This window comes from Dendrobates tinctorius, unplaced genomic scaffold (assembly GCF_039654945.1).
Source record: "Dendrobates tinctorius isolate UK_male_01 unplaced genomic scaffold, ASM3965494v1 ptg000215l, whole genome shotgun sequence".
Lineage (NCBI taxonomy): Eukaryota > Metazoa > Chordata > Amphibia > Anura > Dendrobatidae > Dendrobates > Dendrobates tinctorius.
The window spans coordinates 3,688,154-3,760,242 of NW_027361882.1; the positions used below are offsets into that span (position 1 = coordinate 3,688,154).

General features: G+C 47.9%; 2 protein-coding genes across 2 annotated transcripts; both read right to left on the reverse strand.

Moving 5' to 3' along the window:
- Positions 1-22,047: 22,047 nt before the first annotated feature.
- On the reverse strand, positions 22,048-31,146 carry LOC141058836 (uncharacterized). The gene is made up of 3 exons (XM_073555053.1): positions 23,799-31,146; positions 23,635-23,714; positions 22,048-23,214 (listed from the first exon to the last, which is right to left on the reverse strand). Exons 1-3 carry the CDS (start codon positions 31,030-31,032, stop codon positions 23,110-23,112), a joined length of 7,419 nt encoding a protein of 2,472 aa, XP_073411154.1. The 5' UTR covers positions 31,033-31,146; the 3' UTR covers positions 22,048-23,109.
- Positions 31,079-38,612, reverse strand: LOC141058846 (uncharacterized). The gene is made up of 2 exons (XM_073555060.1): positions 38,519-38,612; positions 31,079-34,245 (listed from the first exon to the last, which is right to left on the reverse strand). Exons 1-2 carry the CDS (start codon positions 38,610-38,612, stop codon positions 31,079-31,081), a joined length of 3,261 nt encoding a protein of 1,086 aa, XP_073411161.1.
- Positions 38,613-72,089: the final 33,477 nt, after the last annotated feature.

Genomic DNA, 72,089 nt, shown 5'->3' on the forward strand with positions numbered 1-72,089 from the left:
AATACAGTGCGGAAGGATACCTACCTTCCGTCATTGGATTCCTGCAGCCCGTAGAGAACGGCAGCATCATCTGATGCTGCAGTTCTCTACCCAAGATCGTCGTGGGACACACTCGTGGACTGCTTCGGATCGTGGGTGAGTATTTTTGTGGTTTGTTATGTTAATATTTATTCCGGAAAGACAATGGCTTCGGGGAACAATGTGACAAGTATTGGTAAGTATGTTACTCTATGTTATATGTACTGTATGTCTATGTATGTATTGTATGAATGTATTGTATGCATGTAGTATATATGTAGTATGTATGTAGCATGTAGTATGTATGTAGCATGCATGTAGTATATATGTAGTATGTATGTAGCATGTAGTATGTATGTAGCATGCATGTAGTATGTATATGGTATGTATGTAGCATGTAGTATGTATGTAGCATGTAGTATGTATGTAGTATATATAGTATGTATGTAGCATGTAGTATGTATGTAGTATGTATGTAGCATGTAGTATATATGTAGTATGTATGTAGCATGTAGTATGTATGTAGTATGTATGTAGTATATATAGTATGTATGTAGCATGTAGTATGTATGTAGCATGCATGTAGTATGCATGTAGTATGTATGTAGCATGTAGTATGTATGTAGTATGTATGTAGCATGCATGTAGCATGCAGTATGTATGTAGCATGCATGTAGTATATATGTAGTATGTATGTAGCATGTAGTATGTAGCATGCATGTAGTATATATGTAGTATGTAGCATGTAGTATGTATGTAGCATGCATGTAGTATATATGTGTTCTGTATGTAGCATGTAGCATGCATGTAGCATGCATGTAGTATGTATGTAGTATATATGTAGTATGTATGTAGTATGTATGTAGCATGCATGTAGTATATATGTAGTATGTATGTAGTATGAATGTAGCATGTATGTAGTATGTAGTATGAATGTAGCATGTATGTAGTATGCATGTTGTATGTATGTAGCATGTAATTTTTTTTTTTTTTTTTTTTTTACATTTAACACATTAGCCGGATGATGGGACTACTACTGTCCCATCATTGGCTAATGTGTCAATCACTGTCATGGTAGCAGGCATCGCCCGATGGGACTTGTAGTCCCATCGGACGATGCCTGCACAGACCCCCGGAGCCTGCACAGACCACCGGCAGGCCGGCACAGCCCCCCGGAGCCTGCACAGCTCCCCGGCAGGCCGGCACAGCCCCCCGGCAGGCCGGCACAGCCCCCCGGAGCCTGCACAGACCACCGGCAGGCCGGCACAGACCACCGGAGCCTGCACAGACCCCCTGGCAGGCCGGCACAGCCCCCCGAAAGGCCCGTACAGACCCCAGAGAGGCTGTACAAGGGCAGGAAAGGGTTTTTCTTATTCCGATACCGGAAGTCCCATAGACTTGAATGGGACTTCCGGTATCGGAATCGGCGATACCGATACTTTTTTTAAAGATCGGCCGATACCATCCGATACGATACTTTGAAGTATCGGACGGTATCGCTCAACTCTACTCTTAAGCCAACTGGACGAGGCCACTTGAGAATGGCGGAGAGTTTTTCAGGATCCATCTGCAGTCCGGCATCAGAGACGATGTAACCCAGAAAAGGTAGTGAGGTCTGCTCGAACAGGCACTTCTCCATTTTGGCATATAAATGATTCTCCCGAAGACGCTGAAGAACAAGGCGGACGGTCCTCCTGTGAGACGAAAGATCTGGGGAGAAGACCAGGATGTCATCCAGGTATACTACGACACAGGAGTACAGGAGGTCCCGAAAGATTTCATTGACGAACTCCTGAAACACCGCCGGGGCATTGCACAGACCGAAGGGCATCACCAAGTACTCGTAATGGCCGTCACGGGTGTTAAAGGCGGTCTTCCATTCATCGCCGGCACGGATGCGGATGAGGTTGTACGCCCCCCTGAGGTCCAATTTGGAGAAGATGCGGGCCCCTCTGAGACGGTCAAACAACTCCGGGATAAGAGGGAGCAGGTACCGGTTCTTGATAGTAATGCTGTTCAATCCTCTATAGTCGATACAAGGGCGCAGAGAACCGTCCTTCTTTTTGACAAAGAAGAACCCGGCGCCCGCAGGAGACGAAGACTTCCAAATGAATCCCTTGGCGAGGTTCTCCGCGACGTATTCAGACATGGCTGCGGATTCCGCAGGAGACAGGGGATATATCCTGCCCCTAGGAGGAGTAGAACCAGGGATTAACTCGATCGGGCAATCGAAGGACCGATGTGGCGGGAGAACCTCCGACTCCTTCTTGTCGAACACGTCGGCATAAGCCCAATAGGCTGAGGGGAGTCCCGAGAGCTCCTGAGGTGGGCGGGTGGGAACGACTGGATGAATGAGGTTCAGACAGCGACCATGACAAGGATCTCCCCAGCGTAAGACCTCCCCGGTCGACCAGTTGAGTACCGGCTGGTGTGTCCGTAGCCACGGGAGGCCAAGAAGGATGGCATGAGACAGGTCGGGCAACACGTAGAAGGCCACTTTTACTCAGTGGAGAGCGCCGACTTGTAAGACAACTTCCTCCGTGACCACGGTGATGGATTCCTGTAGCGGTCTGCCGTCAACGGAAGCGAGCAGCCGGGGGTTCTTCAGAGTGACCACGGGAATGCGATACTTATCCACCACTTCACGCCGGATGAAGTTGCCTGCTGAGCCCGAATCCACATAGGCCACCTCGAACCCACGCCTCTCCCCTGAAAGTAAAAGAACAGAAAGTGTAAGGGGCTGAGAGGCTTCATAATCACCTAGGACGACCTCTCTTACCTGGCCTAGGTGGAGGAGTTTCCCGGTCTCACAGGACAAGAGCGGATGAAGTGGGAAGCGTTTCCGCAATATAGACAGAGACCCTGCTCCCGTCTCTCCCTCTGACGTCTCTCAGTTATCCGGACCCGATCTACCTGCATAGGCTCGGGAGGCGGAGTATGTACAGGACTGGGCGAGCGTGGGCTAAAGGGCCGACTAGTGGTCGGAGCAGGCCGAATGGGTCTCCTGTCCCTCGCTGATTCCCGGGCGCGCTCCTGAAACCGGAGGTCAATTCGAGTGGCCAGGGAGATGAGGTCCTCGAGGGTGGTAGGAGTATCCCGCCCCGCTAACTCATCTTTAATTCTGCCCGACAACCCCCGCCAAAAGGCCCCGACCAATGCCGCGTTATTCCATCCTAACTCTGAGGACATGGTGCGGAACCGAATGGCGTACTGACCGACAGTAAGGGAACCCTGGTGGAGGTTGAAGAGTGATTCCGTAAGCGAGGCTATTCGTCCAGGCTCATCGAACACCTTACGAAAGGTGTCCAGAAAAACCGGAATACTAGAGACTATGGGATCGTCCCTCTCCCAGAGCGGATTTAGCCAGGACAAGGCCTCTCCCTCCAGATGGGACATGATAAAGGCCACCTTGGCTCTATCGGAGGGATACTGGTGAGGCTGGAGCTCGAAATGCAAGCCACACTGGTTTAGGAACCCCCTACACTGTTTGGGGTCCCCACTGTACCGGGGTGGTTTAGCCAAGCGAGAAGAGGGAAACGGAGCGGGATTAGGGAGGGCGGCTGAGGCTGCGGCGGCGGACTGGAGATCTCCCAGGCGACTGTCTACCGAGGCAATATAGGACAAAATATGGGACTGAGCGTCCCGCTGCTGGCTCAACTCCTGCTGGAGACTAGCCAGCTGAGCGGCATTCCCGGGATGGGCTGCATGAAGGGCGGACAGACGGGACTCCATGGACTTCATGACCGACATGATGCGCCCCTGGTTCTCCCGTAAAAAGAGCAACTCCTTTTGACCGGGAGCAGAAATTCTGGCGGGATCTATGGCCTGACCGCACTGTTACTCACTGTTACTCGGGACACCGTACTAGGCAGAGCGAAGTTCTCCGGAGTGGACCCTCTGGACCGTGGCACCGAGGGACCCCGAACGAGCGACCAGAAGTGGCCGACCCCTATACAGGGACCGTTCGGCGCAGGTCCAGGGGTTCGAATGCCACGGTAGCCGGAACCAAGAGGGGCGGCTCGGAATAGATCCGGTAGACTGGACTGGAGCTGGACCGCGAGCTGGACCCCGGGTTGGTGCGGCTTGTGATGGACAGCAGGTACGGAGTCGGGTAGGCAGTGCTGGAGCAGGTACGGAGACTGGGCCGGAACAGGTACAGACCCAGGACTGGAGCTGGTACGGACCCAGGACTAGGACAGGTACGATCCCAGAACTGGAGCAGGTGTGGACTTAGGACTGGAACCGGTACGACCACAGGACTGGAGCAGGTGCGGACACAGGGCTGGAACAGGAACGGACACAGGACTGGAACAGGTGCGGACACAGGACTAGAACAGGAACGGAGACAGGACTGGAACTGGAATGGACACAGGACTGGAACAGGTGCGGACACAGGACTGGAACAGGAACGGACACAGGACTGGAACAGGCGGACACAGGACTGGAACAGGAACGGACGCAGGACTGGAGCAGGAACGGACGCAGGACTGGAACTGGAATGGACACAGGACTGGAAATGGAATGGACACAGGACTGGAACTGGAACGGACAAGATAGATTAGCACAAGGAGCCTGATGACAGGCGAGCGTGCGGACCCAAAGGTGCTGAATGAACAACAGCGGTCAGGCGCCTCCATTAAGGGAGGACGACCTGATATAGCAGCCACTGTGCTCCCATTGGCCCGGCGGCGCCATCAGGGCAGGACGCCGCCAGAGGCCGGGTCAGATGGGGAGAGCTGACCGCGGCCTACGGCGCATGCGCGAGACCCGCGGTGACGTCACCAGCTGCGGCCGCACAGAGAAGGAAGCCGGCTTCGGGGCTGGGAGGAGCGCGGCTGCCGGACGCGGTAAGTATGGCTGCGCGCGCTGGGAGACCTGACAGGGAGCGTGGCAGGGGGCCCGGGGGCCGAAACGGCAGGGCCAGGGGCCGTGACAGTGTGCCCTCAACAAAATTACTATTAAATATCAGTATCCGTTACCCCTGATTTCGGATCTATTCTCCAGAGTTAAAGGTGCTTGCTGGTTTACCAAGCTTGACCTCAGGGGTGCGTATAATCTTATCCGCATTAAGCATGGGGATGAATGGAAGACGGCGTTTAATACTCCGGAGGGACATTTTGAGTACCTGCTGATGCCTTTTGGGCTCACTAATGCCCCTTCTGCCTTCCAGTGCTTCATGAACGACATTTTCCGAGACTTTGTGGATAAATTTTTGATTATCTATCTGGATGATATTTTGATCTTCTCCAAGGATTGGGATTCTCATGTGGAACATGTTCGGACTGAGTTCCGGATCTTGAGGGAGAATTCCCTGTATGTCAAAGGATCGAAGTGCCTTTTTGGGGTGCACAGGATTTCATTTTTGGGATTCATTTTGTCTCCGTCAACTATTGAAATGGACCCGGCCAAGGTACAGGCCATTTATGATTTCGTTCAGCCCACTTCTTTGAAGGCCCTCCAGAAGTTTTTGGGTTTTGCTAATTTTTATCGGAAATTTATAGCAAAATTTTCTAGTATTGCCAAGCCATTGACTGATCGGACTAAGAAGGGTGCTGATGTGTTGAATTGGTCTCTGGAGGCTGTTTCTTCCTTTCAGGAGCTGAAGCGAAGATTCATTTCTGCCCCGGTTTTGCGGCAACCTGATGTCTCACTCACGTTCCAGGTAGAGGTGGACGCTTCTGAGATAGGTGCAGGAGCTGTTTTGTCCCAAAAGGATCCTGTAACATCTAAAATGAATCCCTGTGCTTTCTTTTCCCGAAAGTTCTCTCCATCTGAACGTAACTATGATGTGGGGAATCGGGAACTTTTAGCCATGAAATGGGCATTTGAGGAGTGGAGACATTGGTTGGAGGGAGCTAAACATCAAGTCGTGGTCCTCACTGACCACAAGAATTTGATTTACCTGGAGTCGGCCAAACGCTTGAACCCTAGACAGGCTAGGTGGGCCTTGTTTTTCACACGTTTTGATTTTGTGGTCTCTTTTCTTCCTGGCACTAAGAAAGTCAAGGCAGACGCCCTCTCTAGGAGCTTCTTTGCTGATTCTTCTGTGGTGACCAAGCCTGCTACCATCTTATGCGAAGGGGTAGTTCTTTCTGCCATCTCGCCCGATTTGAGACGTGCTCTGGAAGAGTTCCAGGAGGACAAACCTGAGCGTTGTCCCAGTGGAAAGTTGTATGTTCCTGACCAGTGGAAGAAGAGCGTGATGTCTGAAGTTCATTGCTCTGCATTGGCTGGTCATCCAGGTATTTTTGGTACTAGAGATCTGGTGAGTCGGTCTTTTTGGTGGTCCTCACTGACCACAAGAATTTGATTTACCTGGAGTCGGCCAAACGCTTGAACCCTAGACAGGCTAGGTGGGCCTTGTTTTTCACACGTTTTGATTTTGTGGTCTCTTTTCTTCCTGGCACTAAGAATGTCAAGGCAGATGCCCTCTCTAGGAGCTTCTTTGCTGATTCTCCTGTGGTGACCAAGCCTGCTACCATCTTAGGCGAAGGGGTAGTTCTTTCTGCCATCTCGCCCGATTTGAGAAGTGCTCTGGAAGAGTTCCAGGAGGACAAACCTGAGCGTTGTCCCAGTGGAAAGTTGTATGTTCCTGACCAGTGGAAGAAGAGAGTGATGTCTGAAGTTCATTGCTCTGCATTGGCTGGTCATCCAGGTATTTTTGGTACTAGAGATCTGGTGAGTCGGTCTTTTTGGTGGCCCGCCTTGTCTCGTGATGTCAGGAATTTTGTGCAGTCCTGTGGGACTTGCTCCCGGTCTAAACCTTGTTCTCGCTCTAGTGGGTTGTTGATGCCTTTGCCGGTCCCCAGGAGGCCATGGACCCATATTTCAATGGATTTCATCTCTGATATGCCTGTCTGTCAGAGAATGACTGTTATTTGGGTGATTTGTGATAGGTTCTCTAAGATGGTTCATCTTGTACCACTCCCTAAGTTGCCATCTTCCTCTGAGTTGGTGCCCCTGTTTTTGCAACAGGTGGTTCGCTTGCACGGGATTCCTGAGAACATTGTATCTGACAGAGGAGTTCAGTTTGTGTCTAGATTCTGGAGGACTTTCTGTTCCAAGCTGGGAATTCAGTTGTCCTTCTCCTCTGCTTTTCACCCTCAGACCAATGGGCAGACGGAGAGAACAAACCAGACCTTGGAGTCGTATTTGAGATGTTTTATTTCCGCTGATCAGGATGATTGGGTTTCATTTTTGCCCTTGGCCGAATTTGCTTTAAATAATAGAGCTAGTTCTGCCACTTTGATGTCACCTTTTTTTTTAACTTTGGGTTTCATCCTCGATTTTCTTCAGGGCAGGTGGAGCCTTCTGCCTGCCCAGGTGTTGACACTGTGGTGGAGAGAATGCACCAGATCTGGGACCAAGTGGTGGATAAGTTATCTCTCTCCCAGGAAAAGGCCCAGCGGTTTTCCCACCGACATAGGACCATTGGTCCCCAGTTTAAGGTTGGTGATATGGTTTGGCTATCATCAAAAAATATCACTATGAAGGTGGCTTCTCCTAAGTTTAAGCCTAGATTTATTGGACCTTACAAGATTTTTGAGATTATTAATCCGGTCTCTTTTCGGTTGGCTCTTCCTGTCACATTTAAAATTCATAATGTGTTTCATAAGTCCTTGTTGAAGAGGTTTGTTGAACCAGTTGTTCCTGGAGTGGCACCTCCGGACCCTGTATTAGTTGAAGGTAACATGGAATATGAGGTAGAGAAGATACTGGATTCCCGTCTGGCTAGACGGAGACTCCAGTATTTGGTTAAGTGGAAGGGTTATGGTCAGGAGGATAATTCCTGGGTCTCTGCCTCTGATATTCATGCCAAAAGATTGGTGCGTGCCTTTCATCAGGCTCACCCTGATCGCCCTGGTGGCGTGGATGAGGGTTCGGTGACCCCTCCTCAAGGGGGAGGTACTGTTGTGAGTTCATTTTCCCCTTCACCATTGAGGTCTGATGAACTCCCTCTTCTGGTGAAGGAAGGTAGTGAGGCTGATTACAAAGCACCTGAGCAGAATGATGATGACTGGGTGACTGGGATTGCTGACTGGATATAAGGCAGCCGACACCCTTCTGCCTTGCGGGTCATTTCTCTGAGGGATTCTAGGAGACCAGTCTGATTCCTGCTCCTCAAAAGCTAAGTTTTCTGCTCTGTTTTTTGCATTTGTGTTTTGGTTTTGTTTTTCCTTGTTTTTCTGGATTTCTGCCTTCCCCTGCTGGGTGAGCTGAATTCCTTTTTGCTCTGTCTTCAGAAAATACCTGAGTACTGATATAGTCTTTTTGAAGCCTAGCGTCTTCAGGGCTTTTTTCCCTATCAGTCTGTTGGCTCTTGTTTTTGAGAGGGTTTTGGCGGACTGCAGACAGCAGCTTTTCTATTCTGTCCTATTTAGTTAGCCTGGGCCCATCATTTGCTCAGCCTATCTTTCTATCTGTGTGAGTGTTTTTTCATCTTGCTTCACCGTCATTATATGTTGGGGGCTGCCTATTGCTTTGGGGTCTTCTCTGGGGCAGTTTAGATTTCCCTTTCTGTCTTTAGGCTATGTAGTTCTCCGGCTGTGATCGAGGGGTCTAGGGCACCGTAGGAACCCCCCACGGCTACTGCTAGTTGATGTTTTTAGGTTCAGGGGTCTGCAATCCGATAGCTGCCAACTTCTCTGGTTTTCTGGACTTAGCTAGTATTTCTGTTTTTTGCCTCCTACGGTGACTCATTCATAACAGAGCACCCCCTAGTGGTGGCTGCAGACAGGATGTTATCATGTATCTCTGTATACAGGGAGCTCCCTCTAGTGGTGACTACAGACAGGATCTTATCATGCATCTCTGTATACAAGGAGCTCCCCCTAGTGGTGGCTGCAGACAGGATCTTATCATGTATCTCTGTATACAGGGAGCTCCCCCTAGTGGTGGCTGCAGACAGAATCTTAACATGTACCTCTGTAAACAGGGAGCTCCACCTAGTGGTGGTTGCAGACAGAATCTTATCATGTATCTCTGTATACTGGGAGCTCCCCCTAGTGGTGGCTGCAGACAGGATCTTATGTTCTGAGCCGAAGCTCCCTCTGCTCCCTCTGGTGGTTGCTGAGAGCAGTGGAGCTGACCAGGTGGATGGAAGTTCCCCACCTGACGAAGATAATTGGAAACCTGGGATTACTGGCTGGGAGCATATAATTGAGCTGGCTGCTCTTGGAGTTTGCTGGTGATTTCCTCAGTGTGCATTTGGAGCTCTTTTGTCCCCTGCCTGATCTGCATGGCTCAGCTAAGTATTCTTTTGCTAATGCTTTGCATCTAATCTGGTTGTGTTTTTTTTTGCTTTCTGTTTTGCTGCTAGGGTTCAGCGTGCTCCCTGCTGGGAGCAGAGCTGGGCCCTGCTTCATATGTGGCAGCTTGTTCAGTCCCCTGTTATGTTAGTATCTTTTTGCTCACTGCCAGTTTATACCAGAGTGCTGACCTAGCGGTGGTGAGATCGTGTGATCTCAGGTTTTTTTGTATATCAGAAGTGTTGGACTTTTTCAGGGTTTTTGTGCGATTGCAGACAGTATATTTTCTATCCTGTCCTGTCTAGACAACTTGGGCCCCACCGTTTGCTCAGTCTGTTCTCTGCCTGTGTTTGTGTCTCATCTTGTCTCATCGACAATATATATTTGGGGGCTGTCTATTCCTTTGGGGATCTGCTTCGGGGCAGTTTAGATTTCATCTTCCTGTCTTTAGGCTTAGTTAGTCTTCCGGTTGTGACGAGGTGTCTAGGGCATCGTAGGAACGCTCCACGGCTACTGCTAGGTGTGCGGATAGGATCAGGGGTCTACAATCCGCTTAGTTACCAACCTCTCTGGTCTTCTGGTGGCCTAGCCTGTTCCCGCTATCCTCCTCTGTGACCCATTCATAACAATCTTATGTATCGCTTTATACAGGGAGCTCCCTGTAGTAGTGGCTGCAGACAAGATCTTATCATGTATCTCTGTATACAGGGAGCTCCCCCTAGTGGAGACTACAGACAGGATCTTATCATGTATCTCTGTATACTGGGAGCTTCCCCTAGTGGTGACTGCAGACAGGATCTTATCATGTATCTCTGTGTACAGGGAGCTCCCCCTAGTGTTGGTTGCAGACAGGATCTTATCAGGTACCTCTCTATACAGGGAGCTCCCCCTAGTGGTGGCTGCAGACAGGATCCTATGTATCTCTGTATACAGGGTGCTCCCCGTAGTGGTGACTGCAGACAGGATCTTATGTATCTCTGTATACAAGGAGCTCCCCCTAGTGGTGGCTGCAGACAGGATCTTATCATGTATCTCTGTATACAGGGAGCTCCCCCTAGTGGTGGCTGCAAACAGGATCTTATCATGTGTCTCTATATACAGGGAGCTCCCCCTAGTGGTGGCTGCAGACAGATACTTATCATGTATCTCTGTATACAGGGAGCTCCCCCTAGTGGTGGTTGCAGACATGATCTTATCATGTATCTCTATATACAGGGAGCTCCCCCTAGTGGTGGCTGCAGACAGGATCTTATTGTGTATCTCCGTATACAGGGTGCTCCCCCAGTGGTGGCTGCAGACAGAATCTTATCATGTATCTCTGTATACAGTGTGCTCCCCCTAGTAGTGGCTGCAGACAGGATCTTATCATGTATCTCTGTATACAGGGTGCTCCCCCTAGTGGTGGCTGCAGACAGAATCTTATCATGTATCTCTGTATACAGGGTGCTCCCCCTAGTGGTGGCTGCAGACAGAATCTTATCATGTATCTCTGTGTACAGGGAGCTCCCCCAGTGGAGGCTGCAGACAGGATCTTATCATGTATCACTGTATACAGGGAGCTCCCCCTAGTAGTGGCTGCAGACAGGATCTTATCATGTATCTCTCTATGCAGGGAGCTCCCCCTAGTTGTGGCCGCAGACAGGATCTTATCATGTATCTCTATATACAGGGAGCTCCCCCTAGTGGTGGCCGCAGACAGGATCTTATCGTGTATCTCTGTATACAGGGAGCTCCCCCTAGTAGTGGCAGCAGACAGGATCTTATTGTGTATCTCTGTTTACAGGGTGCTCCCCCTAGTGATGGCTGCAGACAGAATCTTATCATGTATCTCTGTATACAGGGAGCTCCCCCTAGTGGTGGCTGCAGACAGGATCTTATCATGTATCTCTGTATACAGGGTGCTCCCCTAGTGGTGGCTGCAGACAGAATCTTATCATGTATCTCTGTATACAGGGAGCTCCCCCTAGTGGTGGCTGCAGACAGGATCTTGTCATGTATCTCTGTATACAGGGAGCTCCCCTAGTGGAGGCTGCAGACAGGATCTTATCATGTATCTCTGTATACAGGTAGCTCCCCCTAGTGGTGACTGCAGACAGGATCTTATCGTGTATCTCTGTATACAGGGAGCTCCCCCTAGTGGTGGCTGCAGACAGGATCTTATCATGTATCTCTGTATACGGGGGAGCTCCCCCTAGTGGTGGCTGCAGACAGGATCTTATCATGTATCTCTGTATACAGGGAGCTCCCCCAAGTGGTGGCTGCAGACAGAATCTTATCATGTATCTCTGTATGCAGAGAGCTCCCCCTAGTGGTGGCTGCAGACAGTATCTTATCATGTAACTCTGTATACAGGGAGCTCCCCCCTAGTGGTGACTGCAGACAGTATCTTATCATGTAACTCTGTATACAGGGAGCTCCCCCCTAGTGGTGGCTGCAGACAGAATCTTATCATGTATCTCTGTATACAGGGAGCTCCCCCTAGTGGTGGCTGCAGACGGGATCTTATCATGTATCTCTGTATACAGGGAGCTCCCCCTAGTGGTGGATGCAGACAGGATCTTATCATGTATCTGTATTTGGAGATTGCATCCTAGTGGAGGTTATTTACCACAATGCCTATATATGTTTTTTATCACTGTGTGTCATATTAGGTTTTAACCCTTTAAAGTTCTAGGGTTCTAGTCATTTTGCCTACCCTAGATGACTCTGAATAATCAACATTATCATTAACCCCCTCTTTAACCTTTGCCAAAACATTCCCCTAGGAATATTACAGGAATACTACTACTGACCACTGATCCTATGATCTTACATTTGGCAGCATTTCTCTATCTCCACTATGGTTTGCACATTCCACTTCCCTCGCCCCTTTGAAATTTCTAAATTTGCCTCTCAAAAATATTTATTTATTGCTGTGACATTTTTGTTGCTTTTTATGTTGCACAGCACTAACTATATTTCGCAGTGGTTTATGAATTTTAATGGGTAAAATGGTTGCTGTCATTTTTACCAACTTTGTATAAATCAATAAAAATAAGAAACAATGTAATATGCAGTATGTATCTGCTTCTTTCTCCATTTATCAGCCAATTTTTCTCTTACTCTTTCTTCCTGATCTCATCATTCACTCACATTCACATTAAAAACTGATAAAAATCTGTCCTGCTCATGACAAAATGGACTGTCAGCTCACTCAGGGACTATTTTAGTCTTTGAAGAAGAGAGTGGAGAGGAAACACTTTTCTAGTAACTTTATCTCAGCACCAGTGCTGGACTCACAGCTAGACTGCTCAGATCTGCGGTATAATGTTCTCCGTGCTGCTCCTGCTTCTGAGCATATTCTCTGTAGTATACAGGACAGTCGTCGGGGTCTGGCTGAATTTTTGCACTGGTAGCAGTTGGCAAGGGGTGCCTGTTTCCCAGGCGGCTGCATTTTGCCATCCCCCCAGAGTAAACTGACAGCCAGCTCAGAAAAGGTGTAAGGCCAGCTCCTCTCCGACACCAGTACAAATGAAGCCCTGACTGCCAGCATTTCCAGGTCAGGGAGATGTCAACAGCGTGATCAGATCCACTAATCACGCTGCAGACGTCACTCTCTTGTGCCACAGATGTCATGATTGTCTGCACGGTAAGCAGTCCGATGGAACCAAAGAAACTGGAGTTTCAATTTCATATAGAAACTTGTGAGGGGACAGCATAGATGTAGTGGGGGAGGAGTGTGAAGAGACAGTATAGTATGTGGAGGGGAAAATGTATGAGAAGACAATATGGTGAGGGGAGATGTAGGAGGAGACAGCATGGGGAGCATGGTTGGGGAAATGTGTGCAGAAACAGTATTGGGAGCAGGGCTGGGGAAACGTGTGAGGAGACAATATGTTGAGGGGGCATGTCGGAGGGAGTGGAAAATGTGCGAGGAGGCAACATGGGGAAATGTAGGAGGAGACAGTATGGAGAAGGGAAAAAAGGGAAAATGTGTGAGGAAACAGTATGAGAAGCATGAGGGGCAATGTATGAGGAATGTGTGTGGAGACAGTATGAGGAGGGGGTGAATGTTAGGAGAGACAGTACAAGGGAGAAATGTGTGAGGAGTAAGGGGGAGGGGAACATGACTCTATTTGAGGTGTGAATTCTCCTTTCACACTGTCAGGATTCTACTGTGCCAGCAGGGAGAAGGGCAAGTCATGTGACCATAAGTATGCAATTTGCATACTTGTGATCATGTGTCGACTAGTCCTACACTGCCTCATTTGCATTGAGTGAGGCCCAGCACGTCTAGTAGGAATGTGGCCAGATGTATGCAGATTATATACTTGCAGTCACATGACTGTCACTCTTGCTGCTGGCACCAGAGAATCCTGACAGCATGCAGTGCGAGAGCTATGAGGATATACAAGTATGCAGTCACATAAAGTGACTACAGACTTTCATCTGGACAACCCCTTTATTTATAGCCTTAAGCGCTGTAGCACGTCAGGCCCCATCAGCGTGTAACATTCTCACTGTCAGGATTGTGACCACTCAGACCTCATAAGCTGTGTACTGAAGGGGATGTCAAACTGAAGTTTTGCTGGAAACCGAGATACTTTTTCAACAATTGCTGAAATCTGAATATTTTCTTTTCCAAAATTATCTGCGCCGATTTCACAGTATGGAGAGAACGAGAGCCGGGAATTTATTTCCTACTAACTCCAGAAGCATTCTCGGCATCTCAGATCTAGCTGCAGCCGCAGAGCTTCCGCGTGGCACCGCACGGCGATAAGACGGCGGCATCTTTAAGATTTAACCTTTGCAGCAGAATTAGAACAAAAAATGGAGAAAGAAAAATAGAGTGAATCTATAAAGCACACCTCTGCAGGGAGCCCACACAGAACGGAATACAACGGAGAATGTACAGCAATTAGCAGAACGACAAAAAGGCTGCCAGATCCATCGAGAGGCGCTGGAGGTGTGTGAGCGGTAGATAAACAGTTTAATGGGAAGGCTCCAAGCCCAGAATGCCGAAGGCCGGGGAGATCTGCAGGGCAACATCCCCATCTACTGGTCATAAGGTGCAACTGCGGGAAATAAAACCGACACATTGTGCAGCAGGAAGGTGGTGCAGAAAAAACAAGATATATAAGAAACAGTGACAATTATTTTGTACGTCAGCTTTTGCTACATTAACAATACATGGACGAAAGATATTTTGTTCTCTCATCCATTTCAGGACTCCACAGCAATAAAATGTAAAGCCGCTTTACCGCTCTCACCTTCCCAAACACAAATGGACACCGGCCCCTTCACATTTTAGCTAAAAGTGGTATAGAGGACATGTAACCAATAGCAAAGATACTAAACACCTGTGGAGAACCTCACCCTGGGCATTTCCTAGCCACTACCCATTAAAGTCAAGACCACCCTGTTACGGTCCCCTGTCTATAGGGTCATGTCTATAGGGTCACATCTATAGGGTCACGTCTATAGGGTCAAATCTATGGGGTCACGTCTATAGGGTCAAGTCTATGGGGTCACGTCTATGGGGTCACACCTATAGGGTCACGTCTATAGGGTCACGTCTATAGGGTCACGTCTATAGGGTCAAGTCTATGGGGTCATATCTATAGGGTCACATCTATAGGATCATGTCTATAGGGTCAAGTCTATAGGGTTACGTCTATAGGGTCATGTCTATAGAATCACATCTATAGGGTCAAGTCTATAGGGTCAAGTCTATAGTGTCATGTCTATAGAATCATATCTATAGGGTGAAGTCTATAGGGTCAAGTCTATGGGGTCACGTCTATAAGGTCACGTCTATAGAGTCACATCTATAGGGTCATGTCTATAGGGTCAAGTCTTTAGGGTTACGTCTATAGGGTCATGTCTATAGGGTCGGCATGGCAGGTGCATGACTGCCTCTATAATTTGCATAGGAGGGAAATGACACAACTGACCCTAAGAAGCATCATTATAAATCATTGAGACCCCTAAAATTGCATATATGAGCGTGTTATCAATGTACAGAGCCCTCTGTGTGACGTTTTTCGAAAACGGACGTCCGAGAGTGGACCCTCTGGGTCGCGGATCTGGAGCCCCGGGGGTCGAGCGCTCCAGGTGAAGACCGACCCCTATACAGGGATCGTTTGGGGCAAGACTACCGAGGACAGAACCGCGACAGCCGGTACCAGGAGGGGCGGCTCAAGGACAAGAGGCGCCCGTAGGCAGGAGTACTGGACTGAGAGGTAGAGGACCTTAACAGGACTACAGGATGGGTAGACAGACAGGAAGCAGGTACTAGAGGGGAGAGGACCGGGAGGAAGCTCACAGGGGGGTACCAGGAGGGAGAACAGGGCGGTCATGCAGGGTGCGAGAACACTGGGAACAAGGAAGCAGAGCCGGGGGCTGGAAGCCACGGGGAAGACAGACAGGACACAGGCGGCACTATAGGAACCGGAAAGGGGCCAAAGCGCAGCGTGGCGAGCACACAGCAAGACTCAGGCGTCCTCTCAATAGAGAGTGCGCCAGAAATACCCTAGGGTCCGGAAGCGGGCGGTACGTGCCGCCCCCGGCGCCACCCCCCATAGGCGGAAGAGGGGACGCTGGTGCGCGCGCGCGCCCTAAGGAAGGAGCGCGGTGCCATCACAGGAGGGGAGGCAGAGCGTGGGAGCGCGCCGCGGCGAGGACGCTGGTAGGAGGAGGTGGCGGCGGTTGCCACTGGAGGAGGGGCGGGAGCGGGTGCACGCCGTGACCGCAGACATGACAGTACCCCCCTCTTTACATCCCCCCTTTCTGAGATTGGCCAGAAACTTCTTTAGTATTAGAGGAGCGTTGATATTCTTTTGAGGCTCCCAAGACCTCTCCTCAGTACCAAATCCCTTCTACTCAATGAGAAAGAAAGTCCTCCCCCTGACTCTCTTCATGGCTAAAATATCTTTTACTTCAAAGATGTCATCCGACCCAATAGGTAAAGGAGGAGCAACGAAGACCGGTTGGAACCGATTCAGAACTACAGGTTTCAAGAGCGAGACGTGAAAGGCGTTAGGGACCCGGAGTGAAGCCGGCAACCTCAATTTGTAAGACACTTCATTGATGCGTTTTAGTACCTCGATGGGACCGATGTAACGAGGACACAGCTTATAGGAAGGAACTTTCAAGCGGATGTGCTTGGTTGAGAGCCAGATCTTATCACCAGGGTGGTACGGGGGAAGGTCCCTCCGTCTCTTGTCTGCATGTCTTTTGATTCGGGCACTGGTCTTCACAAGAGCCTCTCTGGTCTCCTTCCAAATATTCGAAAATTCTGTGGCGAGGGCATCAGCTGCGGGAACTCCTGAAGAGGCGACAAAGGGTAGTGGAACACCAGGATTGTGACCAGAAACCACAAAGAACGGAGTTTTGGTGGTCGACTCACTGGGGTGGTTATTATGGGCGAATTCAGCCCAGGGTAGAAGAGAGACCCAATTATCCTGGTGGGCATTGGAGAAGTGGCGCAGGTAAGTTGTTAGGTCCTGGTTAACCCGTTCTACCTGCCCATTGGTCTGCGGGTGATAGGCGGAGGAGAAGTCGAGGGACGTACCCATAAGCTGACATAGAGCCCTCCAGAAGCGAGAAGTAAATTGGACCCCTCGATCAGACACAATCCGTAGGGGAAGACCATGCAACCTGAAGATCTGATGGATGAAGATCTCGGCCAACTTCGGAGCGGAGGGCAGCCCGGCCAGGGGGATAAAATGAGCCATCTTAGAGAAGCGGTCCGCTACGACTAAGATGGTGGTGCAACCAGCTGAGCAGGGCAAGTCGGTATAAAGTCCATGGCAATTTGCTGCCAAGGGGCCTCCGGCACCGGCAACGGATGGAGAAGACCGGAAGGCAAAGTTCTTGGAACCTTGTTCTGCGCACAGGTTGAGCAAGAGGCAACAAAATCTGCCACGTCTTGGCGAAGGGTGGCCCACCAGTAATAACGTGAGAGAAGCGATAGAGTCTTCTTGGACCCCACGTGCCCCGCAACCTTGGAGGAGTGCCCCCAGCGCAACACCTCCAGACGTTTATTCTGAGGCACGAAGGTCTTGCCTGGTGGAGGAGTAGAAAAGTTCATCGGGGCCACGGTGATCACTTTGGCAGGCTCGATAATATACGAGGTGTTCTCGTCCTCTTCTGGCGACTGTAGAGATCTGGAGAGTGCATCTGCTTTGGTGTTCTTATTACCGGGCCGGAAGTGAAGCTGGAAGTCGAATCGAGAAAAATACAAGGCCCATCTGGCTTGTCTGGAATTGAGCCTTTGGGCGGACTGCAGATAGGCCAAATTCTTGTGGTCCATGAAGATGGTAAAGGGGTGCACAGCCCCCTCGAGCAGGTACCGCCACTCTTCCAGAGCCATCTTGATGGCCAGCAACTCCCGATCTCCGATGGAGTAGTTGCACTCTGCTGGCGAAAAGGACTTGGAAAAGAACCCGCAGGGAACCAGACGTCCAGGGGGAACTCGCTGGGAGAGGACCGCCCCAGCTCCGGTGGAAGAGGCGTCCACTTCAAGAACAAAAGGCCTACTGGCCACCGGCCGATGTAGGACCGGTGCTGCTGCAAAGGAGCGTTTCAGCGCCAGAAAGGCATCTTCCGCCTCGGAGGACCAGTGATCAGGCTTAGTTCCTTTGCGAGTCAAGGCCGAGATAGGTTTGGTCAACGAGGAAAAATGCGGCACGAACTGTCGGTAATAATTCGCGAATCCGAGGAAACGCTGGATGGCTTTGATTCCGACAGGACGGGGCCACTTGAGTACCGCCGAGAGTTTCTCGGGATCCATCTTCAGACCGGAATCTGTGATGACATGACCCAAGAAGGGTAACGAGGTCTGCTCAAAGAGACACTTCTCAATCTTGGCGTAGAGGTGATTCTCCCGGAGACGGTGCAGGACCATGCGTACGCTTCTCCGATGGGAGGAAAGGTCAGGCGAGAAGATGAGGATATCGTCTAAATACACTATTACGCAAGAGTACAGAAGGTCCCGAAACACCTCGTTAACGAACTCCTGGAAGACAGCTGGAGCATTGCAGAGACCAAACGGCATGACTAAATACTCATAATGACCATCACGGGTATTGAAGGCCGTCTTCCATTCGTCGCCTGCGCGAATCCGGATCAAGTTGTAGGCTCCCCGCAGGTCCAGCTTCGTGAAGATTCGAGCCCCCCTCAGCCGGTCGAAGAGTTCTGGGATAAGTGGAAGTGGGTACCGATTCTTAACTGTAATATTGTTCAGGCCCCGGTAGTCGATACATGGTCTAAGAGATCCGTCTTTCTTCCGAACAAAGAAGAAGCCTGCACCTGCTGGGGACGAGGACTTTCGGATGAACCCCTTCGCCAAGTTCTCCCGGATGTATTCAGTCATGGCCGTGGTCTCTGCTGGAGATAAGGGATACGTCCTCCCCCTGGGCGGAGTGGCTCCGGGAAGCAAGTTGATAGGGCAGTCATAGGCCCGATGCGGAGGCAGAGACTCCGCTTCTTTTTTACTGAAAACGTCGGCGTACGCGTAGTACGGTGCGGGGAGACCCGTGAGATTGGCCGGCGTTGGCAGGAGACGAGGGTGGAGGACGGATTGCAAACAACGAGTGTGGCAGGACTGACCCCAGCGGAGGATCTCCCCCGAGCGCCAGTCGACAACTGGCTCGTGCAGCCGAAGCCAGGGTAATCCGAGGAGGACAGCGTGAGACAATTTAGGCAGCACGTAGAAGGCTATCTTTTCAAAATGAAGCGCTCCAATTTGTAAGTCCACTTCGGTCGTGATCCTGGTAACGAGCCCGGGAAGGGGTGTTCCATTGACGGAGGTGATAGCCCGTGGGTCTTTTAGGATAACCACCGGAATCTGAAGTTGGTCCACCTCTTGCTGCCGTATGAAATTGCCAGCCGCACCCGAGTCCACATACGCCTCCACAGATCTGCGCTCCCGTCCTGAAACAATTAAAGCTGAAAGGGTAAGAGGCAGAGAGGAATTATGATCACCTAGGGAGGCCTCTCTTACCTGACCTAGGTGGAGGCGTTTCCCGGCCTCTCAGGACAAGTGCGGATGAAGTGATTAGCCCCTCCACAGTACAGGCAGAGCCCGTTTGTCATCCTCTCTCTGCGACGCTGCTCAGTCAACCTGACCCGATCTACCTGCATGGGCTCGGGGACGCTGCTAGTAGAGGGCGCTGCAGAGCGAGGAATGGGCGCTTGATATAGCCTGAAGGGTCTGCGTTCTCTAACCGATTCCCGCGAGCGCTCCAAGAATCGGAGGTCTATGCGCGTAGCCAGGGCTATAAGGTCCTCCAGAGAGGTGGGGGTATCCCGACCGGCTAGCTCGTCTTTAATCTTGCTGGAAAGGCCTCTCCAGAAGGCACCCACAAGTGCCTCATTATTCCATCCGAGTTCTGACGACAACGTCCGAAAACGGATGGCGTACTGCCCCACAGTAAGCGACCCTTGGCGGAGATTAAAGAGGGCTTCTGTGGTAGAAGCCAAGCGGCCGGGTTCGTCAAACACCTTACGAAATGTTTCCAGGAAGTTCTGGATACTCGCTACGACGGGATCATCCCTCTCCCATAGAGGGTTCACCCAGGACAGGGCTTCTCCCTCGAGGTGGGATACTATGAACGCCACCTTGGCTCGATCCGTGGGATATTGTTGGGGCAACAGCTCGAAGTGCAGACTGCACTGGTTTAAAAAGCCCCGACAAAGTTTAGGATCTCCACCATATCTGGGGGGCTTACCCAGGCGGGGGGGCGGGGAGGAGACGGCGTCCCTGGGAGGGTTAGAGACGACCGCAGCGGACTGCAAGGCAAGCAGTCGGTCGTCGATGGACGCCATATACCCCAAAACGTGGGACTAGGCATCGCGCTGCTGCACGAGCTCCTGCTGCAGGCTGGCTAGGAGGGGAGCATGCCCGGGGTCAGAGGTCTGCATAGCGGACAAACGGGTGTCCATGGACTTCATAAAAGACATGATTCGGGCCTGATTTTCACGCAGGAACAACAGTTCCTTCTGCGTGGCAGCCGTGGCACCGGCGGGGTCCATGGCCTGAGTGTACTGTGACGTTTTTCGGAAACGGACGTCCGAGAGTGGACCCTCTGGGTCGCGGATCTGGAGCCCCGGGGGTCGAGCGCTCCAGGTGAAGACCGACCCCTATACAGGGATCGTTTGGGGCAAGACTACCGAGGACAGAACCGCGACAGCCGGTACCAGGAGGGGCGGCTCAAGGACAAGAGGCGCCCGTAGGCAGGAGTACTGGACTGAGAGGTAGAGGACCTTAACAGGACTACAGGATGGGTAGACAGACAGGGAGCAGGTACTAGAGGGGAGAGGACCGGGAGGAAGCACACAGGGGGGTACCAGGAGGGAGAACAGGGCGGTCATGTAGGGTGCGAGAACACTGGGAACAAGGAAGCAGAGCCGGGGGCTGGAAGCCACGGGGAAGACAGACAGGACACAGGCGGCACTATAGGAACCGGAAAGGGGCCAAAGCGCAGCGTGGCGAGCACACAGCAACACTCAGGCGTCCTCTCAATAGAGAGCGCGCCAGAAATACCCTAGGGTCCGGAAGCGGGCGGTACGTGCCGCCCCCGGCGCCACCCCCCGTAGGCGGAAGAGGGGACGCTGGTGCGCTCGCGCGCCCTAAGGAAGGAGCGCGGTGCCGTCACAGGAGGGGAGGCAGAGCGTGGGAGCGCGCTGCGGCGAGGACGCCGGTAGGAGGAGGTGGCGGCGGTTGCCACTGGAGGAGGGGCGGGAGCGGGTGCAGCCGTGACCGCCGACATGACACTCTGAATATAAGAAATATGAAATTAATTTCCTGTGCGCAGATTGCTGCTAGGTCCTCCGTGCTTTACACTGCAGCTCTGCCCCTTTGTTCAGTGACTTCAGCTGTAACCTCTCTATCTTAAAGAATATAAAATCCACTGCTTGTTTTGTCAAGGTATCAGGTTGCTGATCTGCTCCCCATGCTTTACACTGCAGCTAAGCTCTAGATTAATTGAAGTTTCTCCATTTTAAAGTATTGAACAATATAAAATATGTCGCCTGTTTCGCTAGATTCTCAGATTCGGTCATATCTCCTATACTTTGTGACTTCAATTTTTCTATAATATAATTTATTTTTTTTATTTGTATATAAAGTAAATATATTTATTATTTACCTCTTGTATCAGTCCCTCATGCTTTATACTGCAGCTCTTCTACGTTCAATGACTTCAGCTTAGTTACATAGAAATGTCTCCATTTTCCAGTAGGAAGCTATGAAATCACCTCCTGTTTCATTAGGTACTTACATTTCTCCCCTCTCCCTTATCCTTTACACTTCAGCTCTACTTCATCAGGACACAACTTTTTTTCACTTAACTGCATTGTTTATAGAATCATGAGATACACTGAAAGCCATTTCCTTTTGTCATCTACTTTATATCCCCCATGCTTTGCACTGCAGCTTTGTTTCTTTACATTGGCTACTCTGTCTGCTCAATATTTGCAAGAAGACACTACATGGAATGAAAGGAATAAAAATAAGAGACCACCCCAATAGCAAAGATCAAGCTGGACCCTAATCCCCTTCTGATGCCAGTTGTAGGCACCTAGGACGGTGGCCGTAGGGCCGATTCCCCACCTTCTTCTTTAGGGCCAATGAAATGTGCCGCATGCTCTCCCACCTTATAGGAGAGAAGCTGGGACCAACCTTACTGGGGCCCCATAATATTCATGAGCTCTATGCTATGTATACTCTTTCATGACAAAATTGGTTATAAACTACAAGTAACTAAACCAGTAAGAAACCAACAAGAAAAAAAAATGGATTTTACCAAGTCAGCAGCGACATTTCTTATTTTTCACATCTAAAATATTGCATTTCCACTTCATGATTGACCTTTAAGGAAAGTTTTTCAAACTTTTCATAAAAAAAATCAAGATACAAAAAGCGCATGAAAAGAGGAGAAAAGTGATCAGAGGTCCTGATGATGACATAATTGTCCTCACCCCTCTCCGGTATCACCGTCAGTGGAGAAGCCATACGAGGTGTCAGTGCAAGGTGCAAACATAAAACCTTGTGTTCCTTTACTGTCTGGTGTGGAAAGGACAACCAATATCAAGCGATACAGAGGCACTATATACAATTTAATCCCAGCTGCCTAAATAAAAGTGATGTAAACAAGTCTGTGCAGAACTGAAAGGTTCACTGTTGTGAGGGTATCGTGTCTTAACAAACACAAGCACACAGTTTACACGTCTGACTAGAAAAGACCGAAAACAAGTCTATGTAGTACAGAAATGCAGTCTGTGATACAGCAGACAGACCTTCCCATGATCACTAGCATGTTCTGCCCCTGTGCTAACTTTTGGAGAGAAAAGGGAAAATGTTACAATATAATAATAGCTACTTAATTAAACAGAGACCTAAAGTCAGTCTGTGCAGAAGTGAGAGGCAGTATGTTGTATAATAAGAACGTTCCATTATCGTTTATATGCTCAGATGCCACGTTATCTCTTTGGGGTGAGGGCATACAAATGTGCACTTTGTGGTATGATATCAGCTAAGTATCAGAGATCATAAACAAGTCTGCACACTACAGAGTTGCAGTATATTGTATAGCAAATAGCATTTGTACCATTTGCTGCTACTTGTAATTAAATGATTGTTACCTGGTTTAATACTCTGAAGAGTCACAAAATGAAAATTCACTGTCCGACAAATCCTACTAGGAGTAGTATTAGCAGTAGTAGTAGTCATGACAGTGGAGCTAGGACTTAACTTCACAATCACTTCCCCCCATTATTGACATCATGGTCCTGTTCCATCGTCTAGTCCTGATACAGTCCTTCATGATGCTTCACGAGCCAATATCTAGAGATAACCCCGCTAATTAACAGATGGAAGGTATTGGCAGTTCATAGTTGTCCGGTTTCGTCTCCCGGTCACCTGGATGTCTGTGATATTAAACTTCAGATTGAAGATGGAGCAGGTCTGGTGAGAAAAGACAAACAGGAGACAGGAATGAGTTACATAACCTGATATGATATGTCCTCCTGGTTATGACAGATATTGACCAGTTGGCCAGTACCTATAACTCATGTGCTATTATGGGCAGTGCCTTCTACTTCACCCAGAGTTGGTCTAAACTGGAGGACCAAGTGAGGATTTGGTGAAGATGATCAGAGGAGCATGTGAACGAGGAGATTTTCGTACCATGGGCACATGTTTTAAAGCTGCCAACACCAATATAGACCACAAGTTGTCAGTATGGATCAAAGAAAAACCAACAAATGTCCATCATGGTGGTGGAAGTGCTGGTGGTGACGAGTAAGCTACCCTACTAAAATAGAACATGGAGGTTCAACATGGTGTCTATACCCACAAGATTGCTCAAAGAAGAAGCCCCGCTACCTTAAGTAGAAGCGCATCTATCATATCTTCGGTGCTTCCCGAGCCAGGTCTTGAAAGTCTAAGTTTCAGTACCATGGTCCCTAATAACAATACAATTGTCAGACTTCCAGACAACACATGAAGTTCTCCTTATATCACTGTGTATCATACATGGTGTCACTTACCTTTGGCTGAGGGTTGTACATGTACTGATGATGGTAGGGGGCCATAAGAATCATTAGCACCACCCTGACTTGAAGCGTTGATCATGGAGAGGATGGATTCTCCGTCAGTGAAATCAATACTCGTTTTCGTTGTTAGATTAAGATTAATAGAAGCCTCGGATGTAGTGTGTATCAGTTTAGTAGCCGCGGCTCGTGTCGTTGGGTCAGTAGGAGGTCCAGTAGTACTAGTTACTAAGTTATTGGCATTGTTGTTACTTGTCGTGTCCGGACCAACACTCATAATGTTATCATTTATTCTAGTAGAGCTGGGAATTGAATTATTTGCCTTATTCGCATCTCCAGACTTGGTTGTGGCAGCAGTTGTCACAAATGTTCTAGTTTCATCAGATGTACTAGCTGGCAAAGTAATTTTGGTTCCACGTAAAGTGGCAGAGGTGTAAGAGGTTTTAATGGAATAATTGTGACCAGTCGTAGCATTATCTTTCAATGCAGTTTCCGTTGGCACAGGGCTCCTTATTTCAGGAGTGCGATTTAGCACAATTGTGGTGGATGAAGGCGTAGAAAATACTTTTATGGTAGCAGATGTAGAACTTCCAGTACTGTTTCTGGAAGAAGCAGATGTGGTATTTGTAAAAAATACTTGAGAAACTGCATATGATGCAGTCTGTGCAATGTTTTTGGGAGTAGATGGTGTGTGAGATGATCCATATTCATATGTAGAAGTAAAGGAAGTTGTGGGTTCAATCACAGGTGTTGTGGTAGTTGTCGTCAAGGATCTATCCTCATATGTCAATGTAGTTCTGGGGTCAGTTATGGTCAGTGTTTCAGCACTCATGGTCGATTTTAGATTTTTTAGGGTTCCCGATGTGGTAGATGGTGTGTGACTACTAATTGTTTTAGTTGTGGAAGGAGTTGTTAATCTGGCTTTGGTCTCAGATTTAATTATAGATGGTAGAATGGTTGTGTTAGTTGATGGTAGACTGAACGTGGTCTTAGTTGTAGTTGCAGATGATAGACTGGCTTTGGTATCAGTTGTTGTGAAAAGTAGACTTTCTGGGATCTTAGCTATGGTAGTAGATGGTAGACTTGTTATGGACTCAGTTGTAGTAGTAGATGGTAGAATGGTGGTGGTGTCAGTTGTGCTAGTTGATGGTAGACTGGCTGTGGTCTCAGTTGTAGCATTAAACAGTAGACTGGCTGTGGTCTCAGATTTTGTAGTAGATGGTAGACTGGCTGTGGTGTCAGTTAAGGTAGTAGATGGCAGACTGGCTGAGGTCTCAGTTGTGCTACTTAATTGTAGACTGGTTGTGGTAGTTGATGGTAGACTGCCAGTGGGCTTGGTTGTAGTTGTAGAGAATAGACTGTCTGGGGTCTCAGCTGTGGTAGTAAATAGTAGACTTGTTGTGGTAGTAGATGGTAGAATGGCTGTAGTCTCAACTGTGGTAGTAGATGGTAGACTGCCTGTGGTGTCAGTTGTAGTAGTAGATGGATGACTAGCTGTTGTCTCAATTGTATTAGTAAATGGCAGACTAGCTGAGCTCTCAGTTGGGTTACTTGATTGTAGACTAGCTGTGGTCTCAATTGTAGTTCTGGATGGTAAATTTGCTGCAGTGTCCATTGTAGATAGTGAACAGGCTGTGTTCTCAGTTATAGCTGTAGATGGTAGAATAGCTGTGGTGGTCTCAGTTGTGGTAGTTGATGATAGACTGACCGTGGTCTCAGTTGTAGTTGTAGATGATAGACTGGCTGTGGTATCAATTGTAGCGAGTAGACTGTCTGGGGTCTCAGCTGTGGTAGTAGATGGTAGACTTGTTGTGGTCTCAGTTGTGGTAGTAGATGGTAGAATGGCTGTGGTGGTCTCAGTTGTGGTAGTTGATGGTAGACTGACCATGTTCTCAGTTGAAGTTGTAAATGATAGACTGGCTGTGATATCAGCTGAGGTTGTAAAAAGTAGACTGCCTGGGGTCTCAGCTGTGGAAGTAGATGGTAGACCTATTGTGGTCTCTGTTGTGGTAGTAGATGGCAGACTGGCTGTTGTCTCAGTTGTAGTATTATATGGTAGACTAGCTGTCATCTCAATTATATTAGTAGATTGCAGACTGTCTGAGCTCTCAGTTGTATTAATTGATTGTAGACTTGTTGTGGTCTCAATTGTAGTTCTGGATGGTAAACTGGCTGCAGTGTCAGTTGTAGATGGAAAACTGGCTGTTGTCTCAGTACTACCAGTAGATGGTAGACTGGCTGCTGTTTCAGTTATACTAGCAGATGGTAGACTGTTTGTGGTGTCAGGTGAAATAGTAGATTGTAGAGTGGCTGTAGTCTCAGTTGTAGTTGTAGATAATAGAATGGCTGTGCTCTCAGTTGTAAATGGTAGACTGGCTGTGGTCTCAGTTGTGGTAGTTGATGGTAGACTGGCTGAGGTATCAGTTGTAGTATTAGATGGTAGGCTAGCTTTTGTCTCAATTGTATTAGTAGATGGCAGACTAGCTGATTGTAGAATGGCTTTAGTCTCAGTTGTAAATAGTAGAAAGGCTGTGGTCTCAGTTGTAATTGTTGAAGGTAGAATGGATATGGTCTCAGTTGTGGTAGTTAATGATATACTGGCTGTTGTATCACTTGTAGTTTTAGATGGTAGATTCACCGTAGTCTCAATTGTCTTTGTAGATGGTAACCTGCCTGTGGTATCACTAGTAGCAGTAGATGGTAGACTGGCTGTGGTCTCAGTTGTAGCATTAGATGGTAGACTGGCTGTGGTCTCAATTGTAGCAGTAGATGATGGACTGGCTGTGGTCTCAGTTGTGGTAGTAGATGGAAGACTGGCTGTGGTCTCAGTTGTAGTAGTAGACGGTAAACTGGTTGTGGTCTCAGTTATAGTATTTGACAGTAGACTGGCTGTGGTCTCAGTTGTGGTAGTAGATGGTAAACTGGTTGTGGACTCAGTTGTAGCATTAGATGGTAGACTGGCTGTGGTCTCAGTTGTGGCAGTAGATGGTAGACTGGCTGTAGTCTCAGTTGTAGCATTAGATGGTAGACTGGCTGTGGTCTCAGCTGTGGTAGTAGATGGTAGACTGACTGTGGTCTCAGCTGTAGCAGTAGATGGTAGACTAGCTGTGGTCTCAGTTGTAGTAGTAGGTGGTAGACTGACTGTGGTCTCAGTTGTATCAGTAGATGGTAGACTGGCTGTGTTCGCAGTTGTGGTAGTAGATGGTAGACTAGCTGAGGTCTCAGTTGTAGTAGTAGATGGTAGACTGGCTGTGGTCTTAGGTATAGTATTAGACAGTAGACTGACTGTGGTCTCAGTTGTAGTAGTAGATAGTAGACTGGCTGTGGTCTCAGTTGTAGTAGTAGATGGTAGACTGGCTGTGGTCTCAGTTGTAGTAGATGGTAGACTAGCTGTGGTCTCAGTTGTAGTAGTAGGTGGTAGACTGACTGTGGTCTCAGTTGTATCAGTAGATGGTAGACTGGCTGTGTTCGCAGTTGTAGTAGTAGATGGTAGACTAGCTGTGGTCTCAGTTGTAGTAGTAGATGGTAGATTGGCTGTGGTCTTAGGCATAGTATTAGACAGTAGACTGACTGTGGTCTCAGTTGTAGTAGTAGATGGTAGACTGGCTGTGGTCTCAGTTGTAGTAGTAAATGGTAGACTTATTGTGGTCTCAGTTGTAGTAGATGGTAGACTTAGTGTGGTCTCAGTTGTAGTAGATGGAAGACTGGCTGTGGTCTCAGTTGTAGTAGTAGATGGTAGACTGGCTGTGGTCTCAGTTGTAGTAGTAAATGGTAGACTTATTGTGGTCTCAGTTGTAGTAGATGGTAGACTGCCTGTGGTCTCAGTTGTAATTGCAGATGATACAATGTCTGTGGTCTCAGTTGTGATAGTTGATGGTAGACTGGCTGTGGTATCAGTTGTAGTATTAGAAAGTAGACTGGCTGTGGTATCAGTTGTAGTAGTAGATGGTAGACTGACTCTGGTCTCAGTTGTAGTTGTAGATGGTAGACTGACTCTGGTCTCAGTTGTAGTTGTAGATGGTAGACTGACTCTGGTCTCAGTTGTAGTTGTAGATGGTAGACCGACTCTGGTCTCAGTTGTAGCATTAGATGGTAGACTGGCTGTGGTCTCAGTTGTAATTGTAGAAGGTAGAATGGATATAGTCTCAGTTGTGGTAGTTAATGATATACTGGCTGTAGTATCACTTGTAGTTTTAGATGGTAGATTCACTGTAGTCTCAATTGTGTTTGTAGATGGTGACCTGCCTGTGGAATCACTAGTAGCAGTAGATGGTAGACTGGCTGTGGTCTCAGTTGTAGCATTACATGGTAGACTGGCCGTGGTCTCAGTTGTAGCATTAGATGGTAGACTGGCTGTGGTCTCAATTGTAGCAGTAGATGGTAGACTGGCTGTGGTCTCAGTTGTGGTAGTAGATGGAAGACTGGCTGTGTTCTCAGTTGTAGCAGTAGATGGTAGACTGACTGTGGTCTCAGTTGTAGCATTAGATGGTAGACTGGCTGTGGTCTCAATTGTAGCAGTAGATGGTAGACTGGCTGTGGTCTCAGTTGTGGTAGTATATGGAAGACTGGCTGTGGTCTCAGTTGTAGTAGTAGATGGTAGACTGACTGTGGTCTCAGCTGTAGCAGTAGATGGTAGACTAGATGTGGTCTCAGTTGTAGTAGTAGGTGGTAGACTGACTGTGGTCTCAGTTGTATCAGTAGATGGTAGACTGGCTGTGGTCTCAGTTGTGGCAGTAGATGGTAGACTGGCTGTGGTCTCAGTTGTAGCATTAAATGGTAGACTGACTGTGGTCTCAGCTGTAGCAGTAGATGGTAGACTAGCTGTGGTCTCAGTTGTAGTAGGTGGTAGACTGACTGTGGTCTCAGTTGTATCAGTAGATGGTAGACTAGCTGTGTTCGCAGTTGTGGTAGTAGATGGTAGACTAGCTGTGGTCTCAGTTGTAGTAGTAGGTGGTAGACTGACTGTGGTCTCAGTTGTATCAGTAGATGGTTGACTGGCTGTGGTCTCAGTTGTGGCAGTAGATGGTAGACTGGCTGTGGTCTCAGTTGTAGCATTAAATGGTAGACTGACTGTGGTCTCAGCTGTAGCAGTAGATGGTAGACTAGATGTGGTCTCAGTTGTAGTAGTAGGTGGTAGACTGCCTGTGGTCTCAGTTGTATCAGTAGATGGTAGACTGGCTGTGGTCTCAGTTGTGGCAGTAGATGGTAGACTGGCTGTGGTCTCAGTTGTAGCATTAAATGGTAGACTGACTGTGGTCTCAGCTGTAGCAGTAGATGGTAGACTAGCTGTGGTCTCAGTTGTAGTAGGTGGTAGACTGACTGTGGTCTCAGTTGTATCAGTAGATGGTAGACTAGCTGTGTTCGCAGTTGTGGTAGTAGATGGTAGACTAGCTGTGGTCTCAGTTGTAGTAGTAGATGGTAGACTGGCTGTGGTCTTAGGTATAGTATTAGACAGTAGACTGACTGTGGTCTCAGTTGTAGTAGTAGATGGTAGACTGGCTGTGGTGTCAGTTGTAGTAGATGGTAGACTTATTGTGGTCTCAGTTGTAGTGGATGGAAGACTGGCTGTGGTCTCAGCTGTAGTAGTAGATGGTAGACTGGCTGTGGTCTCAGTTGTAGTAGTAAATGGCAGACTTATTGTGGTCTCAGTTGTAGTAGATGGTAGACTGCCTGTGGTCTCAGTTGTAATTGCAGATGATACAATGTCTGTGGTCTCAGTTGTGATAGTTGATGGTAGACTGGCTGTGGTATCAGTTGTAGTATTAGAAAGTAGACTGGCTGTGGTCTCAGTTGTAGTAGTAGATGGTAGACTGACTCTGGTCTCAGTTGTAGTTGTAGATCGTAGACTGACTCTGGTCTCAGTTGTAGTTGTAGATGGTAGACTGACTCTGGTCTCAGTTGTAGTTGTAGATGGTAGACTGACTCTGGTCTCAGTTGTAGTAGTTGATTGTAGAATGGCTGTGGTAGTTGATGGAAGATTGACTTTGGTCTCAGTTGTAGTTGTGGATGGTTGACTGGCTGTCATCTCAATTGTATAAGTAGATGGCAGATTGGCTGAGGTCTCAGTTCTGGTAGTTGATTGCAGGCTACAACCAATCTTAGTTGTAGTTGGTATATTGAGTGTGGTCTCAGTTGTAGTTGAAGATAGTAGATCGGCTGTGGTCTCAGTTGTAGTTGTAGATGGTACACCAGCTGTGGTCTCAGTTGTAGTTGTAGATGGTAGACTAGCTGTGGTCTCAGTTCTAGTTGTAGATGGTAGACTAGCTGTGGTCTCAGTTGTAGTTGTAGATGGTACACCAGCTGTGGTCTCAGTTGTAGTTGTAAATGGTAGACTGACTCTGGTCTCAGTTGTAGTTGTAAATGGTAGACTGACTCTGGTCTCAGTTGTAGTTGTAGATAATACACTGGCTGTGGTCTCAGTTGTAGATGGTAGACTGACTCTGGTCTCAGTTGTAGTAGTAGATTGGAGACTGTCTGGGCTCTCATTTGTAGTAGTAGACAGTAGACTTACTCTGGTCTCAGTTGTAGTTGTTGATGGTAGACTGGCTGCGGTCTCAGTTGTAGTAATAGGTATTTCACGCACTCCAAACTCAGCTGCGATTGTAGATACTGGCCTGGCTCTGGTCTCAGTTATAGATGAAGAAGGCAGACTTGCATTGGTCTCTGATGTGCTTGCAGATGATAGACTGGCTCTAGTCTCAATTGTGTCACCAGAGTTTGTGCTGATTCCAGTTTCCACTGTGGAATAAGATGGTGGACTGGCTCCATCTGTGGTTGTACCTAATATACTAGTATTGACTGATGCTGCTTCAGAAAAATCAGAGTCAGCAGATAACATTATAGCCTTGGCTCCTGACGTAGTAGAAGTTGGCACAGCAGTCTTGAGATCAGATGTAAGAGCGTATGTTTTAATGGTATTAGTGACATCTGTTATCGTAGTTGCCCTGAATGTCATGTTGCTAATTCCACTGGAGTCGGTCAAAGCTTCTATTGTAGATGTCAGAGCAGAACTCTGGGTGGTAGCCTGTGATGCACTGTTATTCATTTTTTGCTGTATTATCTGCTGTATCAAGTCCCATAGAGATAATTCTGTCACTTGATCTATTGAAACCGGTATTGATGTATCTATTAATGGTGTAGCCAAATTAGTCATATCATGTGTCACATTTGAAGCAGAGTCCATTGTATCACTTATCATAGTAACAGCAGAGTACATTGTGTCACTTATCATGGTGACAGCAGCGCCTGGAGAGTCACCAGTCAGCGTAGCTGTAGAGTCAAGTCCAGAATAAATTGTCACTTGTCATAGTAATGGTAGTAGAGTCCATTGTGTCACTTATTAAACTAGTAGTGGTATCCATTGTTTCGTTTATCATAAAAGAAGTAGAGTCCATTGTGTCACTTATTGGAGTAGCTGGAGAGTCCATAGTGTCAGTTTTCATACCAGAAGTGGAGGCCACCTTGTAATGTGACATATTGGTATTAGACTCCATTGTGTCACTTCTTATAGTAGCAGTAGAGTCCATTGTGTCATAAATAGTAGCAGTAGAGTTAATTGTGTCACTTGTTATAGTAGCAGTGGAGTTCATTGTGTTATTTATTGGAGTAGCAGTAGAGTCCATTGTGTCAGTTATCCTAGTAGCTGTAGAGTCCATTGTGTCACTTATCGTAGTAGCTGTAGAGTCCTTTGTGTCACTTATTGGAGTAGTAGCAGAGTCCATTGTGTCACTTATCTTAGTAGCCCTAAAGTCCATCCTGTCACTTCTTATAGTAGCAGTAGAGTCCATTGTGTCATTTATGGGAGTAGCAGAAGTGGAGTCCATTGTGTCTCTTATAGTAGCAGTAGAGTCCATTGTGTCACTTGTTATAGTAGCAGTAGAGTCCATTGTGTCACTTGTTATAGTAGCAGTAGAATCCATCATGCCACTTATAATAGCTGTAGAGTTCATTGTGTCACTTATCGGAGTAGCAATAGAGTCCATTGTGTCACTTATCTTAGTAGCAGTAGAGTCCATTGTGTCACTTCTTATAGTAGCAGTAGAGTCCATTGTGTCACTTATCGGAGTAGCAGTAGAGTCCAATGTGTCACTTCTTATAGTAGCAGTAGAGTCCATTGTGTCACTTATTGGAGTAGCAGTAGAGTCCATTGTGTCACTTGTTATAGTAGCAGTAGAGTCCATTGTGTCACTTATAATAGCTGTAGAGTTCATTGTGTCACTTATAGTAGCAGTAGAGTCCATTGTGTCATTTATCATAGTAGCGGTAGAGTCCATTGTGCCATTTATCATAGTAGCTGTAGAGTTCATTGTGTCATTTATCATAGTAGCAGTAGAGTCCATTGTGTTACTTATAGTAGCAGTAGAGTCCATTGTGTCACTTATCGGAGTAGCAGTAGAGTCCATTGTGTCACTTATCGGAGTAGCAATAGTGTCCATTGTGTCACTTATAGTAGTAGCAGAGTCCATTATGTCACTTACCTTAGTAGCAGTAAAGTCCATTGTGTCACTTCTTATAGTAGCAGTAGAGTCCATTGTGTCATTTATCAGAGTAGCCGAAGTGGAGTCCATTGTGTCTCTTATAGTAGCAGTAGAGTCCATCTTGTCACTCATTATAGTAGCAGTAGAGTCCATTGTGTCACTTCTTATAGTAGCAGTAGAGTCCATTGTGTCACTTATCGGAGTAGCAGTAGAGTCCATTGTGTCACTTGTTATAGTAGCAGTAGAGTCCATTGTGTCACTTATAATAGCTGTAGAGTTCATTGTGTCACTTATAGTAGCAGTAGAGTCCATTGTGTCATTTATCATAGTAGCTGTAGAGTCCATTGTATAATTTATCATAGTAGCTGTAAAGTCCATTGTATAATTTATCATAGTAGCTGTAGAGTCCATTGCGTCACTTATCGTAGAAGTAGAGTCCATTGTGTCACTTGTTATAGTAGCAGTAGAGTTCATTGTGTCACTTATAGTAGCGGTAGAGTCCATTGTGTCATTTGTCATAGTAGCTTTAGAGTCCATTATGTAATTTATCATAGTAGCTGTAGAGTCCATTGTGTCATTTACCATAGTAGCAGTAGAGTCCATTGTGTCATTTATCATAGTAGCTGTAGAGTCCATTGTGTCATTTACCATAGTAGCAGTAGAGTCCATTGTGTTACTTATAGTAGCAGTAGAGTCCATTTTGTCACTTATCGGAGTAGCAATAGTGTCCATTGTGTCACTTATAGTAGCAGTAGAGTTGATTGTGTCACTTATCGGAGTAGCAGTAGAGTTGATTGTGTCACTTATCGAAGTAGCAGTAGAGTCCATTGTGTCACTTATTGGAGTAGCAGTAGAGTCCATTGTGTCACTTATAGTAGCAGAAGAGTCCATTGTGTCATTTATCATAGTAGCTGTAGAGTCCATTGTGTCATTTATCATAGTAGCTGTAGAGTCCATTGTGTCACTTATCGGAGTAGCAGAAGTGAAGTCCATGGTGTCACTTATCATACTAGCTGGAGAGTCCATTGGGTCACTTTTTATAGTAGCAGTAGAGTCCATTGTGTCACTTATCGGAGTAGCAGTAGAGTCCATTGTGTCACTTCTTATAGTAGTAGTAGAGTCCATTGTGTCATTTATCATAATAGCTGTAGAGTGCATTGTGTCACTTATCAGAGTAGCAGAAATGGAGTCCATGGTGTCACTTATCGTACTAGCTGGAGAGTCCATTGTGTCACTTTTTATAGTAGCAGTAGTAGAGTCCATTGTGTCATTTATCATAATAGCTGTAGAGTCCATTGTGTCACTTATCGGAGTAGCAGAAGTGGGGTCCATGGTGTCACTTATCATACTAGCTGGAGAGTTCATTGTGTCGCTTCTTAAAGTAGTAGAAGAGTCCATTGTGTCATTTATCACAGTAGCTGTAGAGTCCATTGTGTCACTTCTTATAGTAGCTGGAGAGTCCATTGTGTCACTTATAGTAGCTGGAGAGTCCATTGTGTCACTTGTTGGAGTAGCAGAAGTAGAGTCCATTCTGTCATGTGGCACAGTAGTACTGGTAGTATTAGTAGTGTGACCGGTGTCACTTCCCGAGGCAGCAGCACCTGTAGTGTCACCAGTCACAGTAGTTGTGGAGTAAAGCCCTGTATACATTGTGTCACTTTGCCTGGTGACACCGTAGCCATTTGCTGCTGGGCTGACATCCACTTCTTTGTATAATGTAGTTGTGGATCCGGCGTGGTAGCCATCACTGGAGGTAATGATATCAGATGACGAGGTATCAGTATTTATTGTCACGGTCCCAATATCTTCAATAGTACCAGTAAGTGAAATATTGTCACCAGTAAGGAATAAAGGTGTGTGACTGGTTTCCCATTGTCCATGGGATGTAGTTAAGGATAAGGCATCATCAGATTCAGATGAGGCGGAAACTGAGACGAGAGACGTCTGAGCAAAGAACAGGACAATGGCTGCAAGAAATAAGTAAAAGATAATCAGGGGGCGAACATAAACATCATTGGGCCCCATAACTAGAGTTGAGCGAATTTGTTCGGGTTCCCTCTTATTCGGTAACCTATAGCTGATCGGCCGGCGCGATCCAGGAAACCGGGTTCCATCTGCAGCTTATTTGGTAAGCGCTATAGTTTGCCGAATAAGAGGGAGCCCGAACAAATTCGCTCAACTCTACCCATAACACAAGTCATAATTGGGTACCCCATTCTCCCCCCAAAAAAATCATATTCATCGGGATCACAGAAGAGCAAATCTCACAACTTTACAGCCCTTACTAAGTAATTCTGCCCACACTGTAATTCTGCCCACACTGAAACCCTTTAGTTTCCCATGCACTAAGATACCCCTCTCATGGCCCCCATAAAGTAGGATTCCAACAAAAGTGCCCTGTTTTGCAGACTGTTTTCGTTTATAATCCATGTCAGATGCTTCTCGAATAAGATTCCAGCAATAGTCAGCCAGCATTGACGTACTCCACTTTCCCTTTTCTCCATTAGCGCAATGTCTTGGTGAAATCTATCACAGTTTTTATCGTTAACGGCACCAAGATTGGCTGGAGAAAAGTCCAAGTGAGAATGTAGAAAATGCATTTTTAGTGACACATTGCATTTCATCAAATGATATGCTGTGAGCATGTTGTCCACGAGTTGTTCAAAGTTCGGTGCCCTTCTGTTGCCAAGGAAGTTGAATGTCACATCTTTAAAGGCTCTCCATGCCACTTGTTCAGCACCTTGCAAAAGACCATCAAAGCTACTGTCATTCATTATATAATAAAAACGAACGCATGGGCCATGCACATACAGTGAACAGGTCGGTAAGACGGTGTTCACACCACCAAGAAACTGGAACACAGAGAGACACAGTACAACGTGAAAAAATACTCTGCTGTAAAAAAAACTGAACAATGTACAGCAAGTGCTAGTAAAAATGTGATAAAACAGGGTATTTAGTTGATACGTTTTTTGCAAAAGATGTATGCCGAGCCGCTCTACCAACACCAAGGTATACCCATCAGAGAAGTCCTATTCAATGTATTTAAAACCTGACCATGTGAACAGTACCTATATGAGCAGGGTTCAGAGAGGCAATGTCTGATGTGGGCATGAGGGTGAAAACCTCCCAAAGACTTGCAAAAGCAAGAAACCAATAAAATAAAAACGAATGCATGGGCCATGCACATACAGTGAACAGGTCGGTAAGACAGTGTTCACATCACAAAGAAACTGGAAAAAATACTATGCTTCTTTAATATTTGCATCACTTATTCTTGGAAATTTCTTGTAGCCTTGATCCCAATAATTCTGCCTGCCTCTTTGACAATTTCAAATCTCTGACCAAGTCACTCAGATCAGCTTGACTGAACAGATGTGGATAAGATGTAGAAGGCTCAAAGTCTGGGTCTGCAGCAGTTTCATTTTCCACTGACATTGTTACTTCATCTTCGTCGTCCTCCATTGTCCATACTTTGGGTGGCTTTGGAACACGAAGACTTTCATCGTGTGGCACTGGTCTTATGGCTGAAGGAAGATTAAGTGATTCTATTGATTTCTTGTTCTTTGCTGAATATCCTGTTACATCTGTAAGGCAGAAGTAGCAATCTGTTACATGATCTCTCTGCTCTCTCCATATCATTGGGACAGTGAACAGCATTGAAGGTTGTGATCCATTCAGCCACGCTCTAAGTATGTCAGTATTGTCTTTTGATTCCTCCCCTGCCCAGGAGATGTGGTATGCTCCGTACACGGTCAGCCGAATGATTCACTGCGCCTGTGCGGAATTTGTATAATAAGTGCTTGCATATGTGTAGATCAGTGATTTATGTTATTTCAGTGGAAAATTCAGAATATACTGTTTCAGAAAAAGTTCATATCTGAGTCTTTAGAATTATAACAGAATATTATGCTTCGTATCATTTCTCAAAAACTTTACGTGATAGAAAAAATCTGAAGTCGTTTCTGAAATCAGCTTGAAAAATCTATCAGGAACACTCAAAATTGTCCGAGGGACAAAACCTTGGTAACACAGTGTTATCTGTACATGAAGACGAGAATGTATATTAGAGCAACTTACAAAAGTGTGTTTAGGAGACAGAAACATGTGGTGGGCCACTAGGGAGGCGCCAAATGTTACAGAAAGGCAAGCTGGGGCATGTAGTCCCACGGGCAGCAGATAATGATATCACGATAGCTGAAGTGGGTCGCTGTACCCCTCAACACTTCCCTCATGTCCACAACAATTGCCAATAGCGGAAGGTGGCACTTGTGGATGGTATAGGACCCCCCGGGAGCAGTGGTGGGATTCAAATTTTTAACAACAGGTTCTGTGTTTGTGTGTAGGAAAGCCACACCCATTTTTAAGCCACACCCATTTACACGCACCTTTTCCTCAAACATATACAAGTAGGGGCGCAGTCAAACAGTTAAAAAAAAAAATAATAAATTGGAATGAGATCAGAACAGTGCACAGGTCCCAAAAAGGCAGCACAGGTCCCCAATAGGCAGCACAGGTCCCTAATAGACAGCATAGGTCCCTAATAGGCAGCATTGTTCCCTATAGGCAGCACAGGTCCCCAAAAGGCAGCACAGGTCCCCAATAGGCAGCACAGGTCCCCAATAGGCAGCACAGGTCCCCAATAGGCAGCATTGTTCCCTATAGGCAGCATTGTTCCCTATAGGCAGCACAGGTCCCCAATAGGCAGCACACGTCCCCAATAGGCAGCACACGTCCCCAATATGCACCACACGTCCCCATTAAGCAGCACAGGTCCCCAATATGCAGCACACATCCCCAATAGGCAGCACACATCCCCATTAGGCAGCACACGTCCCCATTAGGCAGCACACATCCCCATTAGGCAGCACATGTCCCCATTAGGCAGCACATGTCCCCATTAGGCAGCACAGGTCCCCATTAGGCAGCACAGGTCCCCATTAGGCAGCACAGGTCCCCATTAGACAGCACAGGTCCCCATTAGGCAGCACAGGTCCCCAATATGCAGCACACATCCCCATTAGACAGCACAGGTCCCCAGTATGCAGCACAGGTCCCCATTAGGCAGCACAGGTCCCCAATATGCAGCACACATCCCCATTAGGCAGCACACGTCCCCAATAGGCAGCACACGTCCCCAATAGGCAGCACATGTCCCCATTAAGCAGCACAGGTCCCCAATATGCAGCACACATCCCCAATATGCAGCACAGGTCCCCATTAGGCAGCACACATCCCCATTAGGCAGCACACATCCCTAATAGGCAGCACAGGTCCCCATTAGACAGCACAGGTCCCCAGTATGCAGCACAGGTCCCCAATATGCAGCACACATCCCCATTAGGCAGCACAGGTCCCCATTAGACAGGACAGGTCCCCATTAGACAGGACAGGTCCCCAATATGCAGCCAGCACATGTCCCCATTAGGCAGCACAGCAGGTCCCCATTAGGCAGCAGCAGCACATACTGACCTGACACAGCAGCACCGGTGTGACCAGTCCAGGATGATGAAGATGGCAGGCCGGGCCCGGGGTGACTAGGAAGGCAGGCCGCAGACCACGCGCAGCTCACACTGGGTAGCGGCGCGCGGTTCGTCCTGGTTAGTATCAGTGCGCGGGGGCCGCTGGGGTCCAGCGGGGTGTGCTCAGTCCCTGCGGCTGGCCGGCTGCACGTATCAGTGCGCGGTATCCGGCACGGCGGGCGGGACTAGGAAGCAGAGCAAGAGTCCTCCTCTGCTCCTGCTCCTTGTCGGCTGCTGCAGGAACATCAGAGAACCGGATCGCGGCTGTGAATCTCCCCGGTTCGGGGAACCGGCTGCTTTTTTAACAACCGGTTCCACCGAACCGGGGAGAACCCGCTGAATCCCACCCCTGCCCGGGAGCACTGCTGTAGCGGTGGTGTCTGGGTGTAGGTTTAGCGCACGTGGTGTTTGTACAATCTCAAGCAGTCAGACACGCAGGAGAACTTGTAAACCTAACAAGTTTACTGAAAGAGACAACAGGGTACAGTCTCTCTCTTAAAGGCAACAGTATATTGTGCATATGAAAGTAATGGTTCTCTCCCCATGAGACAAACGAGGTTATGGCCTCTCATGGCAGCTGGAGCAGAGTTCTCTTTACTTGCTATTAGAGGAAATGCTATGCACAGTACAAGACAATACACTGATGGAGGGACCTTCGAAGATTGGCTCTCCATGGAAACACACTAAATTGTGGAAGTACTCACAGTTTTGAGCCTACCGTTCCCTTTCCCAGGGGGTGGGTTAAACAAAGTCAGCGGCGTGGCATCCACGTGAACCTGGTCCTGGCTAGAAACAAAGAGGATAACCAGCATGCAGGAGAGCACATGTGCAGCGTTACCTCTCCTGACTGGAGGAGGCTTCACTTCGGTTAGAGCTGGCGGAACGCACCAAATAATATGAAGGTAGTAATAAGGTGCGTTCGCAGCCCGGGGTCCACCGTGCAGAGATGTTACCTGCTGCCCGGTAATGGCGGACGCTAAATGGCGGTCTAATAGATGAACACACGCAGGTTAACGTCACCCGGTGTGTACAGAGGCGGACTCTGTTGCTTCACAGAACCGCACTACCGCGGAATATAAATGCCGCGGCCTGTTAAAGCTCACAGAGCTCGGCAAAGTGAGTGCTAGTGTACAGTCAGAGGACTCTGCCCCAAAGACACAGGGTTAGAGTCCCTCTAGACCCACTAAGCGCATGGCGTCAAACCTGCGAACGCCACTAATCGACGCTGATTACTGTGGAGTGCAGACCAAGTGCACAGTGGCGTACAGGCAAAGCCACTACTTGGCGCTGATGCTAGGACCTGACTCTGCCTCCAACCCGCACTATCAACCTAAGCTCTGACTGGCAAGGCTGATCAACACATGCATACCAAGGGTAGGGGTTTCATATGAGTCATTCACCTGAGACATTCATACGTGCATACAACACTCACTCCACATGGCCTATACTAGCGCACGGCCGTGGGACCATGCGATCCTTTATAACCGCAGCCTGCCAGGACCTTGTTGATGGCCCAATCTGAGCTGCTTGAAGACCTGCGCATGTAACCTCCAACGACCAATGAGCGGTCATCTCAAGGGCATGTGTAGGGATGGTGACCTGACGGACGGACGGACTAGTCAGAGTGAAGAAGGAAAGGTTTGCACAGTGTAGGTAGGTGTCAGTTATTACTGTGGGGAAACAGCTAGGAAAGTGTAGTGGACGTGCAGTACCTTGGGTTGACCATTAGATGGCAGGGAGGAGTGTGAGCAAAGGACTTGACAACAGCTTAGGGCTTTAGAAACCGTTGGTCATGGGGGGCGTGGTTACAGTGACAGTTTCAAGGAACCGGGAGAGCTATAAATACTGAGGGAGGGTTCCAGAAGGTTCCAGTCCCCAGGGGGATCTCAGGTGACAGGAAGACTGCGAGTCTGTGCGCTCTGAGGAGAATCCGACCAGGGGGACTGAGGAGAGAGAACGTCAGGGGGGTGGTCCTGACAGGAAAGTACCGCAGAAGAGACGTGGCAGAGGGTGCAGGATACCGCATTTAACACGACGACTGACCAGTGGAAGCGCTGTTGGTTTATGGGCCTAGGGCGGCCACAGTGACGGACCTGTCAGGAACGTCAAACACTGAAGGAGGGACAGTACATACAAATACGTCCCTGGTGGCAGTGTGAAAACGGCTCTGAAATCGAAGAGCCGACAAGTGAAGAGAAGTGCGGTGTGTTGCGGAGGCTGTCAGGTGAACGGCAAGTAAGGAAATAAACTTGGACTTGTTGCACCCAGAATCTGCCTCCAACTTGTCTCTATGTCATCTCTGCGCAGTAGTGAAAGAGGGATCACCCCCCCTAGTCCGGCCTACCACCACCTCTACACATGCTCAGATGGAGAAAAGCAAGACTTAGTCCCAGGAGCGTCTGCTCGCCGCTGACTAATTCTGGATGCTATAGTTGAACCTGGGGCGGCAGCAGCAGCAACCAGATGCATAGCATTAACCCGAGCAAGACACTGGGACCGACGTCTCTGCTGAGCAGGACCCTCTGTGGCTGAAGAAGAATGGGAGACCGCAGAGGACATGGCTCAAGATTCCCAGTGCAGTGGCAGGAACTCGACGCCTAACAATTTCTTTGTGGAAGAGATTATGTGGAGAAAAATTTCCCCCCAGCATGGACTTGCATGGAAACCATGATGGGAGCAGTAGTATCTACTTCCTCAGGCAGCTTGAACTGCCCAGAACTGGAAGTTACCTCAGGAAGTGCGTGAGCTGTAAGCTGGGAGTTACCTCAGGAAGTGCGCGAGCCTTGAGCTGGGAGTTACCTTAGGAAATGTGAGAATCCTCAGCTGGGAGTTACATCAGGAAGTGTGAGAGCCCTGAGCTGGGAGCTACCTCAGGAAGTGTGAGAGCCTTGAGCTGGGAGTTACCTCAGGAAGTGTGGGAGCCTTGAGCTGGGAGTTACCTCAGGAAGTGTGAGAGCCTTGAGCTGGGAGTTACCTCAGGAAGTGCGCGAGCCTTGAGCTGGGAGTTACCTTAGGAAATGTGAGAATCCTCAGCTGGGAGTTACATCAGGAAGTGTGAGAGCCCTGAGCTGGGAGCTACCTCAGGAAGGAGAGCCTCGAGCTGGGAGTTACCTCAGGAAGTGGGAGAGCCTTGAGCTGGGAGTTACCTCAGGAAGTGTGAGAGCCTTGAGCTGGGAGTTACCTCAGGAAGTGTGGGAGCCTTGAGCTGGGAGCTACCTCAGGAAGGAGATCCTTGAGCTGGGAGTTACCTCAGGAAGTGTGGGAGCCTTGAGCTGGGAGTTACCTCAGGAAGTGTGCGAGCCCTGAGGTGGGAGCTACCTCAGGAAGGAGATCCTTGAGCTGGGAGTTACCTCAGGAAGTGTGAGAGCCTTGAGCTGGGAGTTACCTCAGGAAGTGTGCAAACCCTGAGGTGGGAGCTACCTCAGGAAGGAGTGAGAGCCTTGAGCTGGGAGTTACCTCAGGAAGTGTGAGAGCCCTGAGGTGGGAGTTACCTCAGGAAGTGTAAGAGCCTTGAGCTGGGAGTTACCTGAGAGAGTGAGCCCTCAGCTGGGAGTTACCTCAGGAAGTGTGGGAGTCCTCAGCTGGGAGTTACCTCAGGATGTGTGCAAGCCATGAATTAGGAGGCTCCTCCCAGCTGTTTCTATAGCAGCTTGTTGTGAGGAGAATAATCACTTAATTTTCATGTACACACATTGGCCAGTAGATGGCAGCAAAGCACAACTATGAATTCTCGGTATACAATGCAATGTATTGTATCTCCTAGCTCACAGTGCCCAAACTAATTCTGACACACTGGACAAATCTACTGCCATAAGGCAACTGTCTCACCCTGCAGCAGCAGAAATAGCACCGGGGTACCACAAATATACATTTATAATGGTCATTTTAAGCGTTGGACAACCCCTGTAAGAATAATATTCAGAGTAAAGAACGAGGAGCCCTGATCTCACATCATCCCGTCTGTCTGGGATCACATGAAGGATCCGCACAAGCCTCATACACAGAAGATCTGGGGTCAGTGACAAGATATTTGGAACAACCTCCTGCCGAGATCCTCCATAACCTGTGTATAAGTGACGGGAAGAAGTGATGGAGGCGACGGGTGGTCTTCAGATACTGATGATGGAGGAGACGAGCAGTCACCAGATACTGATGATGGAGGTGACAGGTTGTCACCAGATACTGATGATGGAGGTGACAGGTGGTCACCAGATACTGATGGAGGCGACGGGCGGTCACCAGATACTGATGATGGAGGTGATGGGTGATCACCAGATACTGATGATGGAGGTGACGGGTGATCACCAGATACTGATGATGGAGGGGACAGGCGGTCACCAGATACTGATGATGGAGGTGACGGGTGATCACCAGATACTGATGATGGAGGTGACGGGTGATCACCAGATAATGATGATGGAGGTGACGGACGGTCACCAGATACTGATGGTGGAGGAGACGGGGGGGTCACCAGATACTGATGATGGAGGCGACGGGCGGTCACCAGATACTGATGATGGAGGGGACAGAGGTCACCAGATACTGATGATGGAGATGACGGGCGGTCACCAGATACTGATGGTGGAGGAGACGGGCGGTCACCAGATACTGATGATGGAGGCGACAGGTGTTCACCAGATACTGATGATGGAGATGACGGGCGGTCACCAGATACTGATGATGGAGGCGACAGGTGTTCACCAGATACTGATGATGGAGATGACGGGCGGTCACCAGATACTGATGATGGAGGCGACAGGTGTTCACCAGATACTGATGATGGAGGCGACAGGTGTTCACCAGATACTGATGATGGAGGCGACAGGTGGTCACCAGATACTGATGATGGAGATGACGGGCGGTCACCAGATACTGATGATGGAGGTGACAGGTGGTCACCAGATACTGATGGAGGCGACGGGCGGTCACCAGATACTGATGATGGAGGTGATGGGTGATCACCAGATACTGATGATGGAGGTGACGGGTGATCACCAGATACTGATGATGGAGGTGACGGGTGATCACCAGATAATGATGATGGAGGTGACGGACGGTCACCAGATACTGATGGTGGAGGCGACAGGTGGCCACCAGATACTGATGATGGAAGTGACAAACAGTTACCAGATACTGATGATGGAGGGGACGGGGGTCACCAGATACTGATGATGGAGGTGACGGGCGGTCACCAGATACTGATGATGGAAGTGACAAACAGTTACCAGATACTGATGATGGAGGAGACGGGCTGTCACCAGATACTGATGATGGAGGTGACGGGCGGTCACCAGATACTGATGATGGAGGTGACAGACGGTCACCAGATACTGATGATGGAGGCGACAGGTGGCCACCAGATACTGATGATGGAAGTGACAAACAGTTACCAGATACTGATGATGGAGGAGACGGGCTGTCACCAGATACTGATGATGGAGGTGACGGGCGGTCACCAGATACTGATGATGGAGGTGACAGACGGTCACCAGATACTGATGATGGAAGTGACAAACAGTTACCAGATACTGATGATGGAGGGGACGGGGGTCACCAGACACTGATGATGGAGGTGACGGGCGGTCACCAGATACTGATGATGGAAGTGACAAACAGTTACCAGATACTGATGATGGAGGTGACGGGCGGTCACCAGATACTGATGATGGAGGTGACAGACGGTCACCAGATACTGATGATGGAAGTGACAAACAGTTACCAGATACTGATGATGGAGGGGACGGGGGTCACCAGACACTGATGATGGAGGTGACGGGCGGTCACCAGATACTGATGATGGAAGTGACAAACAGTTACCAGATACTGATGATGGAGGGGACGGGGGTCACCAGATACTGATGATGGAGGTGACAGACGGTCACCAGATACTGATGATGGAAGTGACAAACAGTTACCAGATACTGATGATGGAGGGGACGGGGGTCACCAGACACTGATGATGGAGGTGACGGGCGGTCACCAGATACTGATGATGGAAGTGACAAACAGTTACCAGATACTGATGATGGAGGGGACGGGGGTCACCAGATACTGATGATGGAGGTGACAGACGGTCACCAGATACTGATGATGGAAGTGACAAACAGTTACCAGATACTGATGATGGAGGGGACAAACAGTTACCAGATACTGATGATGGAGGGGACGGGGGTCACCAGACACTGATGATGGAGGTGACGGGCGGTCACCAGATACTGATGATGGAAGTGACAAACAGTTACCAGATACTGATGATAACACATATTATTGAAAGTTTCTTTCTGTGCAGCATCTTCTCCCGATCTACGCACCACTGTAATATATATATATATATATCTGTATACTGTATATACACATGCACTCACTATGTCAGCAGTGATTAGTTTAGCAGAATGCCATCTTTGCCATCTGATAATTTCCCATTTAAATACAATCTATTGTTCCCTGTTATCAGCCACCTGAAATTGGCGAAAACTTTACTACATGACAGGGTAGCGCCTTTTACCTTTTAGGCCATTTCTGACCAGTTAGTACCATGGTCTGTCCCCGTTACCGTCCCCACTTCAGTCTCAGGATCGGTGTTTGCATTGTTTGTTACTTGTCATCAGTGCTTGTATTGAGTGAGAGGATGAATGTAGCAAAAGTCAGCACATTGTCTTATTCTCTGTTATCAGCCATTTCAGAGGATCTACAGAATAAACTGAACGTACCGTTAACCCGGACAGAGAGAAGCGTCCAGAGAACTTTCCGCTGCCGTCCGGAATCCATGCTCCGCAGTCTGCAGGATAGTCCGTGTGTGGAGCGTCTTCCCGTGTGAGATCTGCGAGCGTCTCAGGTGACAGGTGACATTCCTTCTCGCCTGATAGACAGACACAAATCTTGTACAGACGCTCAGTGATCTGTGACCGACACAAGAGCGGAAGCCTCACGTATATGGCCGACCTCATATGTGATACCTTCCATCATCACACATTTACGCCTTCATGGTCTTGCAATTTTACATTTTTGCTCTTTCGTTTTCTCGCTCCCCTTCTTCCCATAACTTTTTTTTATTTTTCCATCAGTCTGGCCATATGAGAGCTTGTTTTTTATGGTACAAGTTTTACTTTTGAATCACACCATTGATTTTACTATACAGTATACTGGAAAATGGGAAAAAAAATTCAAATGCGGTGAAATTGCAAAAAAAAAAAGTGCAATTCCACAATGGTTTTTGAAGTTTTTTATTTATCATATTCACTATATGGAATAACTGACCTGACAATATGATTCGCAAGGTCAGTATGAATACGCTGATACCAAACATGTATAGGGTTTATTTCTATTTAATTGGTGGCAAAAAAAAATCAAAAATCTGTAAAAAAAAAAGAGAAGTTGCTTATGAAGGCATTTTCCGGGAGCCACTGAGGATTCATTTTTTGGGATCTAGGACTGGGTGAGGGATTATTTTTTGCGCCCTGAGCTGATGTTTTTATTGATACCATTTTGGGGTAAATACAATGCTTTGGTCGCCTCTTATTGCATTTTATTGCAATGTTATTGTGACCAAAAAAAAAACATAATTCTGACGATTTAATTTTTTTTTTCTTGTTACACCATTTACCAATCAGATTAATTCTTTTTATATTTTGATAGATCGGGCGATTCTGAACGCGGTGATACCAAATATGTGTGTGTATTTTCCAATTGTTTTATTTTGAATGGGACAAATGGAGGATGATTTGAACTTTTGCGGGTTTTTTTTTTATATTTTTCATATTTTTACCATTTTTTTTACTGGCTTCAATAGTACTTGAAGCTGCCACCTTCTGATCGTCTGTGCTACATATATCGGGGCTTCAGCATATATTATTGTAGACTGGTCAATTATCCTTCCTAACTGTATTTAATACAATGTAATGACTTTATGAAAAATGCCGCCGAAGATTTTTTGTATGTCAAACATCCTCAGATGCCCTAATTTCAATTTTTTTCCCAAGGTTCACAAAAGTCTTATGACCCCACCTGGGCGTCCTATTATTTCAAGGGTGAAATCAGTTACGGCGAATCTTTCTCCTTACGTACACTTATTCCTTCTGAAATATATAATTAAACTTGATTCTTATGTACCTGATCTCATCACACCTGATTATGGAATGAAGGCAACTTCTGTGGCACCCCTGAGGGTTCAGTCGCCACAGAGGTACTGCACCTCACCCAGAGGTGTGGTACCCCACTCTCAGATAAGGAGGGAGCACAACCCAGGACTCTAACACCTGCACCCAACACACATTATAGCAGCAGGGCACCCTAGATGTACCCTACGGGAGGATGGTCTCATACCTGGCTGGGTAGTAAAGGGTGTTGGGAGGTGGGTGGAGAAGATAGGAAAAGGGGAGGAGCTTAGAGAGCAGAAAAGAACAGTGCAGAGAGAGAGAGCTGTCAGGAGAAAGTGAAAGTAAACAGAAGTGCTGTGAGGCAGCTCCCTGTCAGAAGGAGCTGCAGACAGTTCAGGAGGAGGAAGGAAAGAGGAGAGATGTGTGTGAAGCAGCTCCCTGTCAGGAGGAGCTACAGAAGGAGGGAAAGAGACAGAGAGAAGCTCCCGGAGAGCAGAAGGGATCGTAGGGGCACGGGACATGCGAGAGCCACCCGTGGGGCCTGATGCAGTATTGGAGAGACCAGGCTGCATGGGGGTACTGGCCCCCTAGCCAAGTGGAGAAATCATCAGGGCTGTGGAGTCGTGGAGTCGGAGTCGGTGCTCATTTTGGTGGAGTCGGAGTTGGAGTCGGTATAAAATGGACCGACTCCGACTCCTAAAATATATAATAAATTGGGTACAGTAGTTCAATGCAGAATCTGCTGAATATTTTTTCATAGGAATTTGGGAAAGTTATGAAATGTCCTATAAATGGCTGTTCTATTCCTGATCTAAGGCTACATTCACACACAGCGTTTTTCCTGCGTTTTTTGAGGATACGTTTTTCAGTTGCAAAAACAGATCAGCTTTTTAAAAAAATGCATCACCTGAAAGGTTTTTGAGCTCATAGATAATGTTTTCAATAGCAAAAGCAGACTAGAAATCTGCTCTATCTATATATCCATTTATCCATATCTGTCTATCCATATCATATTTGTACCAAAAAGAATGAAAGCCAGATAGCACACAGACTAACACTCCTTTTTTTTTAGCACCAGTCAGGTACACCTCATAGCTGCCCAAAAGGACGCCCAGGACAGGCATTGCTCGTCTTCAGTAACATCAACATCAATTGATAGTTGGAATAAATAGACTGCATTCACCACATCTTCTTAAGGTGCAGGCTTTATTTTCAAGTGTAGGGGTGTGCAGTATGAGGTTCTGCAGCAGCTGAGGTGTGCAGTATGAAATTCTGCAGAACAGTATGAGGTTCTGCCCCCCCCCTAAGTTTGATTCTGGCTACGCCCATAGTGTGAATGTAGACTGAGGATCTAGGCTTTATCTTAGCCGAGATAAGTCATAGTGTGTGTGTGTGTGTGTGTGTGTGTGTGTGTGTGTGTGTGTGTGTGTGTGTGTGTGTGTGTGTATATATATATATATATACACAGTACAGACCAAAAGTTTGGACACACCTTCTCAATCAAAGTGTTTTCTTTATTTTCATGACTATGAAAATTGTAGATTCACTCTGAAGGCATCAAAACTATGAATTAACACATGTGGAATTATATAATTAGCAAAAAAGTGTGAAACAACTGAAAATATGTCTTATATTCTAGGTTCTTCAGAGTAGCCACGTTTTGCTTTGATTTCTGCTTTTCACACTCTTGGCATTCTCTTGATGAGCTTCAAGAGGTAGTCACCGGAAATGGTTTACACTTCACAGGTGTGCCCTGTCAGGTTTAATAAGTGGGATTTCTTGCCTTATAAATGGGGTTGGGACCGTCAGTTGTGTTGTGCAGAAGTCTGGTGGATATACAGCTGATAGTCCTACTGAATAGACTGTTAGAATTTGTATTATGGCAAAAAAAAAGCAGCTGAGTAAAGAAAAACGAGTGGCCATCATTACTTTAAGAAATGAAGGTCAGACAGTCCGAAAAATTGGGAAAACTTTGAAATTGTCCCCAAGTGCAGTGGCAAAAACCATCAAGCGTTACAAAGAAACTGGCTCACATGAGGACCGCGCCAGGAAAGGAAGACCAAGAGTCACCTCTGCTGCGGAGGATAAGTTCATCCGAGTCACCAGCCTCAGAAATCGCAGGTTAACAGCAGCTCAGATTAGAGACCAGGTCAATGCCACACAGAGTTCTAGCAGCAGACACATCTCTACAACAACTGTTAAGAGGAGACTTTGTGCAGCAGGCCTTCATGGTAAAATAGCTGCTAGGAAACCACTGCTAAGGACAGGCCACAAGCAGAAGAGACTTGTTTGGGGTAAAGAACACAAGGAATGGACATTAGACCAGTGGAAATCTGTGCTTTGGTCTGATGAGTCCAAATTTGAGATCTTTGGTTCCAACCACCGTGTCTTTGTGCAACGCAGAAAAGGTGAACGGATGGACTCTACATGCCTGGTTCCCACCGTGAAGCATGGAGGAGGAGGTGTGATGGTGTGGGGGGGATTTGCTGGTGACACTGTTGAGGATTTATTCAAAATTGAAGGCATACTGAACCAGCATGGCTACCACAGCATCTTGCAGCGGCATGCTATTCCATCCGGTTTGCGTTTAGTTGGACCATCATTTACTTTTCAACAAGACAATGACCTCAAACACACCTCCAGGCTGTGTAAGGGCTACTTGACCAAGAAGGAGAGTGGTGGGGTGCTACGCCAGATGACCTGGCCTCCACAGTCACCAGACCTGAACCCAATTGAGATGGTTTGGGGTGAGCTGGACCGCAGAGTGAAGGCAAAAGGGCCAACAAGTGCTAAGCATCTCTGGGAACTCCTTCAAGACTGTTGGAAGACCATTTCCGGTGACTACCTCTTGAAGCTCATCAAGAGAATGCCAAGAGTGTGCAAAGCAGTAATCAAAGCAAAAGGTGGCTACTCTGAAGAACCTAGAATATAAGACATACAGTATTTTCAGTTGTTTCACACTTTTTTGGTAATTATATTATTGCACATGTGTTAATTCATTGTTTTGATGCCTTCAGAGTGAATCTACAATTTTCATAGTCATGAAAATAAAGAAAACTCTTTGAATGAGAAGGTGTGTCCAAACTTTGGTCTGTACTGTATACATGTACATGTATACAGTGTATTACATATTTACAATTTATTACAGTTTTTTGTGTTCTAAAGTTCTATTCCAATAAATAGATATTGTGTTCTATCTAAATATCTTGATTATTGGATCATAGAAATGATTAAATGTCTGATGTTCACATTGTACTACAATACATTTTTCACTTAAATATAAGCAATATATGTGGGAGTCGGAGTTGGAGTCGGTGTAAGGGAAATTGAGGAGTCGGAGTCGCAGGTTTGGCTTACCGACTCCACAGCCCTGGAAATCATCAGACTCAAATAGCAAGTTGGAGGCAGAGGCACCTGTAGGTACCTCAGCCACAAGCCACAGTTATCTTTGCCAGAAAGGCAGCCATAAGGGAGCAAGGGAATGCAGCGAGGACGTTACTGAACAAGGTCTGCGACTGCTGGCCCGAGACACTGACTGTGAGGTGTTGGGCAGGAGAGGCGGTAAGTCAACACAGTGAGACAGCCAGGATAGGCAGATACAGAAAGGAGTCCTGGAAAAGTGTATCCTGATTTACATGGGAGTTTGCTGGACCCCTCATCTGGAGGACGCAGCGCCAAGCGGGCACCCAGGTACACAAGAACAGTAAGTAAACCTTTGGAACTGCACACAGCTGTGTCCTCTAATTATTCCTGCGTCACCTACCCAATTCTGCTACATCTATCATCATCAAATACAAACATCTTTTACATTACAACTGCCCTGGGACAAAGCTCTGCCTGTGGAGAGCTGTCCCAACTCAGCTGCATTATCATCAGTCCCAGAGGATCTGCCCTGCAGCGCTGGTCACTCCTAACCAGAAACCACTGGTAGCGTCACGAACAATTTATTACAAATTTTATCCCTTGCCGCTGTCGTGACAGATCCCCTTTAAATACCAGCCCGGTACCTAGTACCCCACGGCCCTAGTGGGCAATCCACTTCCACCTATCCTTCAATGCACCTTCTTCACTTTGGATGTGAGTTCCTTACACTCCAACATTGACCATCTATTGAGCTTAGGGACGGTGGAATTTAATCTTCATCACGATAAGTCCATCCCTGAACACCAAAGAGATTTCCTTTTGCAAATTATCGATTTTATACTCAACCACAACATCTTCACTTTTGAGGGGCTTACCTATCGGCAGTTGAGGGGCTATGCCATTGGGACAAGATTTGCCCCCAGTTATGCCAACCTCTTCATGGGGTGTTTCGAGTCCCTGCATATTGCAAGGACCTTCTTGACGATGGCTCACATCCTCTTTTACAGAAAATAGATTATTTATTTTTTGTTCTGTCAGGGACCCGTGATGAAGTACAATTTTTTGTCGACAACCCCAATAAATATCCTTTTATGGCAAAATTCACCTTCTTGGAGAAATGTATTGAATTTTCGTGGTTTGATTATTTCAAAGAATGATGATGGTGAAATTTATAAATCCACCCACTTCGAGAAAAAGTGGACGTCAACAGCTATTTAGAATATTCCAGTGGCCGGCCACCTTCCAAAGTGGATAAAAAAAAGTGGCGCAAAAAAATTCGAAAAAATTGCAGATTTTTTTAGTCAGGCATTTTCAACAAAAGGTTTAGAGAAAAGGGCTACCCTAAAGTTATCCTATGGGTACTTTCACATTGTGTTTAGTGGCCCTGTCAGTGCATATGTCCAACTCCCCACCACCACCACCACCAACACCAAAACGGGTTCCGGACTTATGCACCGACCGGGCCATGGAGTGTAATGGTCACAGCAGAGCGATCATGCGCTCTGTCATGCACTTTTTTTGGGAATATACACCTCCTGTAGGCATACACTCCTGAAAATTATGCACATCAGAGCGCATGATCGCTCTGCCATCACCATTACATCCATGCCCCATTGTTTTTTGAGGTGGGGTCAGACATATGCCCTAATAAAGCCACTGTTAAGGTATCCTACAGAACGCTTTTATTATAACCACGGATCTTAAAAAGATGATTGTTTGGCCAAGATGAGGAACAATAATAACCTGAAACTGGGGAAAGATTCTAGGGTTCAAACATGGCTTTATTACCACCTTTAACAGGTCCCATAATACTATTAGCGGTTTGATGAACAAGTATTGGTTCATGTTGGTGGTTGACTCAGTTTTGGCCAATAATCCTTCTAAAGCTTGGAGTATTGTTTGTAGAAGGAATAAAAATCTATAAAGTCACATTGCATTAATAGAATTAAGAAGTCATCCAAGATGTCTGGTCAGTCTTTATCTCCTGAGCTGAAGGGGATCTACTGATGTGGCAACCCTAAATGTCTGTGTCGTGCCATGTTGAGGCATGGTTGAAGAAATTTTCAGCCTAGAGCAACAAAGGATGTGATTTCCATCAACCAATTTTGAACTGAGATACGTCATTTGTCATCTATTTATTAGAGCGTGGCTGCTATCTCCAGTATGGTGGACAAACCATCCAACCTGTTCATAACAGAATGATCACAAACAGAAGACAAAAACAGTCATAAGGTCAAATAACAAATAAAATCAATTTTATTGGTACATAAAAGATCATACAGACAGACAGGCACAAAGTGAAGCTAGAAGATGTAAAGGTCATTCTAACCACATGTACGAGGCCCTGGGTAGGTATGACAGAAGGCAGGTACATAGCAACATCATAGCACATTGCTCATGTATGCACAGTGGCAATAGAGGATAAAAAACAGATACATGACAACATCATAATAATGAATATATAGCACATCGCTCATATATGCACAATGGCAATAGAGAATACCCAAATTAGGCAGAATTAACAAGGCCTAAGTTGGGCCACATTCATCAGGTAAGCAAGTAGCACTAGATGTGCACTATAATAAGAAGATAAATATACAAGTACCTTAAAGAGAAACGACCGCCTTCCTGCACGATCCTACCCGCCCCGACGCGCGTTTTGGCGTACCTTTATCAAGGGGCATGAGCAAACATATTAGAAAAAATGGGATATTAGACCATAGTTTGTCAAGACACTTTTTAACGGATTATCTAAAAAATCCTGACATCCTACGTCTCACCATTTTGGAGCAAATACCTAATACTACCCCTGAACACTTTCAGAGATTAAATTGTGAATTCTTCTGGATCTCCAGACTGGCCACTTTGTGTCTGGAAGGATTAAATGTTAATACTGAGTACACACAGATTTTTATTCATTATTTATTACTTATTACTTTTTAATCCTTTTTCCACCGGCCTAAGATCTTTCCTTCTCCTGTCCTTCGTATGGATCTAGCTTAATATGATCGGGGCCAGCGGATGGCGCAGCGGCGGTCTGTGAGAACTACCAGTGCCATTTTTCAGTGTTGTGCCTGTCCAGCTAAAACTTAAAAGATCTTGAGAAGATCTGTATGGAGGAGGGGGCCAAAATCTCTAGCAAACGTCTGACCTCTCTAATTGCAAACAAAGGTTTCTGTACAAATGTTAAGTTCTGTTTTTCTATTGTATCACATACTTATTTCATGTAATAAAATGCAAATTAATTATGTAGAAATCATACAATCTGGATTTTATTTTTAGATTCTGTCTCCCACAGTTGAAGTGTACCTACGGTAAAAATTACAGACCTCTCCATTCTTTGTAGGTGGGAAAATTTGCAAAGTCAGCAGTTTATTAAATACTTATTTTCCCCACGGTATATACAGTCACACAAAACCCCAGAATTGGGCCAGATAAAGTTGTTGGCACCATTCCAAAATTGTGGGTAAACAACTTTTTTCAAGCATGTGATGCTTGTTTACACTCACCTGTGGCAAGTAACAGGTGTGGGCAATATGAAATTCACACCGGAAACCATATAAAAAAGGGGAGAAATTGACTCATTCTTTCCATTGTGTGTCTGTGTGTGCCACACTAAGCATGGAGAACAGAAAGAGGAGAAGAGAACTGTCTGAGGACTTGAGAACCAGAATTGTTGAACAATATCAACAATTTGAAGGGTACAAGTCCATCTCCATAGATCTTAATGTTCCTTTGTCCACGGTGCGCAACATAATCAAGAAGTTAAAACCCATGGCACTGTAGCTAATCTCCCTGGATGAGAACGGCAGCGAAATATTAATGAAAGGTTGCAACGCAGGACAGTCCGAATGGTGGATAAGCAGCCCGAATCAAGGTTCAAAGAAATTCAAGATGTCCTGCAGGCTCAGGGAGCATCAGTGTCAGTGCAAACTATTCATCCACATGTGAACGAAATGAAATGCTATGGCAAGAGACTCAGGAGGACCCACTGCTGACACAGAGACATAAAAATGTTAGACTGCAGTTTGCCAAAATGTATGTGAAAAAGCCAAAATCCTTCAGGGAAAGCATCTTGTGGACTGCCTGCAGTCCCTCTGCTGCTGCCCGGGGTGGGTGCACTCCTAGCAAGTCAGGCACTGTGTTTAGAGCGCGCGCGTGCATTTCCTCTTTCTTAAAGGGGCTGCACGCGTTCCTCTAAAGTGTCCCCAGCCAATAGCTGGAGGTCACTTACTATTTGAACCGCCTCCTCCAACATGGAGGTGCCTGTACAATGTTGTGATTTTGTTCCTAACACGCTTTTCAGTTCTCAGGCACCCTATACTTGCATCTCAGCCTGCTGCACTCACGAGTGCTTCCTTCACCCGTAGCTGGTCTGCTGCGCCTGCTTCGTTCAACGGTAGCCGAGCCAGCTGCACCCGCCAGTGCTCTCCTCAATGGCAGCCGAGTGAGCTGCACCCACCAGTGCTCACTTCAGTGGCAGCCAAGCCAGCTGCACCCGCCAGTGCTCTCCTCAATGGCAGCCGAGTCAGCTGCACCCACCAGTGCTCACTTCAGTGGCAGCCAAGCCAGCTGCACCCGCCAGTGCTCTCCTCAATGGCAGCCGAGTCAGCTGCACCCACCAGTGCTTACTTCAGTGGCAGCCAAGCCAGCTGCACCCGCCAGTGCTCATCTCTCCCTCAGACTGTCCTGTCTGTACCTGCAGTTCCTGTCATCTTCTCTGCATCTGTCCCCGTTCCTAGGGGTCAGCCGCTATCTACCCAAGGTCAGTCCTAGAGTAGCACCTGGATCACCGCCCTTGTCTCTCTATGGACTGCGGTGTCGTTAGCTGCTGCGTGTCCGTGGTCAGATTGGGTGAGGCTCCTCGTCACACCCCTCCAGGTCTCCCTTGGGCTTTGGCACAGTGGTTCCACCACCCAGCCCGTGACATGGAGAGATCTTACATTGCTGTTGGGAGAAGGCGCCTTCACCTATGAGCAGGGTCGGACTGAGGTGTCTAGGGCCCACCAAGGGAATTAATTTTAGGGGCCCACCTACAGTAATGTACAACTCAACATTTAGGCTTTGAGACAGCGGAATTACACCATGGGTATTTTTAGGGACTGCTTCTTCTGATTTTTCTTCAGAAACATAGGGTTGTTTAGAAGACATTGCTCTATAAATAAAATAATATATTACATTTTATCTGCTGACTAGTGATGAGCGATTATTTCCAATTATGAGAATAATGGGAAATAATCGGCTGGTCTTTTTTAACTGGTATTTGAGGGTCTAAAGTAAAATATCGGAAATCGGAATTCCGATTTCCGATATCAATAGAAGTCTATGGGGAGAAATATCGGCATTTTTAAAAATGCCAATCCCCACTGTGTAATATAACCAGCGGGAAATCATCCCACTGGTTACATTGTCTAATAATCATTATATTTTATATATATTTTGAACGGAGCTTACTACATCGACATGATACCAGAACGGAGCTTACAACATAGACATGGTACCAGAACGGAGCTTACTACATCGACATGATACCAGAACGGAGGTTACTACATCGACATGATACCAGAACGGAGCTTACTACATCGACATGATACCAGAACGGAGCTTACTACATCGACATGATACCAGAACGGAACTTACTACATCGACATGATACCAGAACGGAACTTACTACATCGACATGATACCAGAACGGAGCTTACTACATCGACATAATACCAGAACGGAGGTTACTACATCGACATGATACCAGAACGGAGCTTACTACATCGACATGATACCAGAACGGAGCTTACTACATCGACATGATACCAGAACGGAGCTTACTACATCGACATGATACCAGAACGGAGGTTACTACATCGACATGATACCAGAACGGAGCTTACTACATCGACATGATACCAGAACGGAGGTTACTACATCGACATAATACCAGAACGGAGCTTACTACATCGACATGATACCAGAACGGAGGTTACTACATCGACATGATACCAGAACGGAGGTTACTACATCGGCATGATACCAGAACGGAGCTTACTACATCGACATAATACCAGAACGGAGGTTACTACATCGACATGATACCAGAACGGAGCTTACTACATCGACATGATACCAGAACGGAGCTTACTACATCGACATGATACCAGAACGGAGGTTACTACATCGACATGATACCAGAACGGAGGTTACTACATCGGCATGATACCAGAACGGAGCTTACTACATCGACATAATACCAGAACGGAGGTTACTACATCGGCATGATACCAGAACGGAGCTTACTACATCGACATGATACCAGAACGGAGGTTACTACATCGACATGATACCAGAACGGAGCTTACTACATCGACATGATACCAGAACGGAGCTTACTACATCGACATGATACCAGAACGGAGGTTACTACATCGACATGATACCAGAACGGAGGTTACTACATCGACATGATACCAGAACGGAGGTTACTACATCGACATGATACCAGAACGGAGCTTACTACATCGACATGATACCAGAACGGAGGTTACTACATCGACATGATACCAGAACGGAGGTTACTACATCGACATGATACCAGAACGGAGGTTACTACATCGACATGATACCAGAACGGAGCTTACTACATCGACATGATACCAGAACGGAGCTTACTACATCGACATGATACCAGAACGGAGCTTACTACATCGACATGATACCAGAACGGAGGTTACTACATCGACATGATACCAGAACGGAGGTTACTACATCGACATGATACCAGAACGGAGCTTACTACATCGACATGATACCAGAACGGAGCTTACTACATCGACATGATACCAGAACGGAGCTTACTACATCGACATGATACCAGAACGGAGGTTACTACATCGACATGATACCAGAACGGAGGTTACTACATCGACATAATACCAGAACGGAGCTTACTACATAGACATGATACCAGAACGGAGCTTACTACATCGACATGATACCAGAACGGAGCTTACTACATCGACATGATACCAGAACGGAGCTTACTACATCGACATGATACCAGAACGGAGCTTACTACATCGACATGATACCAGAACGGAGGTTACTACATCGACATGATACCAGAACGGAGCTTACTACATCGACATGATACCAGAACGGAGGTTACTACATCGACATGATACCAGAACGGAGCTTACTACATCGACATGATACCAGAACGGAGCTTACTACATCGACATGATACCAGAACGGAGCTTACTACATCGACATGATACCAGAACGGAGGTTACTACATCGACATGATACCAGAACGGAGGTTACTACATCGACATGATACCAGAACGGAGCTTACTACATCGACATGATACCAGAACGGAGCTTACTACATCGACATGATACCAGAACGGAGCTTACTACATCGACATGATACCAGAACGGAGCTTACTACATCGACATGATACCAGAACGGAGCTTACTACATCGACATGATACCAGAACGGAGGTTACTACATCGACATGATACCAGAACGGAGCTTACAACATAGACATGATTCCAGAACGGAGCTTACTACATCGACATGATACCAGAACGGAGCTTACTACATCGACATGATACCAGAACGGAGCTTACTACATCGACATGATACCAGAACGGAGGTTACTACATCGACATGATACCAGAACGGAGCTTACTACATCGACATGATACCAGAACGGAGCTTACTACATCGACATGATACCAGAACGGAGCTTACTACATCGACATGATACCAGAACGGAGGTTACTACATCGACATGATACCAGAACGGAGCTTACTACATCAACATGATACCAGAACGGAGGTTACTACATCGACATGATACCAGAACGGAGGTTACTACATCGACATGATACCAGAACGGAGGTTACTACATCGACATGATACCAGAACGGAGCTTACTACATCGACATGATACCAGAACGGAGCTTACTACATCGACATGATACCAGAACGGAGCTTACTACATCGACATGATACCAGAACGGAGCTTACTACATCGACATGATACCAGAACGGAGCTTACTACATCGACATGATACCAGAACGGAGGTTACTACATCCATATGATACCAGAACGGAGCTTACTACATCGACATGATACCAGAACGGAGGTTACTACATCGACATGATACCAGAACGGAGGTTACTACATCGGCATGATACCAGAACGGAGCTTACTACATCGACATAATACCAGAACGGAGGTTACTACATCGACATGATACCAGAACGGAGCTTACTACATCGACATGATACCAGAACGGAGCTTACTACATCGACATGATACCAGAACGGAGCTTACTACATCGACATGATACCAGAACGGAGGTTACTACATCGACATGATACCAGAACGGAGGTTACTACATCGACATGATACCAGAACGGAGGTTACTACATCGACATGATACCAGAACGGAGGTTACTACATCGGCATGATACCAGAACGGAGCTTACTACATCGACATAATACCAGAACGGAGGTTACTACATCGACATGATACCAGAACGGAGCTTACTACATCGACATGATACCAGAACGGAGGTTACTACATCGACATGATACCAGAACGGAGGTTACTACATCGACATGATACCAGAACGGAGGTTACTACATCGACATGATACCAGAACGGAGCTTACTACATCGACATGATACCAGAACGGAGCTTACTACATCGACATGATACCAGAACGGAGCTTACTACATCGACATGATACCAGAACGGAGGTTACTACATCGACATGATACCAGAACGGAGGTTACTACATCGACATGATACCAGAACGGAGCTTACTACATCGACATGATACCAGAACGGAGCTTACTACATCGACATGATACCAGAACGGAGCTTACTACATCGACATGATACCAGAACGGAGGTTACTACATCGACATGATACCAGAACGGAGCTTACTACATCGACATGATACCAGAACGGAGCTTACTACATCGACATGATACCAGAACGGAGGTTACTACATCGACATAATACCAGAACGGAGCTTACTACATAGACATGATACCAGAACGGAGCTTACTACATCGACATGATACCAGAACGGAGGTTACTACATCGACATGATACCAGAACGGAGCTTACTACATCGACATGATACCAGAACGGAGCTTACTACATCGACATGATACCAGAACGGAGCTTACTACATCGACATGATACCAGAACGGAGCTTACTACATCGACATGATACCAGAACGGAGGTTACTACATCGACATAATACCAGAACGGAGCTTACTACATAGACATGATTCCAGAACGGAGGTTACTACATCGACATGATACCAGAACGGAGCTTATTACATCGACATGATACCAGAACGGAGCTTACTACATCGACATGATACCAGAACGGAGCTTACTACATCGACATGATACCAGAACGGAGGTTACTACATCGACATGATACCAGAACGGAGGTTACTACATCGACATGATACCAGAACGGAGCTTACTACATCGACATGATACCAGAACGGAGCTTACTACATCGACATGATACCAGAACGGAGCTTACTACATCGACATGATACCAGAACGGAGGTTACTACATCGACATGATACCAGAACGGAGCTTACTACATCGACATGATACCAGAACGGAGCTTACTACATCGACATGATACCAGAACGGAGGTTACTACATCGACATAATACCAGAACGGAGCTTACTACATAGACATGATACCAGAACGGAGCTTACTACATCAACATGATACCAGAACGGAGGTTACTACATCGACATGATACCAGAACGGAGCTTACTACATCGACATGATACCAGAACGGAGCTTACTACATCGACATGATACCAGAACGGAGCTTACTACATCGACATGATACCAGAACGGAGCTTACTACATCGACATGATACCAGAACGGAGGTTACTACATCGACATAATACCAGAACGGAGCTTACTACATAGACATGATTCCAGAACGGAGGTTACTACATCGACATGATACCAGAACGGAGGTTACTACATCGACATGATACCAGAACGGAGCTTACAACATAGACATGATTCCAGAACGGAGCTTACTACATCGACATGATACCAGAACGGAGCTTACTACATCGACATGATACCAGAACGGAGCTTACTACATCGACATGATACCAGAACGGAGCTTACTACATCGACATGATACCAGAACGGAGGTTACTACATCGACATGATACCAGAACGGAGCTTACTACATCGACATGATACCAGAACGGAGCTTACTACATCGACATGATACCAGAACGGAGCTTACTACATCGACATGATACCAGAACGGAGGTTACTACATCGACATGATACCAGAACGGAGCTTACTACATCGACATGATACCAGAACGGAGCTTACTACATCGACATGATACCAGAACGGAGGTTACTACATCGACATGATACCAGAACGGAGGTTACTACATCGACATGATACCAGAACGGAGCTTACTACATCGACATGATACCAGAACGGAGCTTATTACATCGACATGATACCAGAACGGAGCTTACTACATCGACATGATACCAGAACGGAGCTTACTACATCGACATGATACCAGAACGGAGGTTACTACATCGACATGATACCAGAACGGAGGTTACTACATCGACATGATACCAGAACGGAGCTTACAACATAGACATGATTCCAGAACGGAGCTTACTACATCGACATGATACCAGAACGGAGCTTACTACATCGACATGATACCAGAACGGAGCTTACTACATCGACATGATACCAGAACGGAGCTTACTACATCGACATGATACCAGAACGGAGCTTACTACATCGACATGATACCAGAACGGAGGTTACTACATCGACATGATACCAGAACGGAGCTTACTACATCGACATGATACCAGAACGGAGCTTACTACATCGACATGATACCAGAACGGAGCTTACTACATCGACATGATACCAGAACGGAGGTTACTACATCGACATGATACCAGAACGGAGCTTACTACATCGACATGATACCAGAACGGAGCTTACTACATCGACATGATACCAGAACGGAGCTTACTACATCGACATGATTCCAGAACGGAGTTTACTACATCGACATGATACCAGAACGGAGCTTACTACATCGACATGATACCAGAACGGAGGTTACTACATCGACATGATACCAGAACGGAGCTTACTACATCGACATGATACCAGAACGGAGCTTACTACATCGACATGATACCAGAACGGAGCTTACTACATCGACATGATACCAGAACGGAGGTTACTACATCGACATGATACCAGAACGGAGCTTACTACATCGACATGATACCAGAACGGAGCTTACTACATCGACATGATACCAGAACGGAGCTTACTACATCGACATGATACCAGAACGGAGCTTACTACATCGACATGATACCAGAACGGAGCTTACTACATCGACATGATACCAGAACGGAGGTTACTACATCGACATGATACCAGAACGGAGGTTACTACATCGACATGATACCAGAACGGAGGTTACTACATCGACATGATACCAGAACGGAGCTTACTACATCGACATGATACCAGAACGGAGCTTACTACATCGACATGATACCAGAACGGAGCTTACTACATCGACATGATACCAGAACGGAGGTTACTACATCGACATGATACCAGAACGGAGGTTACTACATCGACATGATACCAGAACGGAGCTTACTACATCGACATGATACCAGAACGGAGCTTACTACATCGACATGATACCAGAACGGAGGTTACTACATAGATACAATACTTACTACTTACACGCAGAATGTAACTATGGCTTCTCCCCTGTAAATTTGATGCTGAAATAAAAATGTACATATCACACTTTCTGAACATAACTGTGGCTTCTTCCCTGTGTGAATTCCCTGATGTACATTTGATTTCTTTGGAGTTGATTTGACAGAAACAAATTTGAATGGAGCTTACAACATAGACATGATACCAGAGGGGGCCACTACACAGCCCAGGCAGAGAGGGACCCACTACAAGGCCCTGGCAGAGGGGGGCCCACTACATGGCCCGGTAGAGGGGGGCCAATACATGACCCAAGCAGAGGTGGGCACACTACACAGCCCAGGCAGAGGGGGGCCACTACACAGTGCAAGTGGGGGGGGGCACACTATAAGGCCCTGGCAGAGGGGGGCCCACTACATGGCCAGGTGGAGGGGGGCCACTACATATGGCCCGGTGGAGGGGGCCCGGCCCACTACACAGACCAGGCAGAGAGCGGCCCACCACACAGACCAGGCAGAGGGGGGCCCATCACACAGACCAGGCAGAGAGCGGCCCACCACACAGACCAGGCAGAGAGGGGCCGCCCATCACACAGACTAGGCAGAGGGGGGCCCACCAGTGCCACCACACAGACCAGGCAGAGGGGGGCCCATTACAAGGCCCAGTGCAGCGCTAGATGCCAATGCATTCCTCCTGAGTCCTGTACATTGGTGGCAGTGTGGGTGGCACTGCACTTTTACTTACATTAATGCAGAAGCAGCAGCAGGCAGCAGCGCTGGATGCAGTCACAGGCAGCCGAGGTGGTCTGCAGAGGCAGCGACGCGTTGTCCCGGGCTGCACACACACAGAGACAACGCGGTCACATGAGGAGGGACACCAGGGGTGGAGTCGGCACTGCTTTCCTGCCCTGTGTGCTGTGTGGCTGAGTCGAATGGCGGAGGTGGGTGCCGCACTGTACGGGCGGGCCAGGGGCCGGGCAGACGTGATCGGGGCGGCGCCGGTGCTGCGGTACTGGCTGCTCTGACTGCAGTTTCTAATGGATGGATGATCTGATTCATCACAACACAGGGGCTGGCTGGCTCTTTTCAGCCTGGGGGGCAATCACAAGCCAGTGGCCCTCCAGTTGCGGTGCTTTTGCCCTGCTTGTCTCTTGCCGCTGCATTAAAGCAGCAGCGATAACAGGCTTTAATAACAGGCTGGTACATAGATATGGGAACAGAATGGAGCTAGCTGCATATAAATTGGAGCAGAACCAAGTTTACTGCCTACATAGATACTGTAACAGAAGCAAGCTGACTACAGAGACACGAGACCGGAACCAAGAATGCTACGTAGACAAGGAAACTGACTGGAGTTTACTACAGAGATATGGGAGCAGAACCGAGCTAACTACAGAGAAATGGGAAAAGAGCGGAGCTTACTACAGAGATATGGGAGCAGAACAGAGCTTACTACAGAGATATGGGAGCAGAACCGAGTTTACAACAGAGATAAGGGAGCAGAACCGAGTTTACAACAGAGATAAGGGAGCAGAATCGAGCTTACTACAGAGATATGGGAGCAGAACCAAGCTTACTCCAGAGATATGGAAGCAGAACTGAGCTTACTACAGAGATATGGGAGCAGAACCGAGCTTACTCCAGAGATATTGGAGCAGAACCGAGCTTACTAGAGAGATAAGCCTGCCACAGTCCCACCGCCCGCTCTTGGAAAAACTCATCTTCTACACCACGTCCTCACCAATCTATTAACAGTTCCCAGCAAACACCAGATCACATACATAACCAGCAGCTTTTGTTTTGGCCAAAAGAATTTTTAAGCCACCACCACAACAAGGTAGACTCTTTTGGCCGGGCCATATTCTAGTCTTACTTATTAAACATTTCCTAAAATATCCAATACTCTTTTTAGGTTTATTTCTATTTATTTTTCTTTAAGGGAATGAGTGGCATAAATTTTTTTAAAATGACCATTAATACCACATACAAGGGACAAAAACTGTCACACCATGACAAGACCATATATTACCACCACATAGCGACCGAATAATACCATATATAAGGAACAAATACCTCCATACCATGACCAGACCACATATTGCCATCACATAGTGCCAAATAATACCACATACAGGGAGAAATACCGCCACACCATAACCAGATCACATACTACCACCATATAGTGACCAAAGACTACAATACAGATCATTAATAAAAAATTACACAACACTAATGCCATTATACACAGGAGCTTTGTATATAGTGTACAGGTAATACAGAGCTCATCAGTGACATTATACACAGGAGCTCTGTATATAGTGTCAGTGTACAGGTAATACAGTGATCACCAGTGACATTATACACAGGAGCTCTATATATAGTGTCAGTGTACAGGTAATACAGAGCTCATCAGTGACATTATACACAGGAGCTCTGTATACAGTGTCAGTGTCCAGGTAATACAGTGATTACCTGTGACATTATACACAGAAGCTCTGTATATAGTGCACAGTGAACAGGTTATAGTGTATAGTGTCAGTGTACAGGGAGCACACTGACTCACCAGTGACGTCTCCAGCTGAAGTCCCTCATCTTTGCTTTTCTTTTTTATGCAGGGCAGACGGCCATCATTTCTTTCAGCCAGGACTCGTCTCTGCGTAAAATAACACAAAGTTACCTTGAGCACGGCTTCCAGAGCACATTCCCCATTTTTCCCCTTTCTTCTACACTACACATCTAAATACAGACGTGCACCCACCATTAATATATAATAATCCACCATTCCAAATATAAATTATAATTCAACACTGCGCCCCCACCAACAATAAATAGCAATTTCCCCACCTAATATATACATTAATTAGCCCCGTACTCTTCCACCAATTCATTACCAGTCACTGCATCCTCAATGTCCCCCACTATGTGCCTCCCGCTCCCCCAATTCGTTATATTTATATGCCCCTTCCGCCCCAATTCATTGTCATGTCTTTCTCTCCCACCCTCTATTCATTATCAACTGCTCTACCCCACATTCAATACATCATTTAGTCCCATCACCCTGAAAACTCATTATTTGTTCCCCCCCAGGTCCTCATTTGTTCTCCCCATCTCCCACCTTCAATTCAATTGCTGTCCCCGTCCCTCATTTCATCATTTGCAGTCCCCCTCACTTCATCATTCGCTGTCCCCCTTCCCCCTCTCTTCATCATTTGCAGACAGTCCCCCATTCTCCCCCCATTTCATGTGCAGTCCCCCATTCTCCCATTTCATGTGCAGTCCCCTATCCCCCTCACTCACATCATCATATGCAGCCCCCCTCCGTCATTTGCAGCCCCTTCCAACATTTGCAGGCCCCATTCCATTATTTGCAAATTGCAGAACCCCCCTCCATCATTTGCATCCACCCTTTCATCATTTTCAGCACCCCCTCCATCATTTGTAGCCCCCCTTCATCATTGGCAGCACCCCCTCCATCATTTGCACTGCAGCCCCCTACATCATTTGCAGCCCCACTATCATTTCCAGCACCGCCTCCATCATTTGCAGCCCACTCCATCATTTCCAGCACACCCCACCATCATTTCCAGCACCCTCTCCATCATTTGCAGCCCACTCCATCATTTCTAGCACACCCTCCATCATTTCCAGCACACCCCTCCATCATTTCCAGCACCCCCTCCATCATTTCCAGCCCCCTCCATCATTTCCAGCACACCCCTCCATCATTTCCAGCAGCACCCCCTCCATCATTTGCAGCCCCCCTCCATCATTTCCAGCACCCCTCCATCATTTGCAGCCCCCCTCCATCATTTCCAGCACCCCCTCCATCATTTGCAGCCCCCCTCCATCATTTCCAGCACACCATCCATCATTTCCAGCACCCTCCATCATTTCCAGCACCCCCTCCATCATTTCCAGCACCCCTCCATCATTTCCAGCACACCCCTCCATCATTTCCAGCCCCCTCCATCATTTCCAGCCCCCTCCATCATTTCCAGCACCCCCTCCATCATTTCCAGCACCCCCTCCATCATTTCCAGCCCCCTCCATCATTTCCAGCACCCTCCATCATTTCCAGCACCCCGTCCATCATTTCCAGCACCCCCTCCATCATTTCCAGCACCATCCATCATTTCCAGCACCCTCCATCATTTCCAGCACCCCTCCATCATTTGCAGCCCCCTCCATCATTTCCAGCACCCCTCCATCATTTGCAGCCCCCTCCATCATTTCCAGCACCCCCTCCATCATTTCCAGCACCCCCTCCATCATTTCCAGCACCCCCTCCATCATTTCCAGCACCCCCCTCCATCATTTCCAGCACCCCTCCATCATTTGCAGCCCCTCCATCATTTCCAGCACCCCCTCCATCATTTCCAGCACCCCCTCCATCATTTCCAGCACCCTCCATCATTTGCAGCCCCCCTCCATCATTTCCAGCACCCCCTCCATCATTTCCAGCACACCCCTCCATCATTTCCAGCACACCCCTCCATCATTTCCAGCACCCTCCATCATTTCCAGCACCATCCATCATTTCCAGCACCCTCCATCATTTCCAGCACCCCCTCCATCATTTGCAGCCCCCTCCATCATTTCCAGCACCCCTCCATCATTTGCAGCCCCCTCCATCATTTCCAGCCCCTCCATCATTTCCAGCACCCCTCCATCATTTGCAGCCCCCTCCATCATTTCCAGCCCCTCCATCATTTCCAGCACCCCCTCCATCATTTCCAGCACCCTCCATCATTTCCAGCACCCCCTTCATCATTTCCAGCACCCCCCCTTTCATCATTTGCAGCACCCCCTCCATCATTTCCAGCACCCTCCATCATTTCCAGCACCCCCCCTTTCATCATTTGCAGCACCCCCTCCATCATTTCCAGCATCATCCATCATTTCCAGCACCCTCCATCATTTCCAGCACCCCTCCATCATTTCCAGCACCCCCTCCATCATTTCCAGCACCCCTCCATCATTTCCAGCCCCTCCATCATTTCCAGCACCCCCTCCATCATTTCCAGCACCCCCTCCATCATTTCCAGCACCCCTCCATCATTTCCAGCACCCCTCCATCATTTCCAGCACACCCCTCCATCATTTCCAGCCCCCTCCATCATTTCCAGCACCCCCTCCATCATTTCCAGCACCGCCTCCATCATTTGCAGCCCACTCCATCATTTCCAGCACACCCCTCCATCATTTCCAGCACCCTCTCCATCATTTGCAGCCCACTCCATCATTTCTAGCACCCCCTCCATCATTTCCAGCACACCCCTACATCATTTCCAGCACCCCCTCCATCATTTCCAGCACACCCCTCCATCATTTCCAGCACACCCCTCCATCATTTCCAGCACCCCCTCCATCATTTGCAGCCCCCTCCATCATTTCCAGCACCCCCTCCATCATTTGCAGCCCCCCTCCATCATTTCCAGCACCCCCTCCATCATTTGCAGCCCCCCTCCATCATTTCCAGCACCCCCTCCATCATTTCCAGCACCCCCTCCATCATTTCCAGCACACCATCCATCATTTCCAGCACCCTCCATCATTTCCAGCACCCCTCCATCATTTCCAGCACACCCCTCCATCATTTCCAGCCCCCTCCATCATTTCCAGCACCCCCTCCATCATTTCCAGCACCCCTCCATCATTTCCAGCACCCCCTCCATCATTTCCAGCACCATCCATCATTTCCAGCACCCTCCATCATTTCCAGCACCATCCATCATTTCCAGCACCCTCCATCATTTCCAGCACCCCTCCATCATTTGCAGCCCCCTCCATCATTTCCAGCACCCCCTCCATCATTTCCAGCACCCCTCCATCATTTCCAGCACCCCCTCCATCATTTCCAGCACCCCCCTCCATCATTTGCAGCACCCCTCCATCATTTCCAGCACCCCTCCATCATTTGCAGCCCCTCCATCATTTCCAGCACCCCCTCCATCATTTCCAGCACCCCCTCCATCATTTCCAGCACCCTCCATCATTTGCAGCCCCCTCCATCATTTCCAGCACCCCCTCCATCATTTCCAGCACACCCCTCCATCATTTCCAGCACACCCCTCCATCATTTCCAGCACCCTCCATCATTTCCAGCACCATCCATCATTTCCAGCACCCTCCATCATTTCCAGCACCCCTCCATCATTTGCAGCCCCCTCCATCATTTCCAGCCCCCTCCATCATTTCCAGCACCCTCCATCATTTCCAGCACCCCCTCCATCATTTCCAGCACCCCTCCATCATTTCCAGCACACCCCTCCATCATTTCCAGCCCCCTCCATCATTTCCAGCACCCCCTCCATCATTTCCAGCACCGCCTCCATCATTTGCAGCCCACTCCATCATTTCCAGCACACCCCTCCATCATTTCCAGCACCCTCTCCATCATTTGCAGCACCCCCTCCATCATTTGCAGCCCACTCCATCATTTCTAGCACCCCCTCCATCATTTCCAGCACCCCTCCATCATTTGCAGCCCCCTCCATCATTTCCAGCACCCCCTCCATCATTTGCAGCCCCCTCCATCATTTCCAGCACCCCCTCCATCATTTGCAGCCCCCCTCCATCATTTCCAGCACCCCCTCCATCATTTCCAGCACCCGCTCCATCATTTCCAGCACACCATCCATCATTTCCAGCACCCTCCATCATTTCCAGCACCCCTCCATCATTTCCAGCACACCCCTCCATCATTTCCAGCCCCCTCCATCATTTCCAGCACCCCCTCCATCATTTCCAGCACCCTTCCATCATTTCCAGCACCCCCTCCATCATTTCCAGCCCCCTCCATCATTTCCAGCACCCTCCATCATTTCCAGCACCCCGTCCATCATTTCCAGCACCCCCTCCATCATTTCCAGCACCCCCTCCATCATTTCCAGCACCATCCATCATTTCCAGCACCCTCCATCATTTCCATCACCCCTCCATCATTTGCAGCCCCCTCCATCATTTCCAGCACCCCTCCATCATTTGCAGCCCCCTCCATCATTTCCAGCACCCCCTCCATCATTTCCAGCACCCCCTCCATCATTTCCGGCACCCCCTCCATCATTTCCAGCACCCCCCTCCATCATTTGCAGCACCCCCTCCATCATTTCCAGCACCCCTCCATCATTTGCAGCCCCTCCATCATTTCCAGCACCCCCTCCATCATTTCCAGCACCCCCTCCATCATTTCCAGCACCCTCCATCATTTGCAGCCCCCCTCCATCATTTCCAGCACCCCCTCCATCATTTCCAGCACACCCCTCCATCATTTCCAGCACACCCCTCCATCATTTCCAGCACCCTCCATCATTTCCAGCACCATCCATCATTTCCAGCACCCCTCCATCATTTGCAGCCCCCTCCATCATTTCCAGCACCCCTCCATCATTTGCAGCCCCCTCCATCATTTCCAGCACCCCTCCATCATTTGCAGCCCCCTCCATCATTTCCAGCCCCTCCATCATTTCCAGCACCCCCTCCATCATTTCCAGCACCCTCCATCATTTCCAGCACCCCCTTCATCATTTCCAGCAACCCCCCTTTCATCATTTGCAGCACCCCCTCCATCATTTCCAGCACCCTCCATCATTTCCAGCACCCCCCCTTTCATCATTTGCAGCACCCCCTCCATCATTTCCAGCACCATCCATCATTTCCAGCACCCTCCATCATTTCCAGCACCCCTCCAACATTTCCAGCACCCCTCCATCATTTCCAGCACCCCCTCCATCATTTCCAGCCCCTCCATCATTTCCAGCACCCCCTCCATCATGTCCAGCACCCCCTCCATCATTTCCAGCCCCCTCCATCATTTCCAGCACCCCCTCCATCATTTCCAGCACCGCCTCCATCATTTGCAGCCCACTCCATCATTTCCAGCACACCCCTCCATCATTTCCAGCACCCTCTCCATCATTTGCAGCCCACTCCATCATTTCTAGCACCCCCTCCATCATTTCCAGCACACCCCTCCATCATTTCCAGCACCCCCTCCATCATTTCCAGCACACCCCTCCATCATTTCCAGCACACCCCTCCATCATTTCCAGCACCCCCTCCATCATTTGCAGCCCCCTCCATCATTTCCAGCACCCCCTCCATCATTTGCAGCCCCCCTCCATCATTTCCAGCACCGCCTCCATCATTTCCAGCACCCCCTCCATCATTTCCAGCACCGCCTCCATCATTTGCAGCCCACTCCATCATTTCCAGCACACCCCTCCATCATTTCCAGCACCCCCTCCATCATTTCTAGCACCCCCTCCATCATTTCCAGCACACCCCTCCATCATTTCCAGCACACCCCTCCATCATTTCCAGCACACCCCTCCATCATTTCCAGCACCCCCTCCATCATTTCCAGCACCCCCTCCATCATTTCCAGCACACCCCTCCATCATTTCCAGCACACCCCTCCATCATTTCCAGCACACCCCTCCATCATTTCCAGCACCCCCTCCATCATTTGCAGCCCCCTCCATCATTTCCAGCACCCCCTCCATCATTTGCAGCCCCCCTCCATCATTTCCAGCACCGCCTCCATCATTTCCAGCACCCCCTCCATCATTTCCAGCACCGCCTCCATCATTTGCAGCCCACTCCATCATTTCCAGCACACCCCTCCATCATTTCCAGCACCCCCTCCATCATTTCTAGCACCCCCTCCATCATTTCCAGCACACCCCTCCATCATTTCCAGCACACCCCTCCATCATTTCCAGCACACCCCTCCATCATTTCCAGCACCCCCTCCATCATTTCCAGCACCCCCTCCATCATTTCCAGCACACCCCTCCATCATTTCCAGCACACCCCTCCATCATTTCCAGCACACCCCTCCATCATTTCCAGCACCCCCTCCATCATTTGCAGCCCCCTCCATCATTTCCAGCACCCCCTCCATCATTTGCAGCCCCCCTCCATCATTTCCAGCACACCCCTCCATCATTTGCAGCCCCCCTCCATCATTTCCAGCACCCCCTCCATCATTTCCAGCACACCATCCATCATTTCCAGCACCCTCCATCATTTCCAGCACCCCCTTCATCATTTCCAGCACCCCCCCTTTCATCATTTGCAGCACCCCCTCCATCATTTCCAGCACCCTCCATCATTTCCAGCACCCCCCCTTTCATCATTTGCAGCACCCCCTCCATCATTTCCAGCACCATCCATCATTTCCAGCACCCTCCATCATTTCCAGCACCCCTCCATCATTTCCAGCACCCCTCCATCATTTCCAGCACCCCCTCCATCATTTCCAGCCCCTCCATCATTTCCAGCACCCCCTCCATCATTTCCAGCACCCCCTCCATCATTTCCAGCACCCCTCCATCATTTCCAGCCCCCCCTCCATCATTTCCAGCACCGCCTCCATCATTTGCAGCCCACTCCATCATTTCCAGCACACCCCTCCATCATTTCCAGCACCCTCTCCATCATTTGCAGCCCACTCCATCATTTCTAGCACCCCCTCCATCATTTCCAGCACACCCCTCCATCATTTCCAGCACCCCCGCCATCATTTCCAGCACCCCCTCCATCATTTCCAGCACCCCTCCATCATTTCCAGCACACCCCTCCATCATTTCCAGCACCCTCCATCATTTCCAGCACCATCCATCATTTCCAGCACCCTCCATCATTTCCAGCACCCCTCCATCATTTGCAGCCCCCTCCATCATTTCCAGCCCCCTCCATCATTTCCAGCACCCTCCATCATTTCCAGCACCCCCTCCATCATTTCCAGCACCCCTCCATCATTTCCAGCACACCCCTCCATCATTTCCAGCCCCCTCCATCATTTCCAGCACCCCCTCCATCATTTCCAGCACCGCCTCCATCATTTGCAGCCCACTCCATCATTTCCAGCACACCCCTCCATCATTTCCAGCACCCTCTCCATCATTTGCAGCACCCCCTCCATCATTTGCAGCCCACTCCATCATTTCTAGCACCCCCTCCATCATTTCCAGCACCCCTCCATCATTTGCAGCCCCCTCCATCATTTCCAGCACCCCCTCCATCATTTGCAGCCCCCCTCCATCATTTCCAGCACCCCCTCCATCATTTGCAGCCCCCCTCCATCATTTCCAGCACCCCCTCCATCATTTCCAGCACCCGCTCCATCATTTCCAGCACACCATCCATCATTTCCAGCACCCTCCATCATTTCCAGCACCCCTCCATCATTTCCAGCACACCCCTCCATCATTTCCAGCCCCCTCCATCATTTCCAGCACCCCCTCCATCATTTCCAGCACCCTTCCATCATTTCCAGCACCCCCTCCATCATTTCCAGCCCCCTCCATCATTTCCAGCACCCTCCATCATTTCCAGCACCCCGTCCATCATTTCCAGCACCCCCTCCATCATTTCCAGCACCCCCTCCATCATTTCCAGCACCATCCATCATTTCCAGCACCCTCCATCATTTCCATCACCCCTCCATCATTTGCAGCCCCCTCCATCATTTCCAGCACCCCTCCATCATTTGCAGCCCCCTCCATCATTTCCAGCACCCCCTCCATCATTTCCAGCACCCCCTCCATCATTTCCGGCACCCCCTCCATCATTTCCAGCACCCCCCTCCATCATTTGCAGCACCCCCTCCATCATTTCCAGCACCCCTCCATCATTTGCAGCCCCTCCATCATTTCCAGCACCCCCTCCATCATTTCCAGCACCCCCTCCATCATTTCCAGCACCCTCCATCATTTGCAGCCCCCCTCCATCATTTCCAGCACCCCCTCCATCATTTCCAGCACACCCCTCCATCATTTCCAGCACACCCCTCCATCATTTCCAGCACCCTCCATCATTTCCAGCACCATCCATCATTTCCAGCACCCCTCCATCATTTGCAGCCCCCTCCATCATTTCCAGCACCCCTCCATCATTTGCAGCCCCCTCCATCATTTCCAGCACCCCTCCATCATTTGCAGCCCCCTCCATCATTTCCAGCCCCTCCATCATTTCCAGCACCCCCTCCATCATTTCCAGCACCCTCCATCATTT

Bases quoted from the DNA above. Each gene is read 5' to 3' on its own strand.
- LOC141058836 (XM_073555053.1), bottom strand. From the start codon at position 31,032: ATGATAAGTGACACAATGTACTCTGCTGTTACTATGATAAGTGATACA. The intron at 23,715-23,798 runs GTAAGTGACACC...TATTGTTATTAG, and splicing joins TGTACAACCCTCAGCCAAAG to GGACCATGGTACTGAAACTT. The intron at 23,215-23,634 runs GTAGCGGGGCTT...TTTTCTCACCAG, and splicing joins TAGATGCGCTTCTACTTAAG to ACCTGCTCCATCTTCAATCT.
- LOC141058846 (XM_073555060.1), bottom strand. From the start codon at position 38,612: ATGCTGGTTATCCTCTTTGTTTCTAGCCAGGACCAGGTTCACGTGGAT. The intron at 34,246-38,518 runs GTAGGCTCAAAA...TATTTCTTGCAG, and splicing joins ACCCCCTGGGAAAGGGAACG to CCATTGTCCTGTTCTTTGCT.